We start from the raw sequence: 72,089 nt of genomic DNA, 5'->3' as shown, positions 1-72,089 counted from the left end.
AGGGAGAGTAATGCACTCAAGCCTGGCTCTCTCGGTTAAATGTGTCACTGCGAACTGAACGTTTTCTGTAAGATATCCAAGAGAGTTGGGTTTAAAATAGGGCTCAATAATTCCTGTTAGGTGGATGATTTGCTGGGGAGCGGAGTGCATGATTTTGATTTATTTTTTGTACCCCAGGCCTTCCAAGTACCAAGCTTGCAAGGGTTTCAAAACCTTTTGTGATATGCTCCAGCTGCATCATGGCAGGAACTTGGATGCCATTTTTACACCCATAAAAACTTCAAATTCCAAAAACATTTTGCCTTCTGCTGCTTTGGTATGAATGGTATTATCCTCTCCACTACCCGTGGTTCCTAGCAGTGTTTCCATGCTCATGAATATTATGTGGTATTGTTGGAAATGTCACCATCATCATCATTGATACACAAAACATCTCTATTCACCTATATTCCTGCTCAGCAGAAACTGTACATGTTTCACAAACTGAATAGGCCTCGCTCGCTGCAATTCTTAGCAACTGTTGCTATGTGTAACATTGTTGAACTCCACCTCGCGCTCACTCTTCAAATGCGAATGACTAATCCATCACGGAGCACACTGAAAGCTCTTGGTGAGGCCTGTGGAGCCGCTTGACGCCCCCCGTGACCCTCTCCTGGATGTTTCCTCATTACTTTATAATGTATTCACGCTTATGCTTCCATGGCGCTCGCCCTGGCCTCGTAATGGGAGGAAGCAGTGAGCTGTTCCAATGCATACGAGCCCGGCACAATTTGCACTTCATTTTATTAACAAAAAACAGCCAGCCCAGCTTCTGGCAGTGCCTTGCCAAAGCTCACCAGGCTCCACTGTGCTCTGCCGGCAAATTCCCTGCAATGTGACGACAGGATAGAGTCTCTCAGCATCAGTGGGGTACCTCAGCTGGCCCCCGGGAGATGCTGTCATTATGCGTGTTTGCAATCATGGGAGCTGAATACCTTGGCTGGAAGTGAGGGAGAGGACTGACTGAGGCAGTGGGAGGGAGGGGGGATTGAGAGCGAGAGAATGAATGTTTCGGCTCCTCGGGTGTGTTTTCAGCTTTCTGAAATGCATGTGCTATCATAGCAATGTTGTGTTTACCACAGCAGGAGGCAAACACAGAGTCACAGAGAAGAGGCGCAGGAAACGCCAGACACAGTAAAATGAGCAAAATACATACATTAGCACTCTCTGTATTCACTACACACCAGCCGAGCCGAGGGGGAAAACTCATTTCAATATAAATGGAAGACAAGCAGGGAGTGTGTGTCTTTATATCAGCTTTTGAACATGTTTTTTTTTTTGCTCGCCACATGGAAATATCCAGCAGAAACCCTGGGACGAGTTTTGCTGGGAAGTCAGGATGTCAATGTTAATTTTCTTCCCGTTGCTAAGGAGACTCTCTCGCTCACACATAGGCCCTGGATCCCTCCCCCATGGTCACCACGCTCTCAGTCAAAGAAGCCTTTCTGTTTCCAGTCTTCCTTGTGCAATCAGACATTGAGGAACATCTCCACATCAGGCTGCTCTGTGGAGCGGGAGACCCCGACATCTGGGGGCTGTATTGATTTCCAGTGGGGGGGGGGGCCGTCTCCCTAGTGAGCTATTCAGAGTGGCGACTTTAGCACTGCAGCCAATCTTCTGCTGTGATTGTCATGCTTGTGTTTTGATGGCAGGGTGTAGTAGCCGCTTGTCTTACACAGGAGTAACACAAGCAAGCACTTTAATACATCAATACTATACCTCCCTTTGAGCCAGGGGCTTTAGCTGCTAGCCACATCAAGGGGAAATTGCTAATGTGAGGAAAGGAAGGAAAGCATTGTAAACACGAAACATTTTAGTCTGTCAACGCCTAGTCAGAAGCGGAAATCACTGACACAAATAGCTGTTGTGTGGCTGCCTCTAAATGATCCCTCTCAGCCTCCGTAGTCACCTTTGCGGCTGACACGCTGTGCTAGTTATCATGTAACACATCAGGAGCTTATGGGGGTTTTGATGATATGCTGAATGGCTAAACCACCTTTCACCTTCCTGGGCTTGTTGTCTCCCTGCAAACGCCACCACTCAGGTCATTCAATTACCACATCTCTGCTAACATATTCTGCGCTGACTTGTTGGTGAAGCATTGTCAAATTTTTGAGTGTGAATCAATCACAAAAGCAATATGAGGGTGGACACAGTGAGGAAGCATTGTGCCAAAGCCTTGTTTTCTACCTGATGTAACCCCCCCTGCAGCATCATTTCATTGTTTTCTTCCTTCTCCTGCAAGTCTTTGTTCATGTGTTTACTTAAAGGAAAAAATCAGTTTTGGTCTGTCATCTGACAAAGAAACTTTTTTTTTTTTTTAAATAAACAACAAAGACAGAGAAAGTATTGTGCATTGTATTTTATTCAGTTTCAAACATTTAGATACAGATAGATACATTCGATTTTTGAAAATAACAATATAATAATTATACTTGCTACATTTCTCAATTTGGTTTTAATACACATTTTTGTAGGTAAACATAACATAATAAATGTGTTATAATTTTAAGCCTGTCTTCACCCAGGACAAGGATTGTTTTATGAAATGTCGTAGAAAAAATGTCTATCACAGTTTCCCAATTTAGTGTTTTGTTTTGTCTGACCACCTAACACCCCAAAAATAATCAACTTACTGTGGTTTGAAACAGAAAAAAGCAGTATATTCTCACATTTGAAAATCCAGAATCTTGCATTGAAAAATCTGAGAAATATTTAATCTACTATACAAATAGTTGCCAACGCATTTCCTGTTGATCAGTTTATGTTATCGACTGCACTCTGAGTGTTTGAGAGTCCATCAAGTTGTTTTATTACTGATGCAGAGCACATAAAGAATGTCATTCGGATACATGCCGTTAACATGGAAAGTGCCCGAGCCATAAGACTAGATCTTAAACGAATTTCTTTTAAGTGCATATGTAGGCAACAGAGTGGCTGGCTGAGGGCTCGACAGGAAAAGACAAAAATGATAGGGATTTCAGCAATGAATCCCTTTAGCAGGCCACTGACACATGAATGAGGGCAAAGAGAGAGAAAAGAGAAAGCGCTAGGGAGGGAGAGAGAAAAAAAAAAGAGTAGACAACCAATTTGGGAGTAATGCAACTAAAAACTGACAAGTGTAATTTCATCCATCTGGGCCGATGTGTAAAAAGCGCTGCTCCGAACATTCCCCATGATTCCCCCTGATTGATCTTCCCCTGGTCTGAAACACCTATTATTAGCCACGAGCCTAATAGCACCAGGATGGCTCAGCGCTCTCCCAGGGGCCAATTCTCCGGTCATCTGCCCCTCACTCACCACAGCTGTGGAAACCAACCAGGGAGAGGGAGGCGAGGTAGGGGGGGGCAGCAGGGAGGAGATGGAGCTGCCAAGAGGGGATGAAGGCGTACCTATTGGGGGGGGGGGTGAAGGGAAGGAAAAGGGGGAGAGAGGTGTGGGGTTAGGGAGAGGGAGCGAGGTTGAGGGGGGAGGAAGAGAGGGGCAGAGTGGGTATGAAGAGGAATATGGAGAGGAGAGATGGCTGGACATGCATGGGTTTGGGGGGGTTGGAGAATAATTAGAGGAAGGTGGGCATGATGGAAAAGCCAGGGAGAGATATTGGAGAGGGGAAACAGGGAGACAAAGAGAGACAAAAAGTTATTCATAAGCATTTGGTAAAAAAAAAAAATCTATTTCACCTTGAAATGAAAAACACTGCAGAGCATTCACCGGTGCTTATTTTAATTACTCAGGTGGAAAACAAAGGAAATTAAAAAGCAGTCGCCAGGGCTCGTCTTCCCCCAGGTGAGGAAGCTGATAACGCCAGGCCGACAAAACACCAGAGAAACAGCAGCAAGAGATCATTTTAAATAGATTCAAACTGCAGGCCAGACAGTAGTTTCAGCTGTAATGATGCAAATATGGTAATTTATTGATTGAATAACTTGGTTAACTGATTTTCTTTAAATGTAGCTTGTTTGAAATCATCTGAACTAGCCATCAATGGTAACAATTTACACACAGTCCCTATATTCACCATGGATAAACAGTACACAGTATATAGCGGCAAACACTCCCTATGAGTTATGCCGCTATATTAAGTCAACAGAAAGTATCCTCTACTACGTCATATCCCCAAAACCAGCATCCAACAGGTGACCTAAATACCAATAAACCACACCCACGTGACAATTGCCGGAGGTGATAAACAATAAGAATTAAACGTGATGCAAACAGAAATGAAGATAATACTAGAAATAATAACAATGGCAAAACGAGCATTTTGGCTCCTACACAGTATATTAATAAGTGAATCAAATATAGTAAAACACAGTTGTTATACTATGTCTTCATTGGAGTAATAACTGCAGACAATTCACATACAACTACATCATAGTGAGTTATAATGATTTAATGTTAAAGCAATGCTAATACATGCTAAATAGAGGGACTTTATTTTTTTGTAAGTAATTCCTCTGTTTTCTGGACTCAAAAATATCCAAGGTTGAACAAACTTGGAATAAATGTGGCCAATCAATGTTCAAATGATATAAATGATGGAGGACAGCGTTCAAGGTCCCAGACCCAGATTTGCCCTGATGATACCCAAGGTTGGATGTCAACAATAAGAAAGTTTGCAACATGAACGTGAAGGAGAAATGTTGATTGCTGTCTGGCTCTTTTGGGAGATTCTGCGATGGATTAAGGTCAGAAGTCATCTGTTAATCGCCCCTCCAGTCTCTTTGATTGAGTGAGCCCTCAGGTGAGGCGTAATGCATTTTCAAGGGCAATGATGACAATAATTGGCTACCTTCACTTAACCAAAGTCCTAAAAAATCTCTCCACTCAAATCTGACAGTTCAGAGCAAATGAAAATAAAGGCTCTGAGGGCTTTCCAGCCATCAAATTAATAACTAGGATATTATGAGTCTGGCTATGGACATGATCACCTGGCCAAATCATTACGCTGATCTCTGATCTGCGGCTGGGTAACGAAGAGGACCCCGGACTGTCCTGCTCACAAGGGTTTCACAGCAGCTATGATTCACTTAGAAAGCTCATATTTTAATTATTAAGGCCCAAGTGATGTTAAAACGTTCCTGGTTTATTCATAAATGCAGCCTTTTGAAAGAACAATGTTTAAGAACATGTCTGATAAGGCTGTACTTCACCAATTTAAGTGGCTTTTTAATTTATGAGATTGTATCTGATATGTTTTCAATTGTTTCTTTGTATTTTATCTATACAAATTGGAGAGGTTCTTCTGAAATCATGATGAGCATTTAATTATCAGCTTTTGGCTTTGAGACAGGCTTCCTCATTTAATGTTCTTGTGTATTAGATTTGCACCAAAGTGTGACCAATTTCATTTCTTATTGCTGTTTAAAGCTTCTATGTAATCGTTACATTATTTAAGATTTTAATCGTGTCTGTTTATCGTGTGCATTCTGAGATAATGCTTGTTTTTAAACCTCCTGTAACAATAAGTGTGTAATATTCCATTTGTATTAATAATCCAGCTTTCCTTGCTCTATATTTTGTCGTTTTCACAGGATTGTTCTAAAGATTAGCTGCAGTGTGATACCAAATGCAATTTTCAAACCCTTTTAAACGAACTGGAGATGTGATGAATGTAATGATGATGATTATGATAATAGCAGCAACAACAGAAGCACCAAAATAAACATCAAGAGCAAGCTAATAATAATAATAGTGGCTAAATAATATGAATGGTAATGATGATGCAGGTAAGAGCTGGGAGAAAAAAATATGGTTTTGTGAACAAATATACGTAAAATCTGAGTCTCTATAAAAGCAACATTTTTCAGCTAAGGTTTAGAGTATTTGTTTGTATAATTAATACGGTTTTTGCAGGGTTTCATTAAACTGAGGAACAAAGCAATCCTTTCTAATATGTCATCTGGAGATTTATTTGAAACAGATCGTATGTAAGGTCTTTGCCCTTTAACTAAATAGACATGTGTCACCATGTTTCCTTCTTTTTGCTTTCCCTAATGTTAAATACCAGGACATAATGAAAGGACTCCAAATGTGAAATTTCTTTTGCAGGCCTACTCTTGTCAGGTTTGCATAAATACCACACAACATTGGCTCAGTTACTCTTTCTGTAAGTAAGATTATTTCCATAAAGGACACAGCACAAGACCAAACCAAAACCCAGCCTGGTCTGAAATGCAGTTTCAGGTAGGAGTGTCTTAAGGTGCCGCAGACAAAGGTCCACAGCTCCTGAGAACCCGAGCAGCTCCTCGTCCACCACATCTCACCAGGTGTGACTCCCTTTCTCTTCACTTTGTTTCCACATCGGTTCACACCGTGCTCTTAAATTTCAAGCTCCTTTATTTTTCAGTCAGTGTTGGCTATTGTGTACATGCACTTCCTCCAGTGGGGTATTCATTCCCGCATGAGAGCCAACACACACACACACACACACACACACACACACACACACACACACACACACACACACACACACACACACACTATTTTATCAGTTTGTAATGTTGTGTGCATTGTGGATATGTGTGTGTGGGTGTTTTCTTGTGAGAGATGCATCTACAAAATATTCCCACCAACAGGATTTTTTAAGGATTTTCACAAAGGCCTATTCATAGACAATGAAATTCTGTATCTGATCAATTACAGTCCAAATGTTCTCTAGTACCATTTTATAGCACATCATGGAGAGTTCTCAGTGGTTTTTCATCTTTAGTATAGCTTAGATACACCTTAGATTGAGTATTAAGGGAGATTTAAATGTGCCAATTGTGGCTTTGTTTATGCAACATGTTCTCTAAATGATTTTTCTGTCATTAATATATTTTTGAAATATTATACTTTACATGTTAATGCAGGCTTATCCTGCCAGAGATAATCCATGTTGGACAAATATGTATTATGATTCAGTGTTGTGTGAAACGAAGCATTGTGTTCTGAATGTAATGTATATGTCAATTGTTCAGTAAAAACACGTTTATAACTCGCGTTTGTGATCGAGATTATGGATGCTACACCTCATTAAAAATCAAGCCATTGTAATGTCCAGCCTGCTGCTAAGGACTGACACCGTTTTAGTGGGACATTTAGTATCCTTGCAGAATTTATTAAATCGCTTTTTTAAGGGTTCACTATGATCCAGTGCTTCGGGTGTCATTTCCCCTCTATCAGGCTCCATGCTGAGTGTTGCGCGCACTGGAGGCGCGCTCTGGAGGTTTAACCGCGCACCTGCTCGGACACACAGTAAACTCTCTCCTGTACTGATGACACGGTGTCGCTGACAGTCACTGATACATAATCCTCTAATTGCAGATAATATTAACTTAACGAAAAACATCCACAATTCTGACATTATGCTTGTAAAACATCTCTATTATAACATGTCAGTGATAGTTACATTTATTTATAAATAGTTGTTTTTCAGCCATTTAGATCTACTGCAGCCTCATTTTTAATGCACGAACTAAACACTTGAAACGAACTAATGAATGCAATGGGGATGATCATGGCGAGCATTAACAACAAAACAACCAACATTAACCTAAAAATCCTACTATTAATACAAATAATACAAGTATTGCTACTACTATTTATAATATTTCGACGCAAACGCCTGGGATTAGCACACAAAACAATAACAGGGAAATAATGGACCCCTATTATATTTTGCGTTCCAAACGCTTTCTTAATTCTGATAAAAACCAGATTTCGTCCTATAATGTTCACTATTCCGATGTGACAGGTTGTACTCATGAAGAAACATTTCAGTAGTTTGTTTAATGCTCTTCTTTGTCATTATGTCCTAATTTCTCCTTCTCTCTCTTTCTTTCTCTCTCTCGGTCACGACAGATGAAAAGGCGCTCTAATTATTCCTGGAGGTTGGGAAATAAATGATAGTCTTTGAAGTAGGCCCGGGCCTTGGACTACATTAGAAGCCAAGCATGTGATTTGCAACTGTTGAAGTAAAACCCTCTCTCTGCTGCAGGAAGAAAGAAAAAAACGGGGGAAATGAGGAGGGTGGATTCTCGGCAAAAGAAAATGGTATCTTTGTTTGCTCTCCTTTGTTTACCAGGGGATTCTTTCTCATTTTTCATATTTTTTCTCAATTTTTTACTAATTCATTTCAATGGCTTTCAAACAGGAAAATGGAAATGTTGCTCCTGCCCTCTATTTCGGAGGCAGCGTCCTGGCAACAGAGCAATTTTCTATCATCAGGGATAAACGGCATTGAACAGTACATTCTGATAAAAAAAAGAGCCCATGATTGCTGGCCTTCCTGTCTGTCATCTATCGACCAAATCCTCTCCTTCAAGACCGACCACTGTGCTGTCAGACCTAATAATGTCGCGTATTAAGTCGAGAGAGGGAAAAAAGGGAACTATGGTCTTATTTGTCACCAACATAAAATTCAGATCAACTTTTTGGATATAGCTCCTTTGTTAATAGCTTGGAATAGGATCAAAGAGCTCTGCGTTTTAACCAGATATAGCTAATAGACATTAACAAGCAGCATTAAGCCCTAATTGATGAATATATTATATTCTGAGAATAAGATTAAAAAGTGTATTTCAAAACCTGTATTGATTAATGTCACCATATAGTTAAAGACATTGCAGTAATTTCCATTATTAAACGTAACCAATGCTTATTTTCACTATTTCAAAGACAAATGACAACGTAAAAAACAATATGACTGCTAAACGAAACCGAGGGATTCAATCAGTCAGCTGGCCCTAAATATTCAGTTGAGGAGGCGACAGGAGAAACAAGCAGTCTTAATTAGGACTCGGGCCCTGAGTGGGACCAGTGCGGCTTCAGTCGTGCCAAATTAAATCCATTAGTCTATGAGAGGCTGTGAGGACTCAGTGGTGCAGGCCTTTGCTTATTTGTGGTCATTTAACTCCACTACCAACACGCTACGCTGGGTCTATCTGAAGGCCCTCTCCTGCACCTGGGGCCATGCATATGCCAATTTTGCCATTTACTGGAGAGATAATGCAATCCTAATTTATGATGCAAAACTTATTGTAAACAGTCGTGTGCCCGGGAGCGCATGGTTTCCTTTATGACAAAACCGCACTAATTTTTCTTGGTGTAGTTGCACGCTTTCACAAAAACACATCAAAGCTTTGCATAAGTGGGTTTGCATTAGTGTGCGTAAAAGCGGGCGCGCCACCATTTGGTCACGGATGAATTCTACTGGAGCATTAAAGGCTGATCGGTGATCATTGTTGGCCTGGTGTGTGTCTTAGGGGATGCTCCCTCTAAATCTAGTTACCATGAACCATGTTATACTGACAGCTGTGTGCAGTATGCATCTGCTCTTCTCCCAGCCACTTCCGGCCCTTCACGCGGCAGATATGGAGAGCCGTCGCCGCCTGGCTGTCTGTGGCGAACCAGTGGCTTCGCGCTGCGGAGAGGGGAGACATGCTGTTTAAGTGCCTCCCGGTCTCTCTCTGCAGTAGCCTCAGTGTCCCCAAACCGCCCGGATCCCAGAGAGCAGCCAAAGGAGGTGGCTTTCCATGCGAGCCAGTCAATAGCTGTTAGAGGGACCGACCGCAAACGCCCAGCCTCTCGCTACAATTATGACCAGCATCTTGCTGGAGCTCTGTGTTAACGCTCAGTTATGATTAACACATGGGACCAGATAGACCAGAAAAGACGCGAAGATTTAAAGTCGTCAGTGACAGAAAGGACAGAAAAATGGGAAACTAGTTTTATTTATTGTTTTTGTGCGGCTCTCTATTTAAACGTGCGTAAAGGGCCTCGGATACTGATATCACCAACCGGTCCGCCTTTAGAATATTTAAATTTACAGTGACTTTGTTAACCATGGAATAACGCCAGGTTACATCTACACACGCGATGTAAAATATTCTCACGTTTCATGTATGCCGAGTTAGACAGTGGATGTGAGGGAAATCCCAGGCTTGGAGTGATTTTAGAGAGTCATTCATCAGCGTGTGTAAGACAGCTGGAAATAAAGACCACTTCTGTTAAACCAGCATGGCCATTGATTGTGCTGAAGGTCAATCATCTACTTGGGACAAAGTGATGTGTGAAATATATTGAAATATAAAATAATTTATCTCCAGAATAAGGCTATGAACTCCTAATAGAGCAGAGTACAACAGGGGGGCCTGAAACAGCAGGTGGAGCGTTTGAGGCATAATGTCTCATTTTAGAAATATAAGAACATTTTACACAATTGTTTTTTTGAAAGGAAACGAATTGATGGTTTATGAATTCCGTCCACTGATAACATCCAGTAAAGGCCGATTGTATCTTCATGTGTCTTGCAATTAGACACGGTTGTCAGCATGCAACATCTTAAACATTTCAAAAGCACCAAGGTCGAGTATGTCATGTTCTCTCTATTCAAACAAATCCGTCCCTTCAACACTTCCCTTAATCTCAGTGTGTTTAGAAAAGCCTCCCAACACGCCTGCGGGACACCAAGACTTTGACATTACCCGCGCAGTTATCCCACAATGTAATAATCCCCACGCAGACGATCCTGCAAAAACATAAGAGCTGAAGAATAAAGATGCCTCAATTTTAATCGAGCCCGGATATTTTAGCCCACTGGGAAAAGCAACTGACATCACTGCAAAGCATGTATGTCTTTGTAGCACTGAAAGGCGATTAGAAAAGGTACAGGATCTGGTTTCTCCTCTGCGTGTCCAAGTGGAACACGGGCAGGGGAATTGGCCACTGTGTTAGATCACTGAGGGGTGACCAAGGTGTGCTGACTCCTGCGAGCTCTGCACGGACACTGCTCTGTGCGTAAAATGCAGAATCGTCAGAGGCAATAAAACCATTCATCAGTGTCAGAGAACATAAAAAGAGCATTCAAAGGAAGCTCTTACCTGCAGCCCTCCTGATCAAAAAAAGCACCCTGGTTTTTTAAAATAAAATTGAAATGGATCTTAGGCTAAAAAGCAAGTCCGTCTGGATGTCTTAGGCTCGCTTCCCTGTGCTCCTCTCCTGATCCGCTGCTGTAAAATGATTATCCGGCTGGGTTGTGCACTTTTAAATCCCACAAAGTAAATAACAACCGTAGCTGACGATAATAGCAAGGTACCAAGTTCTTGTTACAGAAAAGGAGAAAATTGAAACTAAACGCTGCATTTAGACAACCATTTTTGATAAGAGGATAATTGAGGCGACACTGGCGTATAATTAGGGGATAATTTATGCTATATCCACTTTTATTCCACCCTCCCAAAATAAATCCAGTCCATAATCATTACAGGCGAATTGTTCTTAATTTTATAGCTGCAATTTGAGCAAAGTGTGGCCGCTAATCAAATAGGTTTTTGTAGTAACTTGATTGCAACCATAATTATTTTGTATCGCCCTTTTTTTTGGTGAAACCGCTGAATGATACATTGCGGCAAAATGTGTGCTGAAAGTGTCGCAAAACACGATTTGAATACTTATTGCATTAATGTAAGCAGAAATAGCATTTTATTCTTATATGCGGATCGAACATCACAGCCCTCAGAGGCAAACTGTATAATTTACATATATTGAGGACCCTATGAGGCCTCATATTACAACAGGGATAAAAGACACTGTCAGTTTATCACGGTATCCACCCTTCTATGTGCAAAATAACCTATTGTACCTCAGGCATATTGTTATTTGATGTGTCACATGTGCTGTATTTTGAATTGTGTGAAGATCCCTAATCATATGGTCAGTAGCCCAAGGGAAAACGAACAGTTATAATATATGTTACTCTCTGTGGAGAGGGGGGCTTAAAGAGGGACTGCTCATTAGGCGACATCCAGGAAAAATACTGCACTGCAAAGAAAACAAGATATTTAACAAGCATTTATTTTTTTCATTTAAAAGTTCTTATTTGTAAACTAAAAAAGTGGGTTGTTTGCTACTTATCCTTATTTTTACGGCTATTCCACCTGTTTCAGTAGTTTCCCTGACATAAACCATGACCACTTCTCTATATAAATAAATAAAGTGTGTGTAAAATAAAACTTTACATGTGAATTAAATACGATGGGATTTTTTCCCACTCATTTATGAATGTTTATAAATGAGATTAAAACAAATATATAATACGTCTTAACGATTAGAGATGACTTGTGAAGGGGGGTATATTCGTTATATGCATCTTGTATATCATGTATTGCCGTTTGGCATACAAAATCATTTAGAATGTAATATTGTTCAAAAGTATGTTTGTAAGATTCTTTACTATAAATTATTAATTTATAGAGAGGAGGAGTTAAGAGGCACATAAAGTGTTGGCTCGTCAGGCTAAATCAAAGTGCGCGCTCTATGTTGAGCGTCGTGCGTAATTTGGGGGTTTGGGTAAAAAACAAAATCGACTCGACAATTGCGAAAGAGCTGGTTTTACGTGTGAAGCTTGTCTGTAGGAATTATGCGTCTTTCCCACCGTATATCATTTCCCCCATAGTTGTGGTGGGAGCTGGTAAGGTGGGTTAACTCCAGCTCAAGTCTCCGTGAAGCGCAGAGCACTGATGACGTTGGGTTGGATGACCAATCGGGAGGCGCTGCCCTTTGGAGACAAACCATTTTACTTGTAGTGTCTGCATCAAGTCTGCAAGCAAGGGCTCAATTTTAACAGAATCCACCTTAAAATCTTTCCCTTAACTTATACCTTCCGCCACTTTGAGTGAGAATATCACACGACAAGGGGGGAAATAAAGACGCCTCTGGAAAATTCGGGTGTTAATAGGACAATATATGTTCGCGGTGGAGAGGGGAGAGAGACAACAGCATAGCGAGAGAGAGAAAACCGATTTGGTCTTGAGAGAGAGGGGGGTGAGTGCTCTCAAGGCAGAAAATTCGATGATGACCATGACTACGATGGCTGACGGTCTGGAGGCTCAGGACTCGTCCAAGTCTGCTTTCATGGAGTTTGGGCAGCAGTCGCACTCACAGCAGAGCTCCCCGTCGATGGCCAGCGGCCACTACCCGCTGCACTGTCTCCACTCCGGCTCACACGCGCACCACCAGCACGACAACACCGCGTACACCGGGACCAACACCTACAACCGGTCGTTACCCTACCCCTACGTGAGCCATCCGCACCACAGCCCGTACCTGCCATCCTATCACAACAACACGGGAGGACAGACAAGGTTAGACGGCACAGGTAAGAGACCCCCTTTTCAGCCAAGTGGAAAATGTCCATCCCCGGCCAGTGCATTTTTAGTACCCACAATGGGGATCTAACCTTTCTCCCTGCTCGTGTTGGTATCATGCCCAAGTCACGGCCACTCCAAACTCGGATCTTTCAAGGTGTGCTACTACAACGAAGAAAAAATGTGCGTAAACGGCACCGGATAATGCGAGGAGCAGCCTGTTATACCTTCTCTGCCTGTTTAGTTTTCCCGTTTAGCACTCCCCTCAAAACCAGTTTTAATGCCCGGGGTGTGATCATCACGACCGTGCAATCCTCACCAACTACTCGTGAAAATTAGGCAGCCCGCACGCCTTGAATGTTGTAATTAGCATTTAATTGACATGTCATTACCAGCAATATCCTAAATATGACAGCGTATGAGGATTGTGGCTGCCACGGCGCTTAAAGGCAATGTGAGATGTCAGCGTTTATCGGCAGGAATTTTAATTTTTGGACAGTTTCAGAAGGCGTCTCTGAATGTATCTTCACGCAATATCTCTGCTGTTTGGACACGTTTGTATTTTCCTCTTCTGAAAAAAAATGCAGGCTGTGGTTTTGAATATTAACATTGGTTGTTTTTGTTGCAGAGCAGAAAACGACGGTGATTGAAAACGGGGAGATTCGTTTTAATGGGAAAGGAAAGAAGATTCGCAAACCTCGGACAATTTATTCCAGTTTGCAGCTTCAAGCACTGAACCACCGTTTCCAGCAAACACAGTACCTCGCTTTACCGGAGCGCGCCGAGCTGGCTGCTTCTCTAGGACTGACACAAACACAGGTGAGGAGGAATTTACCCTCTGGATTTTAACATTAACACATGCAAACCATCAAGAATAAAACTACAATATATATCATAATTATTTCTAATTATTTGGTTGTTTTTGTAGTGATATTTTGAGAATTAATCCTAAATGTAATCATGCATTTTGCAGGAACATTCTCACAACTCAACTCTTTATCCTCCACTAATTACCCTCGCCCTTCTCTCCTGCAGGTTAAGATCTGGTTTCAGAATAAGAGGTCAAAGTTCAAGAAACTGCTCAAGGCGGGCATCAACCCGCACGAGAACGACCCTATGCCGGCCTCCATGTCCCTCTCCCCGCGCTCCCCGACCATCCCTCCGATATGGGACGTGTCTGCCTCTTCCAAAGGAGTAAACATGCCGGCCAACAGCTACATGCCCGGCTACTCTCACTGGTATTCCTCCCCACACCAAGATTCAATGCAGAGATAGACTGAGGAGGAAGGAAGGTCAGTGAGCTGTCTGGAGGCCTCCGGATCTCCGCCATGCAGTTTCCAACGTAGCCTACAATTTGTGTCAGCGCAGAACTGGAGAGGAAGAAAACCCCCTCTGCTGCTCCTCTGCCGAAGGATAAAAACGCAGCCATGCCTCGGTGTGATGACACAAAGGGAACTAACCATTTTAACGTATGGCTGTGCAGTGGGACTCGCATATTTGTTATGCTTTCATTCATGTCAACATCTGACCGTCAATATACCAAATATTATCAGTGACATTTTAGCCATTTTGGGCAAAGACTGCTTACACTCTCCATGCGCACTGGCGCCCAGAGCCTGTCGCCATGGTGGACTCCTGACTGCTTTTTTTGGTTGTTTCTCCAACATGCAAAATCAAGCAAATTGTCTGTCTGTAAATATACTCTGCGATTTTAGTTGTACATACTCTTTTTATGTTTTGTCAGATTGAGTAAACCGTGACTCAAAACAGATGCCTGCTGTTGCATGATTTCACAAATTCATTTTAAACTAGGCCTTTTTATGCTTCATATTGGGCCAACATCACATTCTACCAGGCCCACTTCCCATTCTACTGGCGTGTACGAGTTTCTAACATACAAAAAGAACATAAGGTAATGACACAGTGCTCAGTGAAAAGCCCATTTCATCAGAGTAAACGATTTAAATAAATCCAAAGCGCTTAATGGAGCTGAATAACGCCACAGTATGAATTATCAAATGCTCCGGAGGAAATGAACTTACCCTTCCCCACTGCTGTCTACATTCACCTCGAAACTCCAGGTCCAGTTTATCTTGTAATTTCACCCCCAATCATTAGAAGTATTGACAAAATGTTTTCTCCCTTCTCTCCGTCCTAATGCAGGCCGTTAAATGCCAAGCTCCACGGGATCGATGTTGAACAAAGCAGCCAGCTGCAGCGGCGTTCAATATGAAGGAGATATTTGGGACAATTTGTGGGTTTTTATCCAAGTGAGGCTTTTTTTCCATTCTCATAAATGGAGGCATAATTAGGGTAATTTTTGATGTAGCCCGCTGATTACAGCGTTTTTACCGTCAAAGATAATTACCTGTAATTTTCTACCACTTTTAATACTAAAAGGCATCTTTATTTGGATTTGAGGTAGCACAGATGGAACAAAGGGGGAAATTATTCGGTTGTTCACATACAAATTGCTGAGAAGAGTGAGCGCTCGGGATATTATCTGAAATTACAAGCTGAAAAGCTTCATGCAGCTGTCAAGTCGCGGATGTCCCACTGGTGCACATTCAGCCGATATACCTGGGCCCCCAGCCTGCAGGGGCCTATATCTGCTCAGGGGCCATGAACACCCTGATCTGCAGGCTGCAGGGGAGCCCGGAGCAGAAGTCGAGTAAACATCAACAAAGCTCATAAATACGCAGTTGGGTTATTCAGCTCCAAAGACTGACACGTTTCATCTTGTTTTGCAAATGAAAAAAAAAAATGCTTTGATGAGACAAATCAGATGAAAATGATTAGACAGATAAATAGATAGATGGATGAGATAAATCAGATAAAAATTATTATATAGATACATCAGATCAATCAGATAAACATGATTAGATAGATAGATATGGATATATATAGATAGATAGATAGATAGATAGATAGATAGATAGATAGATAGATAGATAGATAGATAGATAGATAGATAGATAGAGATATAAGTGAAGCAGAGTGACAGACATGGGGTGGGGGGTGCAGGGAGGGATGTGTCAAGTATTGCTCTGTGCGCTATATCAGCAGTAAAGCACATGCAGCAAGCTTCACATAGACTATAAAAGCTCCTACACCTGACAAGATCTCACCACATAACTGTACGGCTCAACAGCGCCGGAACAACCTCCATAAACACAGACACAATCCAAATGGTATCTCAAGTAAATAGAATTGCAAATAAGATATGAGGAAAACGTTCAATTTGGCAGGAAACAACATGATTAAGCTGAGGAGTAACATGCAATGTCACAGCCTCCTCAAATATAAGCAACAGTCACAGCAGAGGAGATATAAGACTCATCCTTACCTTTCTCCGCATGTCTAACAGATAACCAAAACAGGTCTGCACGGTTTTACTGCTGGTGGTTGAATAAGCAAATCCAGGTGGGAAAGTGTTTGCACACCCCGGTAAGCTCTTATATATTGCCTGCAAAATTAGCTGTTATTACTGTCACTGTTTAGTGATGGCGAGCTTGGGAAAAAAAAGCCCTCTGCAATCAAGAACCAAGCGCATCTTTGCAAATTATAGGTAATTGTCAATGTCCAGATTATGATAATGGAGGCCCTAATCCTGGAGAATAATTATTGTGGAGTGTTACAGTTGAAGCTGTCCAGTAAAACTAACTGTCATTATTTAGACTCGATTTGCAAAACGGGGGGAAACTAGCTGAGTGGGAAATGTTCGGTTGGAAATAAACGGGGGCTCTCGATATAATGGCACTAGTGTGTGTATGTGTGTGTGTGTGAGAGAGAGAGTTTGATGGTGGAGGACATACAGTATAGTGTTTTTGTGTTTGTGTGTGATATAACAACACGTTCTCACTCCCAACCCGTCACATGTTGCCTATGTGCATCTGTGCGCGCACCTGAGTGTTCTTGACATCATGCACGTGCATTGTGAAAAAAAACTACATTTCGGGAGTGACCTGCTCGCATTGTAATTACAGGACTACCGTTTAGTATACAGCAGAAATTAGGCTGTAAACAACAACATGCACGGTGCATGGCGTTGTAGATTAAGTGTGTGTGTGCGTGTGTGCGTGGGAGAGAGAGAGAGAGAGAGAGAGAGAGAGAGAGAGAGAGAGAGAGAGAGAGAGAGAGAGAGAGAGAGAGAGAGAGGAGAGAGAGAGAGAGAGAGAGGAGAGAGAGAGAGAGAGAGAGAGTAAAGTTTGTTAGACTGCAATCAGGAAGAGGATTCTGTGTCAGGTGGAAATGGTAACATGCATGGGTCAGTGTGTGGGTCAGATGCAGTGTTGTTTACTGTGTGTGTGTGTGTGTGTGTGTGTGTGTGTGTGTGTGTGTGTGTGTGTGTGTGTGTGTGTGTGTGTGTGTGTGTGTGTGTGTGTGTGTGTGTGTGTGTGTGTGTGTGTGTGTGTGTGTGTGTGTGGTGTGTGTGTGTGTTGTGTGTGTGTGTGTGTGTGTGAGATCTCACTTGTATGATCTTTTTGCATATGGCCGGGCAAAATCAATTAGATCAATTTTCAGATCCCCAATGTTCCCACAGTGCCACTGGTTTGTTTAGTGGTTTTTGCGCTGGTATTACTGGTTGCTAATAACATGGTGAAATTGTGGGGGATTTTCCTTTTCTTTTTCTTCTCTCTTTTTTATTTCACCCGGAAGGTGGGCTGCGGCCGGGAGTGGCAGAGCTCTGGAGCCGGTCTACCCCCACAGGAATGCGGATTGTCTCAGATCTCCGTGCCGCCCCCCTCGCCTCCTCTCTGCATTCAAAGCGGCTAATTGTAGGGGACACAAAGCGAGAGCGACTGCAGACTGTCTGCTGCGAGGAGCAGGCATTTTCTTTACAGACGAACAGGAACCGACTGAAAGGCTCAATCAGGCTACCCACTAAAAAACAATACGAGTGATAAAAGGTGATCATGCTGGTGTTGATCAGAGGCAGTGAAAATAATAGTATTAATAATAGTAATAATAATAATACCATTTGTTACGGGGGAAATACTGTGGGATTATTGTAACAATGAGTTAATTTAAAATGTGAATTTTATAATAATAATAACACTATTGGGGTATGATGCCTAATCAGATTGTATACAAATACAATCAAGGAAAATAGCCACTTATAAGAACACAACTTCACAAACACTATAAAATATTTTAGGATTATAATAATGATATTTAGCAAGATTATTACAGGAATATTATATAAAATAGCAATCAATCGTAGTTCAAGAAACACCGGTATTGAATGAAGGATTGTAATTATTCCGCATGGAGGCTTGTTGCCATGCTTTCTCATAAATGTATTTACATTTTTACCTAATGTCTGTTAAATAAAGTCATACATTTTAACTGTAATTGTTTTTATTCCACATCATTGCAAATGCAGATTTAAATGAACCTGGTCTGAGGGGAAATCAAGGCACATTCCTCACGAAAAGGCAGATCTTTTTCATCCCATCTTCAGGACAATTGTTGATTCTATCTGCGTAATATTTAATACAAATCATGACAGAATAAATATATATTGTAGTTGTTCAAGCGGATAACAAATACAAATGTTGACGTTTTCTATATTCATCTCAATACGGAGCAGCTGTGATTTACAACCTTGTGTGGAAATGTCACCTGAGGCTCACAAACATTATTTATGTGTGTGAGTCTTCGTCGTGATTTTCAGTGTAAATAATAGAAGGTTAAATAACAAGAGACTGCATTGAGGCCGGAGAATTAAAAGTTCCATTGTCCATTTAAACGTTTAATAGTCTTCCAAAATGCAATAAATTACATGCACACATTTACACATTTTACACGTTTCTTCTATGACTGTCATCAAATACATTGCATATTCCTCTGAAATTTGAACACGAGTCCCATAGAAGGATACAAAAAAAGATTTGAAATGAACAACAGGGTTTTTTCAATATAACGTCCCTGCTCCAAGAGCCAACGAGTGCTGTATCGAGTTGGGGGTCTGCAGGTGGGCGGCCATGGAGCTGCCGGCTGAGGTGTACCATGAGCCCGAGCTTTCCAAAAAGTTAGAAGCCGTGGTGTTGATGCTTTGTGGCTGCAGGCTGTGCGGCCTGGAGGGGGCCTGTGTGTCCCAAACGGCCGGGGACTGTGGAGAGTTGCACACCATGGGGTCGCTGGAGCTGGGGCTGTGGTCAGGTGGAAGCTCTCCGCTTTTCATGATTTTCTTCAGTTTTGATCTCCTGTTCTGGAACCAGATTTTTACCTGGAAGAGGAAAAACAGCAGCATTAATATCTCATATATAACGTCAGGAACAGTAGATTCAGAGGAGGAGCGGTGCGTAAAGGCGCACAGAAATAACGCACCAAAACGGTCCTTATTATTTATTTAAACAAAGGGGCATTACAAAAATGTCAAGCTATGAAAAATGTCTAACACAAATGTTGATTTAAATCTCACCTGTGTTTGCGTGAGTCCCAGCCCGGCGGCCAGCTCGGCTCTCTCCGGCAGCGCCAGATACTGCGTGCCCTGAAAGCGCCTCGACAGGGCGGCGAGCTGGAAGCTGGAGTAGATAGTCCGGGGTTTCCTCACTTTCTTCGGCTTGCCGTTCACCATCCTCACTTCGGGTTCGCTGATTTCTTTTTCTGTTAAAAATAATGACAGCAAGAATAAGCACGTTTGCATGTAACATTCGCATTGTATTTAAAATATTATTCTGGGTGTTGTCGCCTATATTATCTCGTGAATTCAAAGAAAATCCAATTTTATAAATGCATTCTAGGCTGGCAAAAAACAATAGCCATGTATTTCCTTTATATTTTAAAATCACATCTTTAAAACAGATGTATTCTTTAGAAAACATAACAAAATACAAAGTATTCTTTATTTATTCCTTCAGCTTTGTATTGCACTTTTTATAATGCAAAAAGAAAATACTATAAATTATAAAACAAGGACACGTTTTTCAATACGCTTATTCGGTATAAATGGACTAATTATCTGGTCTTTATTTATTATTATAATGGATAAATGTGCGGTCCTTACCTTGCGGACTCGGCTGGGCTTGCACTCTGCTGTAAGTCCCCGCGTACTGGTGGTAGGCGGGGGTCGTGTACGAGCTGTAATCAGTGTAAGATTTTGTCGAGTAATTTCCAGCGGATCCGTTTACACCCGGGTACTGGTACTGGTAGGCATTGAGAGGCTTCCCGTACGAGGTGGAGCTGGGCGAGCAGTAGCCGTGAGGGACTCCAGCGGTGGGACTGTAGTAGCCAGAATCCGTGGCGGTGGACTCGGGTAAAGTAGGAGATTCCTGAGACGGATGGTGCATGGTGGAAATCTGAAAGGAGCTCTGGAAATCTGCAGTTTTCACACTCGGGATCCTTCGGTCAAATACTCCAGTCATACTTCGAGAGGGAAAGCGTGTGTGTTTTCTTTGATTAGCAACAAAAAAAAAGCGAGGCAGTCTGACTCCAAGGTGCTGTGAAAACTACACTGGCATTGTTGAAAGGCTCTCGGGCCGTCGGGCTCTGGTGAAGACTGCAGCCAGCCCCGCAGCAAAGACTTGGTTAAATCCTAAATCGCGCTCTTACGCACTACAGGGAGGATCTGGTTCCATTGGCCAAGGCGCACACAGACACAGCTACACCCAATTCACTCAGCCAGCTTTCTTATAGGGGGGAAACCACCCGGGTTATGAGGCTGCATTGTTATGTTTTTTATACTATCAATCAATAAGAGCGATTAAAGTGTTGGCCGTGTCATCAATCCACGTTTTCACCAGGATGAATTAGAAGGACTAAACCTCATAAAGGCCTTCTGATTATTACTATAGTATTTATTATTCTTTAATTATGCATTTTCAGAATCACATTATAATAATTGTGTTTACAACAAAATCTCCCCAAAATGACAAGAACATCAAATCATCTCGTAGTAAATTGAAATAACAATAAATACATAATACTATAACTTATTAATTGAGAAAATTGGTTATATTTTGGGCCTACTACACCATTCCTGAAAACATAGTCTTAGATCTAACAGTGTTACATGTTCAACAATTTATCAGTGGATCAAAATTAGTGCTATATAAAATATTTTCTACACCTAACACTCGTTACATTCTTATGAGCAGTTTTTCCAAATCAAGCAAATTGCTCTTTGATTGGTGTTTTCGATAATGCCAAAATTGACCAACTAACCCGAACTGCATCATTAAAGATTAATCGGATATTATCTCATCTTAAAACCTGCAGCAGAGAATGCAAAATCAACGCTCTGCACATTCAGTGGTGAACAGTGCCGACCAGTGGGCTAACTGAGGAACTGCATTTCACTCACAAACAAGACACATTATACCAAGAAAATGGATGAGGAAGTTGATCTTAATGTTCCAGGGCTTTGTTGTCATATACAGAGCTACAGTGTAGATATGGCAAAGAAAATCCTAAATCCCAGGCTCCTCCAACAATACAACATAATATATAGGACATATAACAATACAAGACCTTTAAAAATTTAAATTAAATAATAAATCTCACCTTCTTAGACAAAATTGAAGGGTAACATTCTTCACGTCTTAATGAAAAAATATATAATCCTTTAACAAGATTATTTGAAATGTATATATATGTTCTGTGCAATGCAATTATTTAAAACGTGATATTTAAAAAATAAAATAATTAAAATATGAACTTTTCAACACAAATAAACCAATTTGTCGTAAAGGCTTTAAGGCAACACGTGTGAGGTTAAAGATAATCAGAGGTGGGAAGTACTCAGATGTTGTACTTGAGTAAAAGTAGAAGTACCAGAATGTAGCAATACTATGTTACTAGTACAAATCCTGCGTTCAAAATGCTACTCAAGTAAAACTACAAAAGTATTAGCATCAAAATATACTTAAAGTACAAAAAGCAAGGGCCTCATGACCAAATTTAGCGTGATTTGAACAGGTGCAGCACTGAGTAAAGTACAAGTATCTTGTAGTGATCACTTATTAACACACTGACCAGTGGCGAGCCGTGACTTTTATACCTAGGCCCTCTGACCCCCCCCCCCCTTCCCTCGAAAAAAAACGCATCAATGACAGCGACCCTCTACCACACAAAACAACACCATTTATATAAACACCTATCATGACAGGGCACCCACAGCCAAGTAACAATTACAAATGAATTAAGTCGGCATGGCGGCCCGCATTGAAAATGACTTAGGCCTACCTTTGATAATAAATCACTGAAACACAAAGTCCATCCTCCTGTCCTTTTGGATGAAGCACTTGATGGCGGGTCATGCAGCTGATCCTTTACCACTCCAGTTTATCATTGTAACTCAATCTTGAAAATGACTCGGTTAATAATTTCGCAACGATGTCATCACTATCACTGAACAGAGCCATCATGAACGAACTTATGCTAATCATAAATCTATCGACCGTAAATCTATCGATTAGATTTATGATTCGAAAATAATAAAAGTAGGGTAGACATGTGGATATTATCCGGCTGAACAAAACGTGTATTTATCTAACAGGTTCGTTTTCCACAGACCTTATTTCCAGCTATTTTCCAAAACCCTATGGAGAAATCCCACTGCTTTCTGTCGAGGGAATCCGAGCGCAGCTTACTTCCGGGTTTTAGGACGCGTCACTGCACCACTTGCATAGACCTCACAGCGGGCGGAACTGGTCATAAAGTCCGCGAAAATAAAGCCCGCCCATTTAGAGGAGAGATATGATTGGTCAATTGTACTGTCATTTGACTTTACTCTCTCGTTGAGTTACTATAGCGGGCCCTCTGTGAATGTAGAGAGGGACCAACAAGCCCTCCCGTCTTCACATAACTCGCAGAGACGGCATTTAACCCTTCACATTCCAACAGAAACTGAACAGGCAGATTCGAAGGATTTATTTCTTTGGAAATATTATTTTAAATACAATTAAATCAAGTTATTTTGGTAAAACTAATGAAAAATGTAACAACAAAAAAATATAAAAAATAATATTTAAAAAAATATGTTTTTTTTAATGTTTTCAAATATTATTTTTTAGAATATCTTAGGCCCTCACAGAGGGCCTAGAGGGCCCTGACGGCTCGCCACTGACACTGACACATAATTCACACATGGAACTACAGGTTGGGGGTATTGTTTCCGCACGGACATATATGTGGTTAACTATATATATTAGAGGCTTCTCAATACTCAAATGTCCCCTCCTCGACTGCTCGACTCCTCGGTCCTCCGGTAGTGACCCGGAAATGAATTTCAGCGCGCCATTTTTAAGGACGTCTCATTTCTCTAAATGCACACCGAGGACCGAGCATCGAGCGTCGAGGAGGCTCTCTGGAGGAGCTATAACCGAGGATACACTGATGGTTCCTCCACGGCTCCTCCACGGATGCATTTCCGGGAACGGTGGAGGCGTGACGCACGGCCGGACTTATCTCAGCCAATGACAGCTATGCATGCATCCCCTGGATATTATTTTAGAAACTGCTTTCGTCGCGATGTTTCCAGAGAGAACAGCTGTAAGGTCCATGCAGAAAGCAGAGCAGTGTGTATAATATATATCACTCAGTATAACAGGCCTACTCTCTTTATTTGCTTTAGTTTAGTAGATATCTACAAACAAAGAGTCGATATTTTTCTAAGACCATTGCTTCACATAATAAAATACACAACGGCTTATGCTTTAGGAGCTGTAGGTGTGTGTGGTACAAGCGGCAAACTGGGGAACAGCCGGGAAGCCAATACGGAAGTGCCACACACTGCAGTTCATACATGGGCCGCTAGGGACTGGCTGCAGAAAGGAGCAATTTCCATAGACCCCCATGTTAAAATGCCCAATTTTACAGCAGAAAAAAAACATGTTTCTACCCATGGATGCAATAAATATTATTATCGATATAGTTAGATTCCACCTTCATGATTATGAATCTGTAAGTGAATTGTTTTCTAACACGACCCTTTTATTTATATTAGGTCTTAACGTTTTTGCATAAATTAGGGCGTGGTCACGTTGATGGACACGTACATGCCTCACTGTCAGCTAACAGCAACTTATCCACTCTGCTAGGCTACAACCATAGAGGCGACAACGTTAGTTAGTCATAGCACTGTACTTGACCCTTTAGCTTTAGCCGTGTTCGTGGTGATTGTGCCTTTTAGAGAATATTGTTACAAATACCAGACAATTAAAATGTCGTGCTGTGCGCTTGAATGTACTAACAGAACTTCCAAGAAGTCTAAAATGATAATATTATACATGTTAACCCCGTTCGCAGGTGTTTGTGTGCTTGGTAGCTTAGCTTGTTACTTATTAGCCAGCTAAGGACGTAACCCTTTATGCATACATTGTAGTGCCGTGAAAAGAGAGTCGGAGGCGGTGTATTAAGAATGGAGTTCCAATCTTTATTATCCATTACTTTCAGAGAGGTTAACACATGCATTGTTCTGCCTGATGAGCTAGCAGGAATGGCAGCTAAAGCTACAGGTGTTCCCCACTAAAGGGTCCGTGTGGCAACACAATAAGCAAGGTGAATTATGTCCAATAACGTGTCACCACACAAGCCCCCCCAGAATTCACACATAAACAAAATCAGCATGGCGGGGAGGAACGACACGCCGACCCCCACGACTCCTGAGCACGGGAGTCGGAAAAGTGACTCCCGCCTGTGCGGCCCCCGGAAGGGGAGGGACCGGAACAACAGGTCTTAAATCCGTGACAGGGGACGAGGCCGGGGGGCGGCCCCGTCGCGGAGGTCGAGCCAGCACCACAGGCTGGTCCAAGTCCAGGTGAGCAGCCTTCACCCGGTCCACCGAGACGTGCTCGGCCTTGCCACCCAGGTCGACCACCAGGTGCTTGTCCCCGTGCTCCAAGACCCGGAAAGGCCCATCATAAGGGGGCTGCAGGGGGCCTCTGTGCGCATCGTGCCGGATGAACACGTGCTCCGCCGAGCGGAGCTCTGCGGGAACCTGGGACACCTGAGTACCGTGCTGAGTAGTAGGGATCGGAGTAAAGGCCTCAGCGGCGTCACGCAGGAAAGCCCGCTGGGCCGACGCCGACCAGGGAGCCGATGCATTTGGTAGGAAATCCCCCGGAACTCTCAGCGGCTGACCGTAGACCATCTCCGCTGTAGAACACTGCAGATCTTCCTTAGGTGCGGTCCTCAGGCCCAGCATCACCCAGGGCAGCTTGTCGACCCAGTTACCGTCCGTAAGGCCGGCCTTGAGGGCCGCCTTCATGGAGCGATGAAAGCGCTCGCAGAGGCCGTTAGCCTGAGGGTGGTAAGCGGTAGTCCTGTGCAGCTTAACCCCCAAACCGCCTGCCACAGCGTTCCAGAGCTCGGACGTGAACTGAGAGCCCCTGTCTGAGGAAATGTCTGACGGGGTGCCAAAACGACACACCCACATTGCAATGAAGGCCCGGGCAACGTCTGCGGCTGATGTCGAAACGAGCGGAACCGCCTCCGGCCAACGGGTCGTTCTGTCCACCATGGTGAGGAGGTAGGAAAACCCCTGAGAGGAAGGCAACGGACCAACCAGGTTAATGTTGACGTGATCAAACCTCCTCTCAGGCACCAGGAAACGCTCCAACGGGGCCTTCGTGTGGCGGTGCACCTTAGCGCGTTGACAAGCCACGCACTCCCTGGCCCAAGTCCTCACGTCCCTTTTCAGTCCTTGCCAAACGAACTTCGCCGCTACCAAACGCACCGAAGGTTTAACGCCGGGGTGTGACAGGCCGTGCACAGCCTCGAACACAGGACGCCTCCAGCTGGCAGGGACGACAGGCCGCGCCAGGCCCGTAGAGACGTCACACAGGAGAGTAATGCCCGCGTCGCCGAACACCACGTCCTCCAAGCGCAGCCCCGCGCTCTCCACTTTCAGGGTCTGGACGCCGGGATCTGTGACCTGGTCTGCCGCCATGCGAGTATAGTCCAGGCCCAACTGGATGGCACCGATGACGACCCTGGAGAGGCAATCAGCAACCAGGTTCGACTTGCCAGCCACGTGCTTAATGTCCGTAGTGAACTCCGATATGTAGGACAGCTGCCGCTGCTGACGTGCCGACCAAGGCTCCGCCACTTTTGACATGGCGAAGGTGAGCGGCTTGTGGTCGACAAACGCCGTAAATTCACGGCCTTCCAGCATGAAACGGAAGTGCCGCACGGCCAAATAAAGTCACAGGAGCTCCCGGTCAAAGGCGCTGTATTTGCGTTCTCTAGGCGTCAGCTGGCGGCTGAAAAAGGCGAGCGGCTGCCAAGCGCCCTCCACCCACTGCTCGTGCACTGCGCCGACCGCGTAGTCTGACGCGTCCGTGGTGATGGAGATGGGAGCCGTAGATGATGGGTGTGCCAGCAAAGCCGCCTGAGCCAACGCGGTCTTGACCTCAGCAAAAGCACCGTCCGCCTCTGCTGTCCAGTCGATCTCCTGGACGGGGGTCTTGCCTTTCAACGCTTCATACAGCGGCCGCATGATGTGTGCGGCCCGGGCGATGAAACGGTGGTAGAAAGTCACCATCCCCAGAAACTCACGGAGCGACCGGGCTGTGAGCGGGCGAGGAAACGCCGCAACAGCCTCCACCTTCGCTGGCAGAGGTGTCGCACCGCCCTTGGTGACGCGGTGCCCCAGGAAATCGATGTCCGACACCCCGAACTGGCACTTTGCAGGATTGATGATTAATCCGTGTTCGTTGAGCCGTGTGAAAAGGGCTCGGAGGTGGGACAGGTGCTCCTGCACTGAAGCGCTGGCGACGAGTATGTCGTCGAGGTAAACAAACACAAACGGCAGGTCCCGCAGCACCGAATCCATCAGGCGCTGGAACGTCTGAGCGGCATTCTTGAGTCCAAAAGGCATCCGCAAGAACTCAAAAAGTCCAAAAGGCGTTATCACTGCTGTCTTGGGAATGTCCAGGGGGTGCATGGGCACCTGGTGGTATCCACGCACCAGGTCCACCTTGGAAAACACCCCCGTACCGGCCAGATGCGCCGAAAAGTCCTGAATGTGCGGCACCGGATAGCGGTCAGGCGTAGTGGCGTCGTTGAGTCGGCGGTAATCCCCGCACGGGCGGAACCCGCCGTTCGATTTGGGAACGACGTGCAGGGGGGAAGCCCAAGGACTGTCGGAGCGGCGGACAATGCCCAGGCGCTCCATGGTTGCGAACTCCACCCTCGCTACAGCCAGCTTAGAAGGGTTCAACCACCGGGCCCTGGCGTAGACAGGAGGCCCCCCGGTAGTGACGTGGTGTTCCACGCCATGCTTAGTGGTAAGCGCAGAGAAGGTGGGTAGCGACAGGTCTGGAAACTCGGCCAACAGTCTGAGAAACGTGTCTGCACCTGACAGCGAGCCTGACAGTACGCTGCGCTGCCAAGTGTGCACACGAGGGAAGAAAACGTTAAGGCATCAACCAAACGCCTATTCTTAACGTCCACTAATGGCGCGTTTCCACTGCAGCGGGTAGCCCCGTTTAAGCGTCCTTAACCGTCCTCAAGCGGCCAGGCCGGTTTTTGGTGGCGTTTCCATATAGCCTAGTACCGGCTAGCGGGTACTTTTTCCCTCTTTTTCCGGCCTCATAAAATCGTGGTTCCCTCAGACCAGGGCCAGGGCTGAACTAGTGACGTCAACACTCTCGAACTGCTGATTGGTCAGAGAGAATCGTCACAAGATTGCGCGCGAGTTCATCCCTAGCGTCGCATATATATCTAGAAGCAAGCTTGCAGCATTTTTATACACAGCATTTTGTAAACGGAGGAGCTACAAAAATGGCTACTTCTAAGAAAAGCACACCGTGGTCGACCGAGGAGGTGACGACGTTCCTTCATCTCATTGGGGATGATAAAATCCAGCGGGAGCTCGACGGAACATCTCGAAATGTGAACAAAAACAAAGCCGATCGCCCCGCCTACACTGCGTTGCTAGCCCAGCTCCTAAACTGTAATGGAAATGCGCCACGGCCTGGGCCGGCCAGCGAGGCAGCCCGAGGCCAGAGCGAGGACGCTTAGGGACGCTTAAACGGGGCTACCCCGCTGCAGTGGAAACGCGCCATAAGAGTCCATGAGCACACAAAAAATCCGCTCCGAGGAGGGGAAAAGAAATGTCCGCTGTCACAAAATCCCAGCTGAAATGCTGTCCTCCGATGCACAAACACATAGGCCTCACGCCGTACGTGCGAATGGGACTGCCGTTAGCCGTCGTCAATCGCGGTCCATGCCCCCCACGGGCGACGTCTTCACTCGACGCTGGAACTACGCTCCGTTGAGCGCCCGTGTCACACAGAAACAGGCTCCCCGAAACGCTGTCGCTGACGAAGAGGAGCCTGCACGTGCCGCCGACGCTCAGAGCCACTACTGAGCGCCAGCCCCTCCGTTTCCCGGGGGTTTGTAGCTGCACGGAGCGATGCATCTCTTCGCCCTTGTCCCGAAACGTGCGTGGTAAACGCACTCTCCGGCGTCTCCACGCCGGCTAGTCACAGCCGTGTCCGGCCTCCGCCACGCTTTCTTGACTGCCGGTGGGCCGCTGAGCGTCGCGGCTAACGTCTCTGCCCCGGGCTGTTGCGTAGCCAGGAAAAAACGATCCGCTTCCTCAGCCAAAGCACGGGGCTCCGTGACAGGCGTGTTGGCCAGCGCCGTCTGTACCCGGGGAGGCAAGTGACGCAGGAAAATCTCCGTGAATAAAATCCGGGGATCCCCCTAGCAGATTTAGCATTTTCTCCATTAGCTGGGATGGCTTGCTGTCTCCTAGGCCTTGAATGTCAAGTATCTGGCGGGCCCTCTCCTTAGCAGATAAGCTAAATGTCTTAAGGAGAAGGGCCTTAATCGCCTCATATTTGCCATGATGTGGGGGGGCTGCGATGAATCCCACCAACCTGGACGACGTGGAGCTCCCCAGCGCTGCTACCACATGGTAGTATTTTAGGTCCCCGTCACGGACCTGTCGGCAGGCGAAATGTGCTTCCACGTGTGCGAACCATGCCTCCGCGGCGTGCTCCCAGAATTCCGGCAGCTTTATGAAAACATCGCGCTCAGCCATGTTCGTTAATTTTCCGGAAACTTTCTCGGAAAAGTCAGGGTCACCAGTGTAGTGCCGTGAAAAGAGAGTCGGAGGCGGTGTATTAAGAATGGAGTTCCAATCTTTATTATCCATTACTTTCAGAGAGGTTAACACATGCATTGCTCTGCCTGATGAGCTAGCAGGAATGGCAGCTAAAGCTACAGGTGTTCCCCACTAAAGAGTCCGTGTGGCAACACAATAAGCAAGGTGAATTATGTCCAATAACGTGTCACCACAACATATACATTTTAGTTTATGATTCAGCCTTGGGTAAGACTTTTATAGTCTATGGCTATGACGCCCATAATGCTAAACGGGAGCAAATGTTAATAGGGGACCCAATTATCCCAGTGGTGGCCGCCGGAGCTAACGGAGCCGCAGGGGGCTAGCTCCAGCCGGCGTCCCGGAGCTAGCCCACTGCGGCTCCGTTAGGTCCGGGCGGTGGATTCCGTCTTTTCTCAACGTGTGAATGACAAGCATTAAGAATAATAAAATATAGCTAATTCTCTTGCAGATTGTCTCATTTGATTATGAATGTAACGTTTATATAGGGGAACTACACTGTTAGCAGTAACTTGGTATGCATGTATTTCATGTTAGCTTAGCTTCTTAGCCTGAGCTAGCTCTGTTTACTTCCAGTTCGGAGGCAGCAGGTCCCGCCTCGGCTCCGCCTCTTTGCCCTTATTTGGAGCAGGCGGGATTAGACTCTGACGTTGCTGTCAAGCCGTTAGTGGCCGACTCCGCCTACTAAGGGCTTCACGGCAACTCTGCAGAATTCTATGGCTGACGTCACGGACACTACGTCCATTTATATATACAGTCTATGGTGTGGTACAGTGTGTAGGTGTGTGTTGTACAGTGTGTAGGTGTGTGTTGTACAGTGCGTAAATGCGGCGGACAGACGGGTCTCAGTTGGTTTGGTGTCCTCTGCTTACTTTTAATAGGCCTACTTGTAAATACAACTTTTGGCCCGTAATTTCAATTCCCCATTTCAGCAACCAGAGAGAGGGGGGGATATATCCAGTCTCTGATTGTGTTACGTTATTATGAGAGTGCTCTCATACTTTAAATTGTATATATTTATATAAATATATTTGTGTGTGTGTGTCCGCATCTGTAGCCTGTTATTGTCTCATTATACCGCACTCTCAATTAATTCAAAGTAAATATGTGGGGGAACAATGTTCAGCTGATCTAACAGAGATACAGTGCTATGACAAAACACTCGACAGCTGATGCAGCTGTTGCCACGTAATAATGAACGGACGTCTCTTTAAAATGACCGCTCAGAGGAGAGGAGTTCTCATTTCTTTAAACGTCTGCTGCTTCCCCTCCTCTCTCCTCGGTTCCCCTCCTCGGTCCTCCGCTCGCATCTCCTGTGGGCGGGTCTAAGTCTCGAGGAGGGGAGTCGAGGAGGGGAAATTTGAGTATTGAGAAGCCTCTTTTCTCTTGTCTTCCCGGTGTCAGTACCAGATATGTTCGGGCTACCAGATATGTTCGGGTGTATTTCCGTCGCATCCGTCTTCCGTCATATCCGTCATATACTCACCTCCCTCTGCTCCCAGCGCTCTGCTGCCACACACCGGCCGTCTGCGGAACTGCGGGACACCTTGTTATGTGTGGGGTGCTATGGTGGGGTCCCATGTACTTGTGCACATAAATAATGTTTCTAATTATTTACAATTAAAAAATATATATATTCTGCGTTACTTTAGCCAACACTTTTATAAGGCCACTAGATTAGATAATTACGAAATGTGTAGATAGAATACATATATTTCAGGTTGTTATTTTGTCATTATGTTTAATATTTTATTTACCTTTTAGTATTTGTATATAGTATCTGAACTTTGGAGAGGAGTTGGGAGACACACGACACATCAAATCACATCTACAGCTCAAGGCGAAGCGAATGGAAGTACTCCCATACTCCTAGCGTGAAAATGTTTGTGAAAACGTGTGCAGTCTCCGAAAATCCTAAAAAATAAGCTCATATTTGAATTCATCATAAAAAAAACACATCATTCAGTAAAAACAAGGCCCCACTGATCATCTACTCTCTGAGACGATTCCAGGGATGTCTGGCTTGAGTTTCGACCACCAGGGAAAGTGGACAAAAGTGCCCGAGATCAGCCTCTTAATTTACCCAGGGCCTAGTGCTTGGTTTTGGGCATGAAAATTCAGGAAACTCCCCTGAGTATTTTAGTAAATATCTGAACTTTGGAGAGGAGTTGGGGGACACACGACACATCAAATCACATCTACAGATCAAGACGAAGCTAGTGGAAGTACTCCTAGCGTGTGAAAATGTTTGTGAAAAACGTGTGCAAAGTATCCGAAAACGGAGCAGTGGCTGTGAAGCTAGCTTTGCGGCTAGCGGTTAGTTGTTATTGTTTGAAGTTGTTGCTATGGAAACAACATGACGGAGAAAAAATTAATATCTTCTACATATAATAACGGGACAAAGTAAAGAATGAAGTGTAGGCTATGCCTGTTTGAAGTTGTTGCTAAGGAAACAACATGACGGAGAAAAAGTATAATCTTCTACATATAATAACGGACAAAGTAAAGAATGAAGTGTCGGCTATGTTTAAATGTTCGGAATTTGACCGTGATGGCCCTCTTGAGTTGCCGTAAAATATGACGAATATGACGGATGACGGATGCGACGGAAATACACCCGAACATATCTGGTAGCCCGAACATATCTGGTACTGACACCGGGCTGCGACCCGACAACATGGCTGCTTCTCAGGTCGATTAAATGAAATCCTTGCTTCCCTCACTTGCGTCGTTTCCCTGCGTTTAGTCCCTCCCACCAGGGAAGCATGGAGGGACGCAAGGAAACCACGAGAAGCAGGGAAATTAGTTTTAAGAGCAATGGGACATCCTTTCCTCCGGAGCGTCACGTGAAGCGACGTCCAGGTCAGTGAAAAACTACAAGCTGAAACCCATTAAGGTAATTTAGGAAGAAGGTTCCAATATACATGTTGGATAGAAAGAGGTTTAACCTTTCCAAACACAACATGTCTGATGCCATGGCGTGCATTGCAGTAGGCCTTGATGTATATAATGCGCTCCTGCAAGAGCAGGAGCAGTCCAGGCGCCGTCGGGCACGACTACAACAGGCTATTGGTTTCATGGAGGTAAGCATCACTAGTCTGTTGCAGTATGAATGGTTTCACCAACAACAGCAATTTCATGTAAGATCAATTAATTGTCAGTTTAATAAAAGCTAGGTGCTGAAGGTAACATGTATCTTTATTTTGCAGACGGATGTCGATCCCATAGCCATTTTAAACCCTCATGTGCCAGTCCTTGCGGCGTTCTTTGATGGCCAGAAGGACCTCATGCAGGACTACAGACTGGGGCGCCAGTCTCTGGAGGCCCTGCTGACGATCCTGCCATCAAAGAACACACAAGGCTGGTCACATGAGGTGAATATTTTAATTACCCTTTATTGGTTGGCACACGGCTTGTCATACAGTGTGGTGTCCCGAGCCTTTGATGTCCCCAATTCGACCGTCTGCAGACTGGAGTACAACAAATTGCAGCCCTTCGCCAGGAGGTCATCAAACTGCCCCCCCCTGGAGAACTGGAGGAGGTTGGCCAAGAGTTTGCAAGGCTGGCCAACAGCCCAGTATTCTCCAGGTGTGTGGGGGCCATTGATGGCTGCCATGTCCGCATAAAGACCCCCCCAGGACCTCTGGGCCAGGATTACTTCAACAGAAAGCTCTTCCCATCCATACAATTGCAGGCAGTGTGTGATGGGAAGGGCTTCTTTCTCAACACCTTTGTTGGGTATCCTGGCTCAGTCCATGACACCAGAGTCCTGAAGAACAGCGCAATTTACAAACAGGCTCTGTATCCTCCCTCAGGTGACACCAAATATTCTTGTTAATACATCAAAATCCATCAATGACTTTTAGTATACTAAATATGTTCTCTCTCTTTTTAGGATTCTTCCTTTTGGGTGGTGGTGGCTACCCCTGCATAGAAGGACCTGTGGCCCTCATCACCCCATATAGAGAACCACTGCAAGGGAGGGTGCAGAGCCGCTTCAACCAGCATCATGCCAGGGCTCGCTCCATCATAGAGCGGGCCTTTGGCAGGATGAAAAGCAGGTGGAGATCGCTGTTGTTCAAGGCTCTGGAGGTCCACCACACCTTTGTCCCCTCAGTCATCACCGCCTGTGCAGTGCTCCATAACATCTGCCTCACAGCGGGGGACATCCTGGAGCCTGAAGAGGATGTTGGGGACATTGGTGTGGTTCCACCACGTCTGGTGAGGGGGGATCGAGGCGGACATGGCCAGCGAGACCGACTGGCAGGGCTGCTCTCTGCTCCATGTGTGCAACCAGTTGAACTACAAGAACATGATTATTTGTAGGACTTGGGGACACGAAGGCCTTGGACACCACACTGTGTGAAAAGCTGTGTGCCTTCATTTGCGGTTTATTGCGTTGTGATGTTTATAATTTAACAAATAAAGGAACAATGTTTTGACAAACAAAGTGTATCTCAATGGAACAATAACAACGTTGCAAAAACTTAGAAACAAAATCATTTATTTACCAATTTCTCAAATAAATCCAAAAATCTTTTTGTGTTAGCCTGATTGGCCTCAAAGCGTTCCTGCTCTCGTTGGGCCTCCTCTTTCAGAAACTCTAATAGGGCCCCCCTACTTGCCCTCTTCTTCTTGGCAGGTGGGGGACTGAGAGAGGTGGATGGCTCTTCATCCAGTGTAGTGGTGCTGCTGCTTGTGCCAGGCTGCCCAGGATCCTCCTCTTCCTCCATTGCCTGGCCACAAGGAGCAGCCCCAGCTCCACTGGATGAAGAGCCAATCCCACTGGGGGCCACGTCAGCCGAGTCCATCAGGACTGGAGGCTCCATGGAGGGCCGACTCCCAATGGCTTCATGCATCAGGGAAAACCACGACCATGTGGCTGCCGTGGCCTCCCCCGCATCTGTCCCCGTCCCTGTAGGGGGGGTTTTCAGCTCCTGAGGGAGAACAAGGAATGTATGAGTCAGATGAAGACACAATAGAAATAGCTGCATTGTATGCATCTAGAAATACAATATCTCACCTTATATTTTCTTTTCAGGTTGTCCCACTTTTTTGCCAGTTGGGTGGGAGTGAGCAACTCCTCCAACTCCATCTTCTGCAGAACCTCTCTGTGGAGTAAACCATTTCTTAAATTATAGCATCCAGGCATGCAAAGTCTGATTACTTCTTGTTGTGGAAATAATTATCATAAGACGCCAATTAGTAACATACAGGACAAACCTCGATGTCTGTTTACCTTCTTTAAGGACACAGGCGGCTTAGCCAATAATGTTATTGTTCCCATTCTGTGACCGGTCAATACTGGGTCACAGATGGTCTGTGTTGTGGGTACACTGGGACACTTCCTTCTCTGTATTTGTGGACTCCAAGGTAAAATCTTCGAGGTCATAAGTGTCCGAGGCAAGTAGCTCTGTGTTCCCACACTGTTTAGGCTATCTCCTCAAATATGTTGTTTACTCTCTGCGAAACCAGTTAGATGGGCTGGCAAGAGAGAGGCTCTCCAGAATTGACGTGGCAACTCTACCGTGAAGTCAGAACCTCTGACTCTTGGACTTGTGATGTGAATCCTCCGGCCGTTAACTCCAAATAAACCATCATGTGTTTGACATCAAAGCTACTGCTCTTCCCGTGTCTCCTTCCTGAGTCGGTGACTCCCACTGCATAGCTACACAGAAGTTTCCTCTACACTTCTGACAATATGCTTCATGCATAATAATTCCATGACACACTCAGGTTCACTGTGGTTCATTCACAGTAGTGGTTACATTGATTATCATACCATGCACCAAAACAACATTGTCAAACAACTCATGTAGAACTGTAGCTCACCCCCAGGCCTTCTTGGCTGTGAACCTCTTTCCTGTAAACAGGTGCTCATTGTCAGTCCTCTGTTGAATGAGGGCTCTGGTTTGGGCCTCCGTCCCTGTTTAAGGAGAATTATGTTATACATACATCAGCAAAAGGAAACCTTAAGCCATTAACATTTCACTCACATAATGCTGCATATAAATGACAGCTTAATTATTGAATTGAGCCGATTTGAATGTATTGAATTATTTATTACAAATACATTGTGACTGCCAGCCAAATGAATGATGGTACCTTAGTTATGTCTGTATGTGGCAGGTAGCCTAGTTAAATGAAGAAACAAGTGGTTTCCAACCGAAATATGTCCGATAAATAACGAATGCTGCGTGTGTATACGCACGTTATGTAGCCTATTGCAAATCTTGCCTTTAGTTGGGCATTTCACATGAACATTGTTGAGAAAATATAAAGCGTTCAATAACAGAAATATATGAGTTGTGGGTTAAATACATGTGAACAGATGTTGCATTATCGTAACGGTATCGTTGTAGGCATACAAATAACATGAAGTAATAGGTACTTACACTTGTGTAGTTTTTCTGCCGCCATGTCTTTCAAATGTGCCAGTTGCATGCTGGAGGCAGGGCTTTTAAACCGAGTGAAATCAAGGATTCATGCCTCAGCTGTGATTGAATGGAAATGACAATAAATGAAACTAAAACGAAAAAAGCGATCATGAAAATGTTTCCAATAATGATTTTTGACCACTTTTGTTCAGATCACATATTTGTAACTAAATGATACATTAATTGAAACAAAACACGGTATAAACTGAGGAGTGAGTCCTGTGAGGTTCATGTATTTTCTTCACTCCGCTGGGGTATTGCTCTCATGTCAAGAAGCATCAGATCAGTGCATGCACTGCCTCGTCCAATCAGTGAGCGATACACAGTAAGGGGGCGGGGTGAGTATCTGAGGATTTCATCAGAGGATGGTCTGGTGGTTCCTCGGTTATCGCTCCTCCATGATCGCTCCTCGCTCCTCGATCGTCGGTCCTCCGGCAGAAATAAGAGCCATGGGACGGTACTCAAGATGGCGCAGGCAAATCAACTTCCGGTGAGACCGAGGACCGAGGAGCGAGGAAATGAAAATAGTCGACCTGAGAAGCAGCCCATGTCTGTTTCTGCTGCTCATTAAAGTTCCCTTTTGCACCTTCGATGCACCGCCTCCGACTCCTATCTCTCGGCACTACATTGGTGACCCTGATACAAGTCTCGTGAAGTTTCCGGGACTGACCCGAACATGGCGAAAAACGCTGTTTTTCTCGATGTGCCGGAGATTTTTGGAGACGTCCGTGGTTGCCACCGTGAGGCTCGGTGCGCCCCCCACTGAATGGCTGAGGACGTCGCTCGCCATTCCCACATCGTCTCGGCACTGGAAGACAGCAAGCCTTCCGACTACACGGAGACGATACACGACCTGCTAGGTATGGGAGAACCCGCCTTCTACCTCATGGGGCTGTTTCTTCGGGACGTGCGGCTGCATGTCCAGGCTGCACTAGCTAACACGGCTAGTGTTGAGCCCCGCGCTTTAGCCGAAGAAGCTAGCCGGTTCTTCCTGGCCGCCCGGCGATTTAACCCTGAGGTGCTGGCCACTACACGCAGCGGCACCTTCCCTGGTAGAGGCACGCCGCCTAGCAGAGGCTCCGGGGCCGACGACATCGACTAACGGCTGCCGGCTTACGGTTGGCGGCCGTCGACACCAGCTAACAGCTAACCACGACGGCTAACGGCTGGCAACTACCGACGGCTAATAACGACAGCTAGCAACGGCTGACAGCTAGCAACGGCTGACAGCTAGCAACGGCTGACAGCTAGCAACGGCTGACAGCTAACGACGACTAGCAGCTACCGAAGACTACCAGCTAGCGGCTAACGACGACAGCTAACGACTAGCTGCTAACGGCTATCGACATTCATCGGTTGACATCCGACTGTTAACCCCTTTTTTTTCTCGGTGCCTGAGAGGAGGTTCGACCAGCCGGTTGACCTCGTGTGGATACTCTCACAATTTCGCCCACGGGTTTCGGACGTCGCCCATGCCTTCATCGGCCCGTGGGTGGCACGCTTCTGGACCCTGCCTGGCCTCTCTTCGAACCGCGGCTCACGGTTCGCCTCGACGGCGGCTTCGGACGTCGCCCGCGCTGTCATCGGCGCACTTCTGGACCCCGTCTGGCCTCTCCCCTGTCCACGGCTCCTTCCTCCTGGGGATACTGCTCCTTCCTCCCGGGGATACAGCTCCTTCCTCCCAAGGACTTCGTGCCCGCCGCCGCTGTGCCCTCGCCTGCGGCCGGGCAGCGCTCCTTCCTGCTGGAGACCACTGGGATATTCACGCCCATCCCTGCGTCGCAGCACAGCGACCCAGCTTTCTTTGTCTGGTGGATGTTGTCTTATAATAATAATAATAATATATTTTATTTATAAGCGCACTTTTCATTTGCGTAAACAAAACTCAAAGTGCTACAAAATTAAAAATTAAAAAGGGTGAAACAAAACAACCAAAACAATAAAAAAACAATTTAAAAACAATTAAAACAACATAATAAAAGCTGTGGCATTCATGCCGGCATGGCATAATGTGGGGGATTTAAAAATCTAGTTAAAGGCTATTCTAAAAAGATACGTTTTTAGGCCTTTTTTGAACGCCTCCACAGTCTGTGGTGTCCTCAGCTGGTTTGGGAGGGCATTCCACAGTCTCGGAGCAGCGGAGCAGAAGGCTCGGTCTTCCATGGTCTTCAGTTTTGTCCTTGGTGGGATGAGGAGGTTTGCCTTTACTGAACGTAGGTTCCTCGTGGAGGTTTGTGGGGTGAGCAATTCCTTGATGTAGGAGGGAGCATTTCCATATATGCACTGATGAGTGAAGAGGGTGATTTTGTAGTCAATCCTGAGTGAGACCACAGTGCCTACCACGGCCCCCTTACGACGGCCCGTTCCGTGGCCGCCCCCCACCCGCGGGTGGGGATGCCCTCGCCCTCGTTGGGGCCCCTAACCTCTCCTGCGGCCCCACCCTCCTCGGCCCCTGTGGTGCTTCCTCCCGGACGAGAGGATTGTGTCGATGGTTGAATTCTGGGGGGGCTTGTGTAGTGATCACTTATTAACACACATAATTCACACATGGAACTACAGGTTGGGGGTATTGTTTCCGCACGGACATATAGGTTAACTATATATATTGTGTGCCGTCCTGGCTTCTTTCTCTTGTCTTCCCGGGCTGAGACCCGACAACATGTCTGTTTCTGCTGCTCATTAAAGTTCCCTTTTGCACCTTCGATGCACCGCCTCCGGCTCCTATTTCTCGGCACTACAATCTCAACATTGTACAGTACTTGAATAAATCACTGAGTTACTTCCCACCTCCAAAAATCATCATAACAATATAATACACATTGTATTACATATTAAATTGTTTCCAGAATCATACAAGCTACACCGTATAAGTGCATAGAGTGGCGAAGTCCCTCCCCTTCCGGTGGACCTCCATGGGACCTTATTTCGAAAAAATTATGTATTGAAGTCAATGGAGAGAGAAATATTATCTTTCGATCCCGTTTGAATTGTGCCACAAATTACATATATGATTGTCAATTTAAAAGATAATTTTGTCAACAAAATTTTTTTTCCCGTAAAACTGAAGTAACACATTTGTTTGTGTGAAACGCTCAATGAACTACATCTCTGGGGCCTCATTTATAAAGGGATATGTTGAACTGTTGTGAACGATTCATCTCTTGAATGCTCTTATGCTGATGTCATATCTGTCAATCTGTCAATCACACAGCTGGTTCTAATAAAGGGATCATTGCTGGCTCACTCGAAGAACTCAGTCAGTGTCATGTGAACTACAATGCAAGTGTGTGGCGTCTTTTATTCCTCCGTAGTATTAGTCCAAGGCTATCTAGACCTTTGCTGGTAATGGCTGCTGCGCCAACAGGTTATGGGCCCAGAAAGGATTTTGGAAACCGATGGAATCGTTTGTACTTTGACGGAGATGAGAAAAACTATGAGTTGTGGGAAACAAAGTTTCTTTGCCACCTTTGCTACAAGGGCTGAAAAGCACCATATTGAAAGAGCCTGACAGTGGCGGAGGCAAAGAGGACGCAGAAGACGCTGATAAAAATGAAGAAGTCTACGCTGAACTTATTCAATTGTTGGACGATACAAGTTTGTCTCTGGTCATGAGAGATGCAGCGGACGATGGGAGAAAGGCGTTGAAGATTCTGAGGGATCACTACGCAGGTACAGGAAAACCGCGTGTGATCAGCTTGTATACAGAGCTTACGTCTCTCCAGAAATATGCTAATGAAAGCATCACAGACTATATTATACGAGCAGAGACTGCTATCACAGTACTGAGGAATGCAGAAGAGATTTTGAGTGACGGTTTATTGATAGCTATGATTCTGAAGGGGCTGCCAGCGTCATTTAAGCCGTTTTCTATCCACACTACACAAAGTCATGAGAAGATCACCTTCGCCGAGTTCAAGACCAAGCTGAGGAGCTACGAGAGCACTGAGAAGTTCAGTGGGAGCTCAGTTGATGACAGCGTGATGAAAGTAAGAGGCAAAGACTTTGATGTGAAGCTGCTGACCTGTTATACTTGCGGCCAGAAGGGTCACAGGGCCCGCGAGTGCAAGGCTGCTGGTCACGGGGAACAACAGAGACAGTGGTGCCGTTTTTGCAGGAGTTCCACGCACAGAGATGCAAACTGCAGGCGGAGAGGACGACGAGACAACGTAAAACAGGCCATGGATGAAGAGGACCACGACCACCACCACACATTCGCCTTCAAGGCCCGCGAACGACAGGTGGACAGCGACCCGGGCGATGGACTGAAGCAAAGAGGGCTTATGGTCGACACCGGTGCTACATCGCACATAGTGACTGACATGAACAAATTCAAAGACTTTGACGAGAGTTTCGAGCCACGAAAACATGTCCTGGAGTTGGCTGATGGAGTGAGGGCCTCTGGCATAGCGCTGAAGAGAGGTGCAGCCAAAGTTTGGCTGAAAGACAATACGGGTCGAGAGGTGGAGACGATGCTGGCGCTGTACGTCCCATCCTTTCCCCAAGACATTTTCTCGGTCAAAGCAGCGACGACCAATTGAGCCACGGTCGTATTCAAAGAAGAACAAGCTCATTCACGAGAACGGTATGACATTTGATGTTATGGTGTATGATAGATTGTTTTATTTAAACACAGTTAATGATGAAAATGTTGATGAATGTCATGGGTGTTATGATATCAAAACATGGCACGAAATTCTAGGTCACTGTAACTACGAAGATGTGATGAAATTGCAAAAAGTCACAGAGGGTATGACAATTAAAGGCAAAACTGATGCATCTAATTTGACATGTGAAGTGTGCACAAAAGGAAAATTTGCTCAGAGCAGGAGCAGAGAGCCAGATGAAAGGGCAAAGGCTGCACTGCAGCTTGTACACACAGATTTGTCTGGACCTATAGATCCTACAGCTAAAGATGGGTTCAGATACACATTAGCATTTACTGATGACTATTCAGGAGCAGTTTTTGCTTATTTTTTTAAATCTAAGAGTGACACAGTCAAGGCTACTGAGAAGTACATTGCTGACGTTTCACCTTATGGAAAAATCAAATGCATTAGATCTGATAATGGTACGGAGTATACTTCTGGTCAATTTCAGTCATTGCTAAGTAGAAATGCCATCGGACATGAGACCTCAGCTCCTTATTCACCCCATCAAAATGGGACAGCTGAGAGAAATTGGAGAACATTGTTTGAAATGGCAAGATGCATGCTAATTGAGAGTAACCTACCAAAAGAGTTGTGGACATATGCAGTTATGACTGCTGCTGTCATTCGAAATAGGTGTTACAACAAACGTGTAGGACAGAATCCATACTACATATTGACAGGAAAGAAGCCTAACCTTTCAAAAATGAGAACATTTGGGGTCACCATGCTATGCTTACAAGCAAAACAAGAAAAAGTTGGATTCAAGATCTGAAAAGGGTATTTTTGTAGGCTATGATAAGAACAGCCCTGCTTATTTGGTGTTTTATCCTGACAGGAAAAGTACTCAAAAATAGGTTGGTCAAATTCATCACCAAGAGTGTCATTGAGAGTCAGACTCAAACAGAGCAGGAAACGGATGATGAAGATTTCAGTATGAGGAGAGCTGTAAACCACCTACCAAAAATTGAAAAGGCAAATGTAATCCCAAAAGAGTCACAGGAAAATGAGACTGAGATTTGTGATAACATTCAGACAGGTGAAGGCCAAAGTAGCCAGAGGACATCTTACCCACAAAGGGAAAGAAAACCTCCTCAATATTTCCAGAGGACATCTTACCCACAAAGGGAAAGAAAACCTCCTCAATATTTGAAGGATTATGAGTGTAAAGTCGAATCTGATGACCAAGGAGAACTAACCCTTGATTACTGTTATAGAGTTATTTGTGATGTGCCCCAAACATTGAAGGAGGCTATGACATCACCAAATTCTCAATTATGGGCTAAAGCTATGGAGGAGGAAATGGATTCACTCAGGGAAAATGACACATTTACCCTGACCACACTGCCAGAAGGTAAACATGCAGTGGGGGGGCAGATGGGTTTACACAGTGAAAGAGAACCCAGTTAAAACATGCAAAGCCAGGTATGTAGCAAAAGGCTATAGTCAAGTGTCTGGTATTGATTATAAGGAAACCTTTTCTCCAACTGCAAATATGACATCTGTACGTAGTCTAATGCAAATCGCAGCACAACATGATTTAGAATTGCATCAAATGGATGTTAAAACGGCATATTTACATGCTCCTATAGACTGTGAGTTGTTTATGGAACAACCTGAAGGATTTGAGGTTAAGTCAGAGAAGGGGGAGAAACTGGTCTGTAAACTTAACAAATCACTGTATGGTCTGAAACAATCAGGACGGAATTGGAATAAAATGCTCCATGATTATCTAAGTAAAAATGGTTTTATTCAAAATCCGGCTGACCATTGTGTTTACAGTAAACTAACATCTAAAGGTGAAAGGATTATTTTGATAATCTGGGTTGATGATCTTATCATTGCAGGAAGCAACAGTCAAACAATCCAAAACGTAAAAGACATTTTGGGAGCCAAATTTAAGATGAAAGATCTTGGCAAACTTAAGAACTTTCTAGGCATTGATTTCACACAGACAGATGGTGAAATAAAGATGAACCAGAAAAGGTACATCATGAAAATATTGCAAAGGTTTGACATGTCTGACTGCAAGGCAAGATCGACTCCATGCGAGTATAAACAACAATTTGACAATGAAGGTGAATCTGTTGATCAAAAGAGGTATCGTGAAGTGGTAGGCAGCTTGATTTATGTGATGACATGTGCTAGACCTGATCTAAGTTTTATTGTCAGTAAGTTGTCTCAACACTTATCCGAACCAAAAGAACAGCATATGGTAACAGCAAAACATGTGTTGAGATACTTGAAGGGAACTGTAGACCAGGAGTTGTGTTACAAGAGAAGTGATTCAAAACTAAAACTTGTTGCATATTGTGATGCTGATTGGGCAGCAGATCAAAATGACAACTGGGTACTGTTTTAGTCTATGTCAGACAGGACCTGTTATTTCCTGGAAATCTAAGAAACAGCCTACAGTTGCTTTATCCACATGAGAAGCAGAATATATGGCATTGGCAGCTGCTACACAGGAACGTTTTTATCTTGTGCAATTATTAAAAGGAATGGACAGTGGAAATGATTATGCACCAGTGACAATCTTTGAGGACAACCAAGGGGCAATTGCACTATCAAAGAATCCTGTGTGTCGTCAAAGGTGTAAACATGTTGATATCAAATATCATTTTGTTCGATCTGCAGTTAGTGATGGAAACATTATTATTGAATACTGCCCAACAACAGAAATGGTAGCTGATATTTTAACTAAGCCTGTAACAAAGGGCATGATTGAAAAGTTTGTATTTCATTTTTGGTGTTGAAGGTTAAAAAAGAAAAAAAAAGAAAAAGTGTAAATGTATGTCAAAGGTTGTCAGAATAAGATCAAGTGGGGGTGTTGAACTGTTGTGAACGATTCATCTCTTGAATGCTCTTATGCTGACGTCATATCTGTCAATCTGTCAAGCACACAGCCGGTTCTAATAAAGGGATCATTGCTGGCTCACTCGAAGAACTCAGTCAGTGTCATGTGAACTACAATGCAAGTGTGTGGCGTCTTTTATTCCTCTGTCGTAGTCAGTGGCGTTTCTAGGTGTACAAAACTGGGGGGGCAGAAAGAGGTCGGGGGAGAGAGAGAGAGAGGGGGGGGGGGGGGGGACAGAGAGAGGGAGGACAGAGAGAGGGGGGACAGAGAGAGGAGGGAGGAGAGAGAGAGGGGGAGTGTCAAATTACATACTGAAGACCACAGGAGCAACACTGTGAGCGCATACATTTACGTACACAGCGTGGGGATGTCATAGTAATGCACCTTAATACATGGAGTAAAGGTCACCATCACAAAGTAATTCTTAACAATAACAACAACCGTAATGCTTTAGCATTAAAACACCATAGACTGTAAATATAAGGAAAACACAGACACTCATCATCGAGGTCACAATATCAATCGATCCAGCAGAGGCAAAACACAGAAGATCAACAAAATATATGACATAAATGAACTTACCAAAGCTGAAGGCTCACTTGAAAAGAAAAGCGGCACGGCGGTCCTTCCTCTGACAGAATGTGTCTATCACTTTGGGGATGAAGTCCTGTAGTTGCTGGATCAACTGGCTTTCAATTGAAAGCATGGCCAATGCATCAAGTCGCGGCTGTCCCATGGTGTTGCGAGTGAAAGTCTTTATCCTTTTGAGGGTGGAAAAGTTCCTCTCTGACTCGGATGTCGTCATCGGAGTTGTCACTATTATTTTGACCAAAATAACAGTCTCAGCAAACGTTTCCTCCAAGTTGTTCTCGTGAATGGATTTCAACAGAGACAGGGCAGTGTTTCCAGTGTGAAGCTCACTGTGGCGGTAGAGCGTGGTCAGCTCAGACTTCAACTTCTCCTTGTTTCCCAACGCAGGCCACAGTTTCACGGCGCAGTCAAGCTCAGGTGTAGGAAATGACAGGACATGCTGTGGGAAGAATGAGCTGTCAACAAGCTTTGCAGCGATCAAATGGTCACTCTGTGAGAACCTCTGTTCCACCTGTGAGATGACTGTGTCACAAGCCTCCTTCATCACCGGCGCTGTGCTGCTGACTCGTCGGCCTGGCTCGTCTGTTCCATCATCAGCAGTGGCGGCCAATGCATCAGTTTTCTGCCTCATTTTCTGAACATTTTCCTTGAAACGGCAGAGCGCGCTGTTGATCCCAGGTGCATTGATGCTTCGTTTTTGCAGAGTGTTGTATAGAACATCCACTTCTGGCATAAGCAACGAAAAAAACTCCAGGAGCTGCATAAATGCTCGGTCCCGCAGTTTCTTTGACAGGCCGTATGCCTCACTTATGGTGACCGCATCCCATCCTGGTTGTGCGCGTATATGCTTCATACACTGAAGTAGTGCATCTCGGGTCTCCCAAACCGCGTTCACAGTTCTGCTTTTAAAGTTCCATCTCACAGCCGGTGGCCGTGGGATGCGTCTCTGTGTTGCCTCTGCAAGAGCTGCAACACGTTTTGGAGCACCGGAGAAAAAAGTGGAAAAAGCAGTTAGATCTGCAAAAAACACCTTCAGGATGCTCATCCTTGCTGAACACAGTTGCTGCAGGGTCAGGTTCAGTTGGTGGGCGTAGCAGTGAACAAACTGAGCGTTTGGGTACGTCTCCTTCATCACCGTCTGTACCCCGCGCACGTTACCGCTCATGACGGCCGCCCCGTCATAGGTCTGAGCGATTAGCTTTTCTTTCAGCTTCAGGGGTTCCAGAACAGCCTTGATGCTGTTAGAGAGACCTACACCAGTTTTTCCCTTTACTTCCACAAACTCCAAAAAACGCTCTGTAACTGTGAGGTCAGGCATAATGTATCGCAACACAATCACCATTTGCGATTTACAGGAGACATCGGTTGTCTCGTCGGCCTGAACGGCAACAAATGATGTGTTGTCCACTTGCTTGGCTATTTCCTCCCTGTACACATCATACATGCAGTCCAAGAGTTCATTCTGTATGGTGCTTGATGTCCCTTTGAAAACAAGCTGAGCTTCGTAGTGCCGTTGAAGCCTGGAATCGCCCTCACACATTGTCTCGAAAATTGACCTGAATATCCCTGGATTCAGAGAGTCCGCCGACTCGTTGTGGCCCCGCAGTGCTGTCTCACATTTCCCACACAGTTTAATACAGGTGATGATCCGACCAAGCACGTACCTGTTTTCTTCCACCTTCCTATTATGAGAATCAATGCCGCGTCTGTAGGCGCTGTCAATCTGAGCTGCAACATTCACCCTTCCAAGTAATCCCAATTTTACGGCATTTTCCAAATGACTGTTGCTGCTCTCATGCTTCATTGTCCTCTCCGAAAGATGCTGTAAGTCCTTGTAACCTGTCCTCGACCAAGTACCTTGATCTTCACCAAAAAGCAGGCAAGGAAAGCAAAAGAGGGAATTCTTCTGGATGCTCGCCGTTAGCCATTTCTTTTTAGCAAACCACTCAGCGTTAAACCCACGTTTAACTTTGCCCGCAGTCTGGACCATTTGGAAATCCGGTGGATGGTGGGCACCGAGGCGTTTTACCTCCAGTTTCTCTCCGAGACTAAGTGTCTCAAATGTGTGCTCCAGTAAATGGTCAACTTCATTCATTTTCTTTCAGTTTTTTACTTCTTTTAATCGCTGGTGATGTTAGCTATATGCTGCTCTCTCGTCTCCTCTTCAAACTACACGTGACGTTTCGCAGCACTGCACACGTGAGTACTTACAGCCAATCAATTCTGAATTATGTGAGATGACGTATGGTGGGGATGGGAGCACTTTGCCCCTACGGTCATTATTTTTTTGCCACACACATTAAATAGAAAAATACTCTGAGCATGCGCAGTGTAGTTTTTACAATCACCGTTCACTTAGACTGTGAGAGGGAGGGGCAGGATCGGGTTTTGTCCCACATGGCTCTAAACAGCTCAAAACGGCACTCTAGACACTAATTAGAAGAACACAGACTAAAACAGAAATGTACAGACGAATCAGATTATTAAACATGACCTTAAAATATATTTTATATGTTTTTTTATTTATTTTTTAGTATTTTTTTGTAATCATTATTTGTAATACTTTCTTCTGACACTAGGTGGGGCTGTGCCCCACCTGCCCCTAATGACCCGCCGCCACTGGTCGTAGTATTAGTCCAAGGCTATCTAGACCTTTGCTGGTAATGGCTGCTGCGCCAACAGGATATACGCTCAAAAAATGGCGTACGCCAGTTTCTACGCAATGTTTGCGATTTATAAAATACTAACTTGACGGGAAAACATGCGGTCCTCCACGCAAACTCTGACCCATGCGTACGCACTAAGCACAAAAACGGGAGAGACGAGAAACTGCGACACCGCGTTGGCAGAAGGAAGAATGGAGAGAAATATGTGGAAATAATACCATAAACAAAATGTTACCTCTCATTTATCATATGATGAATTCATTTTCAAACATTGATTAAAGCCAATCTTAAAATGATTAAACAAACGCCTGTCTGAGACTCCTCAGTGAACATAACTTGGAGAAATAAATAAATACGGATATGTTATTTAAAACCACCTCGAATATGTTGTGATAATGTTATGAAATGTTTTCTCATAAATGATGCGGTTTTGCATTTCTATAGGTTGTACGAGCATGGTTTTATATACTACCATGCAGTGGCGAGCCGTGACTTTTATACCACTGATAAATTCCGATGTTAACAGCCTCATGATAACCTCATGTGTTTTTAACTTAGGATCATACCTGTGTTTAGTCTAGAAAAAGGTAAATGTGTGCATTTTATTATAAAGTTGTGTATATTTACAGACCATTGCAAAAACTAAGAAGCTTATAAACATCAGGTTTAAAACTAAAAGAGCTTTGAAACACAATGAAAGATGTTTGGAGTTGTATTTGAGTTATTCATTTAAACTTTTTGTCTAAGAGATGCTGATCTGAAACCGTTGTTACATACAGTTACGGCATTTCCTGTTTCTGCCGGAGAGAGGGGAGGCCGTCCCAAAGCTTGCTGCTGTATTTACTCCCTCCATCTGACAGGAGGGAGCCTCGTTGAGCTGCGAGTGTGGCTACAGACGGAGTTCACTCCATCACGGAGGGGTAGGGTCGAGGGAGTGGTTTGGGATTGGGCCTGAATGTAGAGAGGGACCAACAAGCCCTCCCGTCTTCACATAACTCGCAGAGACGGCATTTAACCCTTCACATTCCAACAGAAACTGAACAGGCAGATTCGACGGATTTATTTCTTTGAAATATTATTTTAAATACAATTAAATCAAGTTATTTTGGTAAAACTAATGAAAAATGTAACAACAAAAAAATATTAAAAATACAATTTTATTTTTTTAATGTTTCAAATATTATGTTTTAGAATATCTTAGGCCCTCACAGAGGGCCTAGAGGGCCCTGACGGCTCGCCACTGCTACCATGTTTAATCATGTTTTATGCCGTTTGCTAAGACTTGATAAGTCGCTCATAAAACACAGGAGGTATGGAAACTAAGAACACCATATGTGGTAAATTGTACAGCTAATATAACACAACACATTAGTTGTATTTCCTTTAACTGGTGGATATAGAGTTGCTGCAGTGGAGACGCTGCGCACAGCTGATCGACAGCTGGGACACAAACCACCAAATACGAAAACATAATTCAGATCCAGTTGTCATGACTCCACTCCGGAGGGATTCTCCGATCATTTATTATAGTCTCTCATCAAGGGGGTGTCTCCTGTCCCCGGTACAAACACACTGCCTGAGGAAAGCTATGTGTATTTTTTTTGTCATGAACCTTTTTCGGACCACTTATTTATTTATTTTGGTGACGATCCGACCTCCATGCTGCTACTCTGGTTCAAACGGCATCCACCAAACAATATGATTTATCTCGACCTCCCCAAAATAACCAAAATCTGACACGGTGTGAGATGTCTTTGTTAGCTGTTCTGTCGTCATTTCCTGCGATCTTCTTCATAAAGTCAGTCAAAATGAATGAATGAATGGGCGTTTCTTTGACTATTTATAGGCAAATATGGGCGTTACGTGAAGCCCGCAAAAGCTGCACCGCAATTCGAGTCCATTGTGATTTGTAAAGGGAAACCGGCGTAGGAAGTGCTGTACGCACTTTCCTCGCCGGTACGCAATGTTTGGTGAATCGGAAAATTTCTGTACCTATTTTTTGGATTTCTACTACGTAAGCAACCTTCCCACGTGAATCCTACGCACGGCGTTATAAATGAGGCCCCTGGTCTCGCAGAACAACACACGTCACCAAGATGGCCGTCACTACTGTCTTGTCAACAAAACGATTGACTACCCTCACTATCACCACAATGAAACACGTCCAGAAGAATGTCATGCAAAGCTGCCTGCCTTCCTTTGATTCTCTCTGAATTGCCTGGTCTTTGTAATGTTTAATGTCAACCATTTGTGCAGATAGCATGAAGTAGAAAAGATCGGCGATCGCCGATGCTAGCGTTAGCATTTCTCTCCCGGGCTTGAATTGTGTATTATAGAATGATCACACCGGTGACAGTACTCTTCAAAGGGTTCACGAAATATGACTACTAATCTTACTGTTTAACATTTTGGGTTACTTAATGTTACTTCATATTAAGGCTAATAAATATGACAAGGCTGTAATGCTAACTAACGTGCTAGCTACTAGCTAGGTAGCTAACTTGATCCAGCCACTCCTGGTCCTTTCATCAGATGGGAAGCGAAAGAACGAGCAAGACCCATTGCTGGTATGATAACAACCTGGTACTAAGCACACAGGCATCTTGTTAAAGTTATCTTATTTTAGCCAGCGCCATGTAGATAGATTATATCTATATGGCGCTGATCTTAGCTATCTCTTAGTGGAGGAAAACAATTGTGACATCACTTACGCGACTCTGGGATTTGTAGTCTTTCTAGTTGCATATTTTTCATAGTCTTATATTTCAACAGTTTTACGACAAACTGACTTTTTTTTTTATGATTGACAAACATCATGTGTAATTCATGGCACAATTCAAACGTGATCGAAATATACGTTTTCTCTCTCCATTGACTTCAATACATTAGAGCAGGGGTGGCCAACCCGCGGCTCTCGAGCCGAATGCTCTTTGCCTAGTTTCATGCGGCTCTTCAGTTCATATCGAATTTTATATGTGTGAGTTTGGGGGAGAGACACTGACTCCTGACTAGTGTTGCACGGTGTACCGATACTTGAAAGGTACCGCGATACCCTGCCATTAAAAACGTTACGATTCCTCCGTTTCATTAGTATCGGTACTTTAAGAATGACGGGGAAAGTACTCCGGTACGCCGTGCCTGCAGTCCCGCCCCTCTCAAGCACGCTCTAAGTCCCTCCCCTCTCAAGCACGCTCTAAGTGCCTCCCCTCTCTCGTGCACGCGCTAGCTGCCAGAGCATGTGAGAAAACGAGAAGCATGGCTGCAAGTGTGAGTGCAACTGCCGCTGCGCCTCGGCTTGTTGACAAAAAAGACGCCAGAAGCTAAATTTGGAAGTATTTTAGCTATATCTCTGACAGTGAGGGCAAGCCTACGGACACCACGAGGCCTGTCTGTAAGACATTTATTAATTTTATTTAATACGAATTATTGTCATTTATTTTATTTATTGTACTCATTGTTTAAAAGTTTGTGTTATGGTTATGGTTCTGGTGTGAAATAAAGCACAATAATTACATTTAAGACCGTTTCCCTTTTTTTAAGAAAAGTATCGAAAAAGAATCGGAATTCTTGACTTAGTATCGAAACCAAAATGTTGGTATTGTGACAACACTAGCTACTCCTGACAGTTAAACCTGATATTTAGTAGGTCTGTTAAGTATTGAATGCTGATAATTCTGACGTAATTTGGCCGGTCAAAGTTGTTTGGGCTCGGATAAAATCGCTCCGTTACTTTCGTCCCGTGTTATGTATGTTGTGTATGTGTGGTGTCAGTATGAGAGGATGACAGCGCGTATAATTTTGATGTGGCCCAAGAGCCAATCACAATAATACCTGCGATGCAGTGAACCAATCACCTTTGAGGGGGGGAAAACCTATCGTTGATTAAACATTATCCAGTGTTTCCCCTACCATTGTCTTGGAGGGGAGCTGCGCCCCGCCAACGGAGCCCCGCGCCCCCCCTGAAATTCAAGGTGTTTAAAAAAGATATATATATAATTTTTTTTTTAAATATATATATAGCACCAAATTGCAAATAATCTATAACTACTGTCACTTTTCACATTGAACATGTGCTCTTTTATTAAATAAACTAAACACTTTCATTTTAAGTTGTGAGTTTAGTGTTTTTGACCCTAAGAAACACTGATGCATTAATCAATAACAATAATCCACAGCTCCTCTCTCTGCTCCAGAGGATTTAAAAAATATATATCCCAATGCCACAAAAACGCATCAGTGACGTGGTTGAAATCTTGTCTCCAGAAAACAAAAAACTGAAACAAGCGGTATCAGTGACTGTGTGTTTGATGTGGCTCTTTGCAGTAACATAGAAAAAATGTGGCTCTTAACCTCTGACTGGTTGGCCACCCCTGCATTAGAGGCTTCTCAATTCTTAAATTTCCCCTCCTCGAGACTTAGTCCCGCCCACAGGAGATGAGAGCGGAGGACCGAGGAGAAAGGAGGGGAAGCAGCAGACGTTTAAAGAAATGAGAACTCCTCTCCTCTGAGCGGTCATATTAAAGCGACATGCCACGTTCATTATTACGTGGCAACAGCTGCATCAGCTGTCGAGTGTTTTGTCATAGCGCTGTATTTTATAATCTCTGTTACATCAGCTGAACATTGTTCCCCCACATATTTACTTTGAATTAATTGAGAGTGCGGTATAATGAGACAATAACAGGCTACAGATGCGGACAGACACATGTTACGCCCCTGATACACGACACGACCCAAGTACACCACAGTTCTTTTTCAGCTGGGCAAAAAGCTGGTTCTCAAATTCGCCGCCTTGGTCGTGATGTATACGTGTTGATAGACCAAACTTGAGAGCATAATCATTAAATATGCGATCAGCAACAGTTTTGCCAGACTTGGAAGTGGTGGCGTAAGCCTGGGCGAAACGAGTGAAATGGTCAACGATTACCAGAATGTACTCATAGCCGCCGCTGCATTTGTCCAAATGAAGAAAGTCTATTGACACCAGTTCAAAGGGTTGAGTAGTGACAATGCTTGTGAGAGGTGCACGTGATTCTTTGCATGGTGTTTTTTGCTTAAGGCAAGTACAAGTCCTCGCTACATAGTGTTCAATTTCTTTTTGCATGTATGGCCAAAATAATCTGTCTCTAATCAGTGATGTTGTACGATCAATGCCTTGATGGCCCATCTCATCATGCAACTCTTTCAGTACAGTGATTGTATGCCTCTAAGGTAATACAAGCTGTGTTCTGTTAACTGTCTTCCTGCGAAGAATGCCATCGTCATCGATATGGAGTCTTTCCCATTCGCGGAGAAGGCACTTGCTTTGTTTACTCAATGCATGAAATGCATGTCTATCTGGCTTGTTGTCCCTCAGTTTACACTGCATCACTGGACCAATGTTTTTGTCGTCTTCCTGTGCTTTTCTTATTTCAGGAACTGAAAATGATTTATACATTGCTTCACTCACTGATGAACATTGGAGAGTGGTAAGTACTGGGCAGACCAACGATGAGCTTGAGTCTTGAGTCTCGACTGCTTGAGCTGTAGCTGCCACACAGTCTGATGGGAGCTCTTCAGTACATTTGTTCAACATCTCTTCAACATTTACAGGCATCCTTGATAGACTGTCAGCATCCACATTCTCTTTCCCTGGACGGTATCGAATGGTAAAGTGAAAGTCGGCAAGCTCTGCTACCCATCTATATCCAGTTGCATTAAGCTTGGCACTCGACAGGACATAGGTAAGTGGATTATTATCACTGTATACAGTAAATGTAGGCGCATAGTACAAATAGTCTCTGAATTGTTCTGTTACTGCCCACTTTCATGCGAGAAATTCCAATTTTCCTGAGTGGAGATGGTAATTTCGTTCAGAGGCTGTCAGTGTCCGGGAACCGTAGGCGATCACACGGAGTTTACCATCCTGTTGTTGGTATAGGACTGTGCCAAGGCCTTGGTTTGACGCATCTGTATGGAGGACAAATGGCAGTGAGAAGTCAGGGAACCCGAGTACTGGGGGCTCAACCAGACAGTCTATTAGCCGTTCCAGGATGCATTGATGTTCTTCAGTCCACACAATTGGTTTGTGTGACGGCACTCCTTTCTTTTTTTCTGTGACTCGTCTTGTTTTTCTCCTGCTTTCTGTTACATTGTTGTCTTCTGCTGTACCTTTCAACAAGTCATAAAGTGGTCCAGCAATTCGGGAAAAGTTCTGTATGTATTGTCTGTAGTAGCTTAGCAAGCCCATGATAGCTCGAAGCTCTCCCACATTTTTCGGTCTCTTATCTTTCAATGCTCTCACAGCGATGGTGTCAGCTGGATCGATTTTGCTACCTTCGGCAGAAACAACTCTTCCCAGATATCGAACCTCACGCTTGAAAAGACACTTGCTGGGCTTCAATTTGATTCCATATCTTCTCAACAGCTGTAGCACTTTTCTGACATGGTTCACATGGTCCTCAAACGATTGACTGTACACAAGTGTGTCATCCAAATAGGGGATGCAGATGTTGTCTCGCACTTCTTCTAAACACTCTTCCATGCACCGTTGAAAGGCTGCTGGTGCATTCATCAGCCCAAATGGAATTCTTATCCATTCATACAGGCCCCACGGCGTCACAAATGCAGTTAAAGGTCTGCTGTCTTCATCTATAAAACCCTGATGGTAGGCCTTCCCTTGGTCTAACAATGAAAACCAAGTATGACCGCCAAGACTGTCAAGGATGTCCTGCACTCGGGGTATCGGTTGTCTGTCAGGGTGTGTCTTTTTTGTTTAACTCTCTGTAATCTATGCAAAGACGTAAGCTGCCATCTTTTTTTCTTACACAGACAACAGGTGAGGCATATGGTGAGCTGGATTTCTTTACCCATCCTTGTGCAATACGGTTATGTAGATAGTCTTTCATCTCCTTATATAGTGGCTTTGGCACAGACACGTACGTTCGTGCTACAGGATCTGTGTCTGTAAGTGATATGCTCAACTTCAGCTTCTCAATACATCCAATATCATCATCTGACTTCGAAAAAGATGAACATTCCTCACGAAGCATATCTTGCACCATTACTTTCTCGGTTTCACTTAGATGACTCAGGTTAATTGGTGGATTCCATGGAATGTCAGCATCATGTTCACTCTTTGCATTCACTTGATTGACTGACACTGGAGGATGCTGATTTGGTTTCTCTAACACTGTAGTTGGATACACAGCCTGGACTTGCTGCACTCTGCCCACAACAGTTCTTCCTGCCAACTCAATATCGTGATCGGTGGGATTTTGCACATCGAGAATAATGTAAGGTGAAGCACCACTTTTAAGCATCACCAATGTATCACAAAACTCAAGGCCTTCAGCCCACTGAGGATTTATGTCAGGCTCGAAAATGAGGGTAGTGTCTTTCTTCAGTGTCTGTACTTTACAGTCAATTTGAACAGAAGAGTGTTTAGGAACCATGACTTTCCCTTTTGTGGTTTTTACCATATAGTCACATGACTGTTCTGTAGTCACTAGGTCAATGAAGGCTGTGACATTCTTCTTCTCAAGACTGGGAATAGCTGTTGTTAAAGTCTCATGCAACTGCTCTCTTCTTCTAACATCAATTTGTTCTGAAGTGCTGGTTTTCACTATTCGCTCAATGACATTGTAGCCTAGAATAGGCTGTGAGAGAGATCTGCCTTTCACCACTAGCATGGGGACAATAAGTTCTTTGGGATCAGCTCCTTCTGCAGCTAATCCAAAAGTTACCTCAATGTAGCCCTTGTAAGGCATGCTCTCTCCGTTAGCAGCAGTGATATTCAAATTATCCGGTGCATCCAGTAACTCTGAAACATCTCTTAGCTTCTCATGTGGCAAATGTCTCTTTTTCCATTTTTCATCAACAATGCAGACTTGGGAGCCTGTATCCCACAATGCTTTAATTTTACGGTCTTGGATGTAGCACTCAACTATACACAGGGCTGCACATAACTGGTGCGCAGGTGCGCATGCGCACCTCCGCCAAAAAAAGAGCACCGGGTTATTTGAAACAAAGCGCATTTGCGTACCAACATTGAGAGGGAGAGAGATAAGAGAAAAGAGAAAAGAGAAAATAGAGGAGAGAGGAGAGATGAGAGAGAGAGAGAAGAGAGAGAGAGAAAGATATTTGCGAGTTGCATATGAACCATGATATGAACTCAGGGCCTAGGGCGCCAGATCTGGGGAGGTGCTGCGCTTGCAGTTCTGGGAGGGAAAAAAACATTTTGACCGTTGGGGCTCATCCTAATTTTCGGCCTTGATGTAACAATATTCACAATTAAGTAAATGTAACACCCTTTTCACCCTGGTTCCACCTTTAATTTGCCCTGTACGATGGGCGCTGTAAGTGATGAAAATGGGGGATGTAGGCTTATCTGGCGCCCGCAGCTCACAGACAAAATGCGAGTGAGCGAGGGAGGGAGGGTGGTACCAGCGCTGTTGTTATTATAATCTGGTGCCGTGCTAGCTGCTCTAACGGAGATAAGAAGAAGATGTTTCTACAATAATGTGGAGGGAGAGTCCTCTCCAGTCAGACTGAGAGGCTGATAAGTTAACTACAGCTCAGTGAGGTAAAGGACTCTTAGTCTAAGTTCAAACGGTTTGGTCACAATTTATGTAAACACATATTTCCAAGGCACTCCTTTATAATTATTGGGATAAACAGGTTTTAAATCATTCCAATGTATACTATAGGACAGTAACCAAAAATATCCTTTAAAACTGGAGATAAAAAAAAAATGCATAAATAAATAAATGTTAAGGTAAAATAAGATATGAATGAACAACACAAATAAAATAAGTTACATTAATTTGTTATTGGCTATGGTAGGCTATTGGTTATGTTCACATACTTATTTGATTACATCCACTTGTCTAAGATGACAACAGAGACTTTCGACCCAAACCCAGCTGTTGACTTGTGGATGCAAGCAGCTAATCGCAGACTCAAACAGAGAGAAAGTAGTAGGCCTACATCATCAGCTACCATGTCTGACAGAGAGGAAGACAGTGAGGAGAACAGTCAGGAGGGTAGTGATGACAGCTTGTAGGATTACTGGTCGTGCAAATGTTGTCTTGTGTTCACCTCTGCATGTGTGTTCTGTGTGCACCTCTGCATGTGTGTTCAGTGCCGTGTGTCTGGCAAATAAAGTCAAGACCCCCTCAAAAGTTACGGTTTATTTAATTTTAAGGATGAGCACCAAGCAACATCTCCAGGTGCTCCTTTGAGAACCAGGGCAAAAAAGTTATGTGCACCCCTGACTATACACCTTTTTCCTACCAACGCCACAAGACGAGAATGGCTGTCCTCTTTTCTGGTGTGGGCTGTGCTTGCACTTGGTTGAGAGCACTGATTAAGGCGAGACACGGCAGGCAAAAACATCGTTTTTCAAGTTCTGGTCAATTTTGAGATTTTGTGCTATTTTGATTCCATAACATGTTTTCTTTCAGGCTTTTGGAAGGAAAACGTACAAAATACACATTTAAGTGTTTATTTTACTATAGTTTGTCTATTTGCGTCTGTAGATTTCTCCTAAATTCACCAAAAGTTAGCATTCTAACGTAACATAAAGTACCGCGACCGCTGTGTGCACCATGTCAACAGAGGTATCGCTGGAAAGCTCCGTCTCTCCTGCACAATCTCATCGGATCCAAATATGGTCATTTCCTTTGTATCAGCAACCAATCGTGAAAGCACAAAGGGGTCTTAAACCAAGAAACGAAATCTCATTGGCTGGTGTCAATTTCTGACAACGTGATTCGTTCAGATGCGTCACGTGGTGTGCTAAAACACTTCCTGGTTAGCTTTCAGCTAGAAATTGAAATCTCAAAATGCCAAAAGAACGGCGAAAAAAACATTCACAGAGAAGACGACAACAATTGTCACTTGCACGAAGCAAGGATATAAAAAAAAAAAATGACCCTGAACATGAAATACCTTCACGGAGTGCGTCGATGCTGTATCATCCAAAGAACAGGAAGGTTTAGCTAGCGCCTCACTGCTATCTTTAAAGGTCGTTTTCTCAAAATGAGTTTTTTCTCCTACTCTGAGTTCGAAATTTCAACTTCAGTAGCACGTACATACACCAAACCTTCCAGTTATATTCCTATCAATATTATGAAGGCTTTTACAGAAGGGTTTGTTCATATATAATTCATAGCCTGAATTATACAACATTGTATACCTAAAAACATGGCGAAAATGGATATTTTAGGGCTGTTGACAGTATTTTCTGATTTATGGAGTGATAAAAAGAGATATCCAATATCCCTTCAGTAAAAGCCTTAGATACTAATATGACTACAAAATGAAACAAGAATTTTGAATCTGGCTATATCCAAAGTTCAGATTTCGATTCCTGAAATGTGTTAAAATATGTGCATATTTAATGAGATAATGGATAATTTGCATATTTAAACATGCTATTTCAGAAAACTTGTAATACAAAAGACAATTGCCTTATTGTAAGTAATTAACTGGAGAAATTTCTAGCTGATACCTTTAAGTTAAAAAATTACCCTATTCACCTGGGGTGTCTCGCCTTAACATGCGCGTGAGGGGGCTGCTTGCATTTTTCGTAATGTTTTGGCCAATGTTCAGTTTGACAGGTTTTAGAGCAGTAATTGTCTTCTTTACACGATGCACATTTTCTGAATTTCTGTTCGTTTTCAGGGACACCACAGTATGAGCAATGCTGTTGGGACATTACACTGTTGTTGGTTACTCCCTGTCCCGTGGGGGTAACCCTGTTTCGTTTAAAGGGACCTCTCTGTCTGGTCCGTTTCCTCTCAGCCTGCAACCTGCGAGAAAATGTTCACTACTACCACACCTGTAGCAATGGGTGCAATACTCACTTCCATTTTGCTTGCAGCCAAAACGTTTTCTTAAGCGTGCACGACTTGGCCCGGAGAAGTTGTGTTGTGGTGCGAACCCTCTTTGGTATTGAGCTGTCTCTCCTCTCTGCCCTGGTCCTGGGGGTGGCCAGCGGTTTTGCTGTGGATACTGGAACTGAGGAGGGGGGATGCATTCTTGTGGTATAGGTGAGGTGAAATACTGTGGCTGTGCTTGGTTAGGCTGTCGCATTGATTCTCTGATTTGTGCAACTTCAGCGCCTATGTTTTTCAGTAATGCCATATCAGACTGCATTTCTTTCAGTTCATTCAGAACATCAGGCTGAAATCTGCTGTTTTGGTCTAGATTAGTATTTTTTTCCTTTTTCTCTGCAGTTGTCTCGCTGGATTGAGCTGAGTGCACTGCGGTTGGCCGCTGCTGGGTAAGTAGTTTATTTTTATTTTGTCTCTCTGCTTTGTTGGCACAAGCAATGTTAACTTTTTCGAGGAGCAGCTCATCACTTGATGTTGTCTGTTGCAAATACGGCTGAAGATCACTTCTAATGTTGTCATTTTGCAGGCCTGTGAGAACAGTGTGGAAAAACATACTCTGTACGAGGACAGGATCATATCTTAGACCAGATTCTGCCTCCTGTGAAGCGAACAGAATTTTCTGTCTTAAATCCAGAGCACGGATCAGGAAGTTTTGTGGAGTCTCCTTGTTACTTTGGACCTCTGAGGTCAGTTGTTTGTACAGTTCTGTTGCTCCTTTTTCTTGGTAATGGGACCTGAGTATCCTCCTCAAGGTAGGTAAAGTCAGGTTGATTTTTCCCTCCAAGTAGCTGCGTAGTTGTAGGCCTGGTGCTATTGCCCTTATCACTGCATCCACTATTTCTATTTCAGGAAATCCCTTGCTCATGCCTTGCTCAATTTGATGTGCTAGACTAGAGAATGTAAGTTTGTCTTTTTGACCTGGCTCACCAATCTGGCCTGATATTTTGAATTCTCTGCTCCACTGTAATGAGACACGTGGTTGGGGGGTCTGTTAGACAGTCACATTGTCTTGTTTGATAGTATTACCTTCCCCACTCACTAACCTTTGGGCCCCACCGGTCCGGTCTGGTTTTGCCTGTAGTGAAAACGCTAAAGCTGACTGTTTCTCTATCTCTTTAAGCAAACTTTCTCTTTCTGACGGCTGTATGACATGTTCCTGCACCACGTCTGTCTGTTTGTCACCTGAACTCTGCTCTTTTCCTCTGTTATCTTCTCTTAATAAAGCAGCCTGTTGTAACTCAACAATTGTATCTTTTAGAACAAGTAGCTCTGCCATACCCTGATCCTCAAGTTCACTTAGTTCTTCTCTCTCTAAGTGCATTCTAACATGTGAGATGAGAGACGAACGGCTTTTACCTGATACATACTCAAAAGTTGACCCAGCAATAGTTAGGAAATCACACACTTCAATCAAATCATCCCTTGTCAGTGTGTACAGTTTACCACCAACTTCTAGCTTCAAGTCTTCTAGCGCTGAGGAGTCCATTTCAATCTCTTTTCCTGTGGACATTGTCAGTGTAATGTAGAACCTTCACTTTGCAGATGAGACAGCGTAACTCTCCTGGCACCCGTTGACCTCAGATTGTATACAAGTCCCTCTCCGTAGCTATTGAACCACCACACGTCGTCGTCCACCCTAGTTGTAGTGAAGATGGGTTGAATGATGATCGGGGACATCTATCTGGAACAGCTGGCCCTCGTCACATTCGCCCGGGACAAGCCCCCAAATGTTACGCCCCTGATAAAAGGGAAGAATTTTGACAAGAGTCAAAGTTAGGTTTAATTCTCCGGTACTTTACTAGAGTCAGTCAACAAATGCAACACCTTTCAATAGCACATACAACTTGGCTATTAACACTGTATTTCAATCATGAAACTTCTTAATTACAACAATATCATTGAAAAGATTATATAATTGACAACATATTACATATAATTGTGTGCATACACAATACACAAGATGGCGGCAAATGTGTTTGTTCATGTAACCATGTAGACGTTACTACACACATTCTCGGCTATCACACACATCAGCCCAAGCTGATAAAACGTAATAATAACACACTCAATATTTCACACAACCGCTTTAAAACACTCCTTACACATGTTATTATAGTTTGGCCCAATTTGTTATGATTTTGTACTATCTACATACCTGATAAAAGGGAAGAATTTTGACAAGAGTCAAAGTTAGGTTTCATTCTCCGGTACTTTACTCGAGTGAGGAAAGTACCCGCGAAACACCCCAGATATGTGGGCGGAGACAAGAGCAATCGATCTCCGTCTCCCAGATCAAGGCCATCTAGTCGATCACAGTTTAACAGATCACACGTCTCCAAAACAAACACAAACAAGCGCAGACAGAATACCTTCTCATCCTTTCCAAACATCCTACAATTAAACTACATTAACAAAGATCAAAGGTAACAGTTCAAATACTGTCAATGTTACAAAAACAATCTATTACACACACACAAATATATTTATATAAATATATACAATTTAAAGTATGAGAGCACTCTCATAATAACGTAACACAATCAGAGACTGGATATATCCCCCCCTCTCTCTGGTCGCTGAAATGGGGAATTGAAATTACGGGCCAAACGTTGTATTTACAAGTATTAAAAGTAAGCAGAGGACACCAAACCTGTAGGCCAGGGGTGCCCAACCAGTCGATCGCGATCGACCGGTCGATCGCGGGGAGATTCCCAGTCGATCGCGAGATGTGTCTAAAAATAGAACAACAATATTCTGTTTTATCATTAATGTCCTGTAACATAATCTTCCTGTGCCAGAATAATGCACTTGAACGCATCAAAGCTTTGTGATTGGCTGGCGTGAGCCCATGTGTCGGGGCGTGGCTGGTGGGCAGTGGGCAGTGCACTAGTTCGCTAACGTTGTCCGTGTCAACAGGAGTGACAGTCCGCACACACACAAGACCGCAATTATGGCAGAAGCAAAACATATATAATTTTCACTCCGAGTGGGAGGATGATTATTTTTGTATCTATTCCAATTCAAAGTGCATCTGTCTCATCTGCAATACGAGAGTGGCTTTATCGAAGAAGGGTCATTTTGGAGCGGCATTTCAAAACAGTGCACCAACGCTACGAGACGGAATTCCCTCCTAATTCTGCCCTACGCTCCAAAAGGGGAGGGGCCTGAAAGGAGAGCTAAATGCACAGCAGTCCATTTTCACCAGGCCCAACAACAAGAGCAAGGCTGCTACCATAGCATCTTATCGTGTCAGTCACGTTCTTGCGAAACATGAAGTCTTTCAAAGACGGCGAAGTTGTGAAAGAAGCATTCCTGAAGGCTGCCGATGCGTAATAAAAATAACAGAAGCATTTCAACAGGTTTTTGATATGATAAAAACTCAAGTTAGATACCGTTATTAATCAGCTGTAAATTTGAGTTTGTTTGAACTTATTCATTATAATTATTGTACAAAATGGTATAAGAATGCAAACTTAAATTGATTATAGTCTATTATCAATTCAGGTTAAGAAACTAGTGTTGCTTGCATCCTATTTTAAAGCCATTTATTTTTATAATCTACTAAAATGCAACAAAAAAGGGTTTGATTCTATTAATGTTGTCTTTTGTATTGCACTGTTGCAGCAGATTCCTGTGTAGCTTCAGATCTGAGTTGTCTTATTGGTAAGCCTCATTTATACTTTTGTAGCAACACTATTTTTATATAATGGCAAAGAAAGGGTTCAGAGTCTTTTCTTTTTTTCCTGTGTCATATGTGGCAGCACTGTTCAATGTTTCTTGAATACATTACCCACTTATAACAACACTGTTGTGTAACTTCAGTTCAATACTTGTATGTGTGTAGATTAGAAAGAGGTAAGATAAAGGATCTGCAGTGTTTTATGAAGTATTCATCGTACAAAGGTCAGTTTTATACAAGTAGAAGTGTGTATTTACCTGGTAGTAGGCTGTCAGTAATGGCTACGCCTCTCTATTTGGACTGGTAGATCTCGGCAGACTAGCAACTTTAAAAGTAGCTCTCGGTTCAAAAAAGGTTGTGCACCCCTGCTGTAGGCCTACCACCAGGGCCATTGGGAATACCGGGAGTTTCCCCGGTGGGCCGGTGCTGTGCGTGGGCCGGAGGGCCACATTTAAAAAAAAAAAAATGTTCAAATAAAATTCCTTTATTTTTGTTGCCTAAATCCTACCGGCCCACATTTGTAAGTGTTCCGGCCCAGCCCAGCCCAGTGGGGTGTGGGTGGCCCACTGGGCTGGGCTGGGCTGGGCTGGGCCGTTTTGATAGGCTACCTATGTTCTATCAGATAGTTTCACTTTCACACATCAGGCCCTAGCAGCTGTCACTGCGCAGTGAACAATCAGGAGTGAGTGACTGAGAGACCTAGCTTGCAGTTGCTTACAGATGGATAAACAAGCTCCATAGCGTAAAGACGTTTTTGTATAGTTTGTGTATACAGTATACAGTATTGTAGCGAGCCCTGGGTTCAGAGGGAGGGGCTTGCATAGGGGAGGGGAGGGGGGTTTAGGGAAACGGGGTTCAGGGGGAGTGGCTGTATGGCTGTACCAGGGCGGACTGGCCATCTATAGAATCTGGAAAACCACAGAACGGCCGGTGGACAAGGGCCGTTGACGGCCGGCCCTTTAATTTTTTTTGTTTAACGTCATAATTTAAGTTGCGCTTCCGGCCGACAGAGGGCGACAGCGGCCGCTAATGCAGTTGTGTGTTTCTTATCTGTCAAAAAATCACACACGAAGAAGAAAAAAGACCGGCCACACAGACGCCGCGGCAGACAGGGAGAATGACAAAAAATGGATACAAATAAAAGAAAAAGAAAAGAAAAAGGTGGGGCCGAGAAGGCAAGAGAAAAAAAGGTGAAGTCACTCGCAGGTAATGCTAATGAATGTCGCAAATTGACAGACCTTTTTGGCAGCAGCGCCGCTGCTACAACTACAAGCACTATCATCACCAGCAGCAGCTTAGAACAAGTGCATGATGAAGAGAATGATGAGGGCGCGATTTCATATATACAGCCAGCCTCCTGCGTTCATGAGGGACAGAGAGTTGAGCTGGTGGAAGAACCAGCTCAACTGGCACATGCAAGTGCAGGGCAAGAGCAAGAGGTGGTAAGTACTATAGAGAAGACAAGTATATTCAACCAAGTGTTTCCAGTTAGTGTGTGGTGTGTTGCTCATGCAAGCAATAAAATAAATACAACTGAGAGTAGGTGTAATAGACTATATTAAAAAAAAGTATAGATTAAACAAAAGTGTATTACTTGTCAACATTTAAGTATTAATTCAAGTAGTAGCCTATAGTATTATAAAAATAATTAACATTATTTTTATCATTAATTTATAATTGTCTATAGGTTGAGGATGGAACAAGGACTGAGGATGACAGCCACTCACACGGCAGCTCAAGCCTGAGGTATTTCCAACGCCCAAATTCCGACAATCACAGTCTCAATAGTTTTTTTTCCTATCACCCTCAGACCAAAACAAAATATTTGACAGTACAAAGACTGTTTAAACGCATGAACGGCACAGATAGAAAATGGCTCACATACTGTGAAGAGAACCACACATTGTATTGTGGAGTATGTTTAGCATTTGCCAAGCCATCTGAAAACAATCCCTTTGTAAGTGGCATGCAGGACTGGAACCATATCAGTCAGAGAGTAGAGGAACACGAAAGGACCATCATGCATAGAATGTGTGCGGAGGCCTACTTTTTGAGGGCATCCAAATCAGACATAGCCAGCCTACTACATGGATCACAAGTAGTGGCCCACAGAGATCAAGTGAAGAAGAAACGGCAGGTGTTGGAACGTGTGGTAGATGTAGTAAAGTTCATAGGAAAGAGAGGACTTGGCTACAGAGGGAAGGAATATGAGGCAGCATACACTCTAGATGATGACAACATTGACCATGGGAATTTTCTAGAGCTCATCATTCTTCTTGGAAAATATGATGTGTGTCTGAAAGAACATATCACTGAGTGCACAGAAAAAAGTAAGAAGATGCACCAGTCACACTCACAGGCTAAAGGTCGGGGTTCTGCTGTAACATTCCTATCCAAAACAACTGTAAACAACGTCATTTCCACAGTGCAGAGGCTAATTCAGGAGACCATTGCAAAAGAGGTTGCTGAAAGCGGTATGTTTTCTGTACAAATAGATACAACCCAGGACATTACGTCCCATGAGCAGTGTTCTGTGATTCTGAGATACGTCACAGACACTGTCCAGGAAAGGCTTCTTGCAGTGGTCAAATGTGAAGCATCCACTGGACAATATTTTGTCCAGATGCTGACAGATGTAATGGATCGTTTTGATTTGGATATCAGCAACTGCATCAGTAATGCTACAGATGGTGCATCCAACATGCAGGGTCAATATCGAGGCTTCTCCGCACTCCTGTCATCCAAAGTCCCAAACCATGTACATGTTTGGTGCTATGCACATGTGCTAAACCTCGTTCTGTCTGATACAACTGAAGTGTCCATAGCTAGTGGGTCCCTTTTCTCCCTCATGAATGACATTGCTGTGTTCATTCGCGAGTCATACAAAAGAATGAATGTGTGGGAGCATAAAAGCCAGGACACTCGACACAGACGCCTCTCCCCAATTGGAGAGACACGGTGGTGGGCTAAAGATGTAGCCTTGAAGAAGATCTTTGGCTCATTTGGAAAGCCAGACCAGTCTCTGTACATTGATGTCTTCATGACACTAAGTGAATTTCAAAGTCAGGCCAATTTGAAAACTGCAGTGCGTGTCAGAGCAAGAGGATTCCTAGAGGCGCTCCTGAGGTACGAGACAGTGTTGACTGCCCAGCTTTTCCTTCGGATTTTTGAAGTGACAACACCTCTTTCAAAATACTTGCAGACATGTGGACTAGATATCCTCTCTGCTCACAGGATGGTTCAGGACACTCAACATGCACTGATGAACATGACAAGAGATTTCATGACAGTGAAGACAGCTGCTGATACTTTTGTTGAGTGGGCAAATGCAAAACTGGAGGCAGAAGAGGACTGTGAGCTTGAGTTGGAAACAACACTTCCACTGAAGAGGAACAGGAAAAGGAAGATGATGGCTGGCGAAATGGCAAGTGATGAGAGATTGACAGATGCAAACAGGGCTTATGAAGTAGAGGTCCATAACCAGGTCCTGGATACTGTCACAGACAGTATCAAACGATGCTTCATGACCCACGGCACTCTGTATGCTGACTTGGCTGTCCTTGATCCAAGAAACTTTCCCCAAGTGTGTTCAGCAGAAGCTCTGCCTGACTCTACATTTCAAGATCTAAGCAAATGCTTGCTTAGGTTTGACAGCAGGGCAACTGCTGCAAATTTGCAGTCTGAGTTGAAGTGTCTGGCAGCCCAGTGGCCACGGCTTAAAATGTCTGCACTTGAAGAGTACAGAGTACGAATTTGCTCTGGTTGTGAGGAAGAAGAGACAGAGGTTTTAAACAAACAGTGCAACTCTTGTAAAGAATGCTCAATATGTTGCTACCAACTTCTGAAACGCTACAATCTCTTCACAGATGCCTATCAGCTCCTTGGTTTAGGATACAAGTTTCTTCTCACTCTGCCTGTGACACAGGTAGCTTGTGAGAGAAGTTTCTCTGTACTCAAGCACATCAAAAGCCGAATAAGGAGCACACAGTCACAAGAACACCTGGAAGCATTCATGCTTATGTCAACAGAAAAAGACATCCTCATGTCCCTCGACAATGACTTGGTCATCGACAGAGTTGCAGAAAAAAGCAACTTACTAAAGAAACTGCTGATTCCCCAACATTAGGTTTACAAACCGCCTCAGACAATCTTGTTTATTTCTTTTAGGTGAGAATTATCCCTTAAACTGCAGCCTAATAAACAGCTGATTTGTGTGTGTGTACTGTTATATGATGTCCCATGTGTTAAGACATCTGAGGAGTGTCCTCCCTATTCTCTTTAGGGGAGAATTATCCGTTGAACCGCATAATAAACAGCTGATTTATAATAACTAATAGTACTGTATTATTTTATCTGATCTCTGATCTCCACCACCACCCCCCCCTGTTGACATGACATGTGGCCGGACTGGGTCATATTCCAGGGCTGAATTTTAGTCCCAGTCCGCCCCTGGCTGTACCCGTAGCGTGGAAAAGGGGGAAGTGACGTCTGACTCAGAGGTTACGCGGCTGTGGAGAAGAGCGTGTTGCCCACATTCTGTTACTGAGTTTAGGCTAGTTAGCTAGCAGGTTTATTGTTTTGGGTGCAGTCACTTTTGCCTCCACTTGCTGTTCAAATACATGTTGAAAGAAAAAGTAAATCTGTTTACAGTTCTGTTTTATATGGGTGTTGAAGAAGAAGAAGAAGAAGAAGAAGAAGAAGAAGAAGACGAAGAATAAGAAGAAGAAGAAGAAGAATAGCCGAAGAAGAAGAAGAAGACGAAGAAGAGACGAAGAATAAGAAGAAGAAGAAATCATAAGACATACGAATCCCATCCTCCTAACTCATCCTACTAATCCTACCCATCCTCCTCCTCCTCCTCCTCCTCCTCCTCACCTCCGCACCTCCTCTCCTACTCCTCAGCCTCCCTCCTCATCCTCCTCCTCCCTCCTCCGCCCACCTAAGAAGAAGAAGAATTGAGGGATGAACCCCTCTTTAATAGTCACACATGCAGAGCACACAGCACACACAGTGAAATGTGTTCTCTGCTTTAACCCATCCCCTAGTACCAGGAGTCTAGTACTAGGAGCAGTGGGCAGCTATTGTTACAGCCGCCCGGGGCGCAATGGGATGTGAGGGGGAGAAGGGGGATGTCCGGTGCCTTGCTCAAGGGCACCACGGCAGGGCAGGAGGTGAACTGGGACCCCTCCAAGTAGAAGTCCACACTCCAAATGTAGGTCTGGTCGGGGACTTGAACCGGCGACCCTTGTATACGGCTCACAGTCCAAGCCCCTACTGACTGCCATAGATTTAGTCCTTAATTTTGCTCTCAAAGTGCACCAGATTGATGCATTTAACTTCAACATTTAAAAAATCTCTTCCCGGGGGAGCATGCCCCCGGACCCCCCTAGAGGAGGTGAGGTCCACCACCTGCCCACACCCCCTCTTAAATTGTCTCACCCACATTGAGGATGCTTCCTACGACCATGTTTTATTCCATGCGTCAAGTCAGGCAAATTGGGTCCAAATGTTATTGCATCTATGATCTGTTAATATTAAAATCACTAAATATATGCTGTAACTATTTTTGCTCTAGGCAACTCAAGGGCTCAGGTAATGTGATTACTATATGAATAATGGTCCAAAATTAAATTAAATGCATAGGATTTTTTGTTAAGTAACATACTTTCTTCGCCGGCCGGCCGATACATGCCGCGCATTAAGTGGGCCTGTCTGTCAATTAATTCCCGGGCCACTTTTTCCCGCCAGTCCGCCCCTGCCTACCACACCCACTTACAGCTCCTAAAGCATAATCAGGCTACAGCCGTTGTGTATTTTATTATGTGAAGCACTAAATGGTCTTAGAAAAATATCGACTCTTTGTTTGTATATATCTACTAAACTAAAGCAAATAAAGAGAGTAATGTAGGCCTGTTATACTGAGTGATATATATTGTACACTGCTCTGCTTTCTGCACGGACCTCACAGCTGTTTTCACTGTAAACATCGCGACGCGATGAAAGCCGTTTCTAAAATATTAGGCTTGTTTGAGACGCGTTGCGGCTCGCCTCGAAAGTAGACGAGAATAGCCGATCGCAGCCGGGGGAGGTCTCAAAAAGCTTGCCTGAAGTCGGACAGCTCGGAGTCGGCTTCGTCTTCTTCTACTTCTTCTCTCGGTTTTTTGGCGGATTGCAAACAACTTTAAGGTGCATACCGCCACCTCCGGAGTCGGCTTGACTCGGTTTGCATTTATAAACAGGGGTGCACATGACTTTTTTGCCCTGGTTCTCAAAGGAGCACCTGGAGATGTTGCTTGGTATGAAGGTAGATATGGTGCAAAATGCGAGAGTGTGTAAAACCTGATGTGAGCACTTGCAGAAAAAAAATCTGAACTTGTGTGCATACATTTACACTTACAACATATCCACGTAACTGTGAACCAAATGTACACTTGTATTAAATATCCACGTAACTGTGAACCAAATTTGAAGTCACAGAAGAAAAAAAAAGTTTTGTAGCTTGTAGAAAAAAATGAACTTAGTGATGAAATGTTCACTTGCAGAAAAATACATATTTTTAAAATATATTTTCCATTACAACTGCAACTTTATTTATTACAACCTCTCAAATCAGTCATTACAACTTGACGAATCTGCTCTGTGGCGGTATAAATCGACGAATCTGCGGTCTTGACTTTTGCTACACTTCTTGTGATAAATGTGTTGCAAAAGTAATTTTCACCTGTAGATGTGGGGGGAGGGAGGGGGGTTGGAGCGAAGGGGCGGAGCTATCAGAACAACGAGGCTCGGGTCAGTCACGTCGAACCGGATGACTGCGGGGCTAACGGTTCGTGTCGCTACCAGTCCGCTGACATGGCGCATCAATCAACGGTAAATGTTGCCCATTACTTGCCCAGTATTACTTTGAATATTATTATTGTGATTGAGGATTAAATCCGCTTTGAAGACCACCGTTTTATATCGTGCAGTTTAGCGGCAAAATAACGTCAGTCAGCCAGCTAACGCTAGCTTTGTTGAGTTTATGCTAGCTAAACAAGTAGTGGTTGCAGTCTACAGCAGTAATTAATATATTATAGCCTACTGCTTTGGCACTAACGGTTGATAATCGTTTATGAAAATAAAACCAATTGAACTGTACTGAAATAATGACAAGTTTTATAATTGTCTTGGGCTCCTGCTGTGTTTTTAAAGCCTTTGTAAATTATCCATGCTATTTTCTATTTAGAACGAAGACTTCAGAATCTTAAAATCCCTTAACGTTTGTATGCAATTGTGCTAAATTCAACTCTGGAATCAAGCAAATATTAATATGTTTGCATGACATTAGTTATTTATATTTTGCCATCACTGAACTATACGTTTAATACATTTAAGTCAAGCTAAGGTACATGTGATGGAAGCTAGTTAGTGCTCTTACCTGTGATGCCTCCTCCAAACAGCATAATAACCAGACTGTATCATTAAAACTACAAGTACCAGTTCTAGATCCTTGACTTTAGACAAACAATTCAAAAGACAACATGTATTTAAAGACCCATCTTTATTTGAAGGTGCCTCTTAACCTGAGATATTAGTTATACAGTAATAGTATTGACAATCTAAAAAAACTGAGCAACTCAACAGTCAACTTTATATTTCTTATTGTCTAAAGCATTTATTATTTTCATTTTCCCCCTCTCATATTCAGTGTGGACGGATTGAGACAGCATGGTGTCCAGAGAGCAGCAGAGACTTCAGGGAGAAACCTCCGTGTGATGGACGTCCTGTCTGTTGGTTTGGAGAGGACTGGGGGTCTTTCCTCAGCGAGGAGGACCAGGCCTGATGGAGGAGCCCATGCTGGGCATAGCTGATACCAACTGCACAGGCCTAGTCTGTCACTTTATTTGACTAAATGTGTTTACTTATACATTTAATAGGTTTACACCTTCTGTCCATATGTGCTTTTTATTTAAAACATGTTTGATTAACTTTTGGTTCACATTTCAATAAATTGTATTTGTATTTGCACTCCTTTTGTCCATTATTCTTACTGAAAATGTTAGATTACACATTCACATCTGACTGAAGATTGGCCCCATTTATTTGTGACGTTGCAAACTCTGCAGTACAAGGCACAAGTGATGTGAAGCTCATAAAGTGAGGCAACTAGAAATAATCAGCTGATGGAGTGTAGATGTGGAAATAGATGCATCCCATCAGCTGACTATGTTTTTCGCCACACTTTATAAGCCTGACTATAACCACCCCTTCTCTGAGGTGCAGGCAGCGTCACAAACAAATGATGGTCCTGATAGACTACAAAAATATTCGGTGTGCAGATCTTTTTTTTCACAATAAAAGTAGTTTCTTGGTGAATGTCCTGTACTGGTCTTAAAATCTCATAACATCAGCTTTTAATGTTCCTCTTGGATGTTCTTCTTGACCCTCAGAGAAGGAGAATATGTCGTGTCTTTCAGGCATGTCCTTCCCTAACAAAAATTACAGGAAACATAAAACATATTATTGCAGAACAAGCGTGTTATTTATGAAAGAGGTGTGTTTGTGTTTAGGGGCTGTTGATATAATTATTTTTTAATTGTAATCAGATTATGAATGAACAGTATGAAGTTGTCTCCCGTGCGAGGAGGGGCCAAGAGACGGCTCCGAGCTCCCGTGCGTCGTCGCGGATGGAGGCCATGAGTGCTGACTCCACGGCGTCAGGCCCGCTCGGCAGCCCCAATGAGAGGCCGTTCGCTGAGCCCGAGGGGGAAGGATGCCTCGACGTGGCATCAGCGGCATAGTTGCTCTTGCCAGGCAGATGCACAATGTCAAAGCGCCATGGGAGGGTGCGCTGCTTGAGTCTAAACAGACGCGAGTTTGTTATCTCATCCAGCGTACGGTCGCCAAAGATCTTCACCAACGGCTTATGGTTGGTGACCACGACGAGGTTGTCGGACCCCTGCGTGAAGTATCGCGTCTGTTCCAGACCCCAGGCCACAGCTAGGGCCTCTCCCTCGACGTCCGCATAGCGCTGCTCCGCAGGGGACAGGAAACGCGAACCCGCAAGGGTGATCCTCCATCCACCTGGACAGCAGTCCGGTATGCCCGAGGCACAGTGACAATGTTGCTGGAGCAGGAAGTAGCCAATGCCACGCATGGACCAGTCAGGGCGGAGGCAGGTACGCTTCTGCATGTCATAGATCTCCACGCCCTCGCGGATGGCCTCCATCATGGCTTGCTTGGACGCCTGGAAGGCCTCCTCCAGAACGGGGGACCATAGGAACACACAGCGTGGGCTGAGGAACGGCTTAAATGGAGCCATCGTGTCACGCAACTGGGCATAGTTGGCCACCTGGTTGACAAGGCCGAACCAACTCCTGATGTCCGTCGTGGAGCCAGGGGTGGGGTAGTCCCGGATGGCGTCCAAGTATTTCGGGAGCGGTTCAATGGTAGATTCCGACACCCTGAAGCCAGCAAAATCGACGCACCTCTCCGCGAACTGAAACTTGTCTGAGTTCAACACGATTCCCGACCGGCTGACACGCGTCAGGAAGTCGATGGTCCTCCACCAGTGTTGCTCCAGGTCGGTGTCATAGTGGATGGTGTCATCCACGCAACGTTCCTTGCGTTCATAGTCCGAGAGGACGGCATCAAACCGACGGTTGTAGCCATCCCCTGATGACAGGAAGCCCTGTGGTGCCCTGGTGTAGCGCCAACGGCCGAAGGGTGTGATGAAGGTAGTGAGGTGACGATCCGACTCACGCAGGGGGACACTGTGGTAGCCGTTCCAGGCGTCCGTGACGGTCTTCCAGGTGCCCTTCGGGACGCGGCGTGCAAGGTGGAACGGGGACTCAGTGGCGAAGGTCTCACGTTGGCAGAACTTGTTAAGGGGGAGAGGTCCACGGTCCTGCGTGGGGAACCGTCGTGCTTCCGAGTGACTACCATACGATGGCACCACGTCACTGGCTCGCCGTATGGCACACGTTCAATGACCCCAAGGGCTTCGTCCCGCAGGAGGTCATCGTGGACCCTCCGCTGCCAGTGTAGAGTCACTGTAGCCGCGGTGTGACATGCCCTAGGCGTAGCTGCGGGGTCCACGTGCATCTCGATAGGTGGCCCCTCCATGCATGGTAGTGCTCGATGGGGGCAAGTATTGAACGTCGACGAGGCATATCTCCCGAGTAGCCAATCTTTCATCCTGTTATTGTTCTCTGGCTTACAAGGGAACGGCAGTGCTACGGGGCGCACCGGGGGGACCGTGCGCTGAGGACATGTGCACTGGGTGTCCCGGGGGTCACCTGGCCCCACGCAGCCGCCGTTGGCTGACCTTGTCGCATTGACGGACAAGGGCTGGTCTGGCGTGTCAGCCGTGTCAGGGCTACGCCTGTCCTTGTGCCCCCCTGCAACGTCGTCCGATGGGAAGTTCACGGGCAAGAAGCCGAGGTTGAGCAACGACTCGTAGGAGAGGTACATGGCCCGGACCGAGCTGCTCACATATACCATGGAACGGCAGGATTCCACCCGCGAGGCCCCTCCGTGAAGACGTTAAAGACGCTCTTACATTCCGGGCACAAGACACGTTTCGCCCCGTCCGCAGGGCTCGGGGCGGGGCTCGTCTGTGGAGTCGTCTTCAGGCGCCGGAATGACGACATGGGTGATAGGGAGGACGACGGGAGAGCGTTACGGGCCATCTCTCTGTTCTCGATGAGTGCAATTACGTCATTAACTGGCTTAACCAGGACGTCAGGTGTCCCCAGCGTCTCGCGGCGTATATCCGAGTCATAAATGCCATTGAGCAGAACATCACGGATGATGTGGTCGGTATAGTCCACGTCCTTACCACACTCGCATACCGCATTATATGCGCATGTCTCTGCTTTACCCCGCACTCTGGCAGCGAATGCACGGAATCGCATTCCTCGCGGAACTGAAGTAGCTCGGTGCGCAGGACGCATGTAGCGACTGGGATGACAGCTAGGGAACGCATGACGGTGATTAAGTGTGTCAAGGGTCCGGAAGCGGTGTCGGGGGCGGCTTTCAACAGGCTGTCTCCAAGTACAGGCCCAGCGCATTGAAACAGCTGGAAGGGGGCCTGGGCATCCCCTAT

At 44.5% G+C, this 72,089-nt stretch overlaps 3 protein-coding genes across 8 annotated transcripts; 1 reads left to right on the top strand and 2 right to left on the bottom strand.

Moving 5' to 3' along the window:
- Positions 1-12,483: 12,483 nt before the first annotated feature.
- dlx6a (distal-less homeobox 6a) lies at positions 12,484-15,461 on the top strand. Its single transcript, XM_034241077.1, has 3 exons — positions 12,484-13,180; positions 13,798-13,988; positions 14,205-15,461. Exons 1-3 carry the CDS (start codon positions 12,769-12,771, stop codon positions 14,442-14,444), a joined length of 843 nt encoding a protein of 280 aa, XP_034096968.1. The 5' UTR covers positions 12,484-12,768; the 3' UTR covers positions 14,445-15,461.
- Positions 15,462-18,896: 3,435 nt separating this feature from the next.
- dlx5a (distal-less homeobox 5a) lies at positions 18,897-20,754 on the bottom strand. The gene is made up of 3 exons (XM_034241073.1): positions 20,182-20,754; positions 19,597-19,781; positions 18,897-19,401 (listed from the first exon to the last, which is right to left on the bottom strand). The coding sequence occupies exons 1-3, from the start codon at positions 20,537-20,539 to the stop codon at positions 19,087-19,089; spliced, it is 858 nt and encodes a 285-aa protein (XP_034096964.1). The 5' UTR covers positions 20,540-20,754; the 3' UTR covers positions 18,897-19,086.
- A 12,983-nt stretch (positions 20,755-33,737) lies between these two features.
- Positions 33,738-59,110, bottom strand: LOC117562844. 6 transcript variants are annotated; one of them, XM_034240754.1, is made up of 6 exons: positions 58,901-59,110; positions 57,295-57,448; positions 35,646-35,744; positions 35,083-35,176; positions 34,274-34,361; positions 33,738-34,187 (listed from the first exon to the last, which is right to left on the bottom strand). In XM_034240754.1, the coding sequence occupies exons 3-6, from the start codon at positions 35,692-35,694 to the stop codon at positions 33,750-33,752; spliced, it is 669 nt and encodes a 222-aa protein (XP_034096645.1). In that variant the 5' UTR covers positions 35,695-35,744; positions 57,295-57,448; positions 58,901-59,110; the 3' UTR covers positions 33,738-33,749. The 6 variants fall into 6 exon arrangements, 5 of the variants coding, with proteins under 5 accessions (XP_034096645.1, XP_034096643.1, XP_034096644.1 ...); XM_034240752.1 differs by lacking the exon at positions 57,295-57,448; XR_004571630.1 differs by having other exon boundaries at positions 34,092-34,187; positions 57,295-59,110.
- Positions 59,111-72,089: the final 12,979 nt, after the last annotated feature.

The sequence above is a fragment of the Gymnodraco acuticeps genome, unplaced genomic scaffold (assembly GCF_902827175.1).
Source record: "Gymnodraco acuticeps unplaced genomic scaffold, fGymAcu1.1, whole genome shotgun sequence".
Classification (NCBI taxonomy): Eukaryota; Metazoa; Chordata; class Actinopteri; order Perciformes; family Bathydraconidae; genus Gymnodraco; species Gymnodraco acuticeps.
The sequence above is the reverse complement of the archived record's forward strand: the minus strand, read 5'-3'. Positions and strand labels throughout refer to the sequence as shown.

Excerpts from the sequence above, each read along its gene's own strand:
- dlx5a (XM_034241073.1), bottom strand. The coding sequence starts at position 20,539 with ATGACTGGAGTATTTGACCGAAGGATCCCGAGTGTGAAAACTGCAGAT. Across the intron at positions 19,782-20,181 it reads AGCCCAGCCGAGTCCGCAAG|AAAAAGAAATCAGCGAACCC; the intron begins GTAAGGACCGCA and ends TATTTTTAACAG. Across the intron at positions 19,402-19,596 it reads TGGGACTCACGCAAACACAG|GTAAAAATCTGGTTCCAGAA; the intron begins GTGAGATTTAAA and ends TTCCTCTTCCAG.
- LOC117562844 (XM_034240751.1), bottom strand. The coding sequence starts at position 58,189 with ATGAGCAAGGGATTTCCTGAAATAGAAATAGTGGATGCAGTGATAAGG.
- dlx6a (XM_034241077.1), top strand. The coding sequence starts at position 12,769 with ATGTTCGCGGTGGAGAGGGGAGAGAGACAACAGCATAGCGAGAGAGAG. Across the intron at positions 13,181-13,797 it reads GACAAGGTTAGACGGCACAG|AGCAGAAAACGACGGTGATT; the intron begins GTAAGAGACCCC and ends TTTTTGTTGCAG. Across the intron at positions 13,989-14,204 it reads TAGGACTGACACAAACACAG|GTTAAGATCTGGTTTCAGAA; the intron begins GTGAGGAGGAAT and ends TCTCTCCTGCAG.